Source organism: Chelon labrosus (genome assembly GCF_963514085.1).
Source record: "Chelon labrosus genome assembly, chromosome: 15".
Classification (NCBI taxonomy): Eukaryota; Metazoa; Chordata; class Actinopteri; order Mugiliformes; family Mugilidae; genus Chelon; species Chelon labrosus.
Genome location: NC_140348.1, coordinates 1,278,103 through 1,337,230, shown reverse-complemented (window position 1 = coordinate 1,337,230; position 59,128 = coordinate 1,278,103). Strand labels below are relative to the sequence as shown.

The 59,128-nt window shown below is 38.6% G+C and overlaps 2 protein-coding genes across 2 annotated transcripts; both read right to left on the bottom strand.

The window, feature by feature from the left end:
- Positions 1-3,018: 3,018 nt before the first annotated feature.
- On the bottom strand, positions 3,019-36,360 carry atp6v1ba (ATPase, H+ transporting, lysosomal, V1 subunit B, member a). The gene is made up of 14 exons (XM_084561678.1): positions 35,919-36,360; positions 20,249-20,304; positions 19,924-20,022; positions 18,988-19,081; positions 18,273-18,350; positions 16,191-16,330; positions 12,349-12,450; positions 11,120-11,217; positions 10,787-10,910; positions 8,070-8,220; positions 7,523-7,605; positions 7,234-7,338; positions 6,939-7,068; positions 3,019-4,218 (listed from the first exon to the last, which is right to left on the bottom strand). The coding sequence occupies exons 1-14, from the start codon at positions 36,022-36,024 to the stop codon at positions 4,076-4,078; spliced, it is 1,509 nt and encodes a 502-aa protein (XP_084417804.1). The 5' UTR covers positions 36,025-36,360; the 3' UTR covers positions 3,019-4,075.
- Positions 36,361-44,345: 7,985 nt separating this feature from the next.
- vax1 (ventral anterior homeobox 1) lies at positions 44,346-49,835 on the bottom strand (the record flags this gene model as incomplete). The annotated part of the gene is made up of 3 exons (XM_084561475.1): positions 44,346-44,888; positions 48,165-48,352; positions 49,622-49,835. 3 exons carry the CDS (start codon positions 49,833-49,835, stop codon positions 44,346-44,348), a joined length of 945 nt encoding a protein of 314 aa, XP_084417601.1.
- Positions 49,836-59,128: the final 9,293 nt, after the last annotated feature.

Here is a 59,128-nt window from a genome sequence, read left to right as displayed (position 1 = left end):
AGGTAAGGAAGGCCGCATGTAGGCCTCGATTTGTTTATTACGCGATTTGTTTGTTACGTGTTTTCGGCCCGCAGCAACGGGGCGAATCACGGTAGATTTGCTTGTTTGTTACGTGGTTCAGTCCGCATCAACGGGGCGAATCACGGTAGATTTGTTTGTTTGGCTCGTGGTTCAGTCCGCATCAACGGGGCGAATCACGGTAGATTTGTTTTTGTTACGTGTTTCAGTCCGCATTAACGGGGCGAATCACGGTAGATTTGTTTGTTTGTTACGTGGTTCAGTCCGCATCAACGGGGCGAATCATGGTAGATTTGTTTGTTTGGCTCGTGGTTCAGCCCGCATCAACGGGGCGAATCATGGTAGATTTGTTTTTGTTACGTGGTTATTAGTTACTATATTAGCTGTTGATAGACATCGAATGGTGAGGGAATCAGGGTTGTGCAGTGGCGGTGTGGAGGGGGGTGACTCCAGGACGCTGGAAATCACTGTTAAGCCTTCTCGAGGTGTCGTGGGCCTAACTTAACGAAACATCGGTGAAGGGAGGTGCCCACTTGAAAACCCCAATGACATGCTGCATACTGCTGTTGTCTTCTTGTTACGTGGTAGCTATGGTTAGCTGCTGAGCGGGCCATACAAGCCAGCAGCGTTTAGTTAATGTTTTACAATGTCTGAACTATGCTGCTCAATGGGCTTACAAGCCAGCAGCTTTTACTTAGTTTATGTAGATTATAGGTTAATTGTCATATTATATGACCATAGGTTAGGTAGGGTCTCTTAGCTGAACAGGGCCTCTAAATGTGTTTTGCCTGGGATTTTGGCACAAGGGATTATAACATCTTATCCTGTGTATTACTGAAAGCTTCTTCTGTAAACATTGAAAACATTTATATTATTGTTACACTGCATTATTCTGTATTCAGCACCACAACATTCTGTACTGACACGCCATCTCATTTGCTTTAAGATTGCTTTAAAATCTCTCTCCTAGCCGTGTTTCCAGATCAGAGGTCTAGAATCACCAAAGTAGACAGTTTCAGATGAGTTGGACTGAAGAATGAAGGAAAGAATTTGTGTCCAAATTTTGACTTGGTCTGATGAAAAATGCTATTGCTGCATCCCTAAACATTGCACTTGTCATAGAAGGAAAAGCAGCTGAGGTAAATTTGGTTCACGGTGGCTCAGCTTCATCACAAGTCCTAGTTAAGGATGACAGTGAGTCAGCATGCACAATACTAGGACCCAGGAGCAAGCTCACCTAAATGGAACAACATGCATTGCATAGCTGTTTCTCCTACTGTGAACAGACAAAATATCTGTTGTGAAAAATGTCCGTTATACACTACTAAAGCATCACATGAGGGGGCTATTTTATTACTGATTATTACAGTCTCTATCAAGTGTAATTTAAATCTCTACTTTTTATTTATCTGATTTCCACAATGCAAACCAAAGGCCACATAGAAATACAGCACAGGGAGGAACTGTATAAAGAGTGACTTGTTGCTGGGCCAACAAACAATTTAACCCAGCCCTGGGTGCAAGAATAAGTAAAAGCCAAGTCCTCATGCTGTAACTTTGGCCTTGGAAACAAAAATACACACTGAGTTTGTTAAAGAATAATTCAGCCGTGAAATAAAGATAATACAGTATATCCTCTAGACTAGGAGGAGTGAAAGTCCTTCCAGAAAATTAATTTAATGTAACCAGTGTGTTCCTTAAAGCAATTAGCAAAGTTACTCTTAGCAACAATGTTAACGCATTGCTAGCATAAAAACTGCTCGACTATAATTCAGTCATCTTATATTTTTAAAGTTATAGGTTTTTTTAAAAAACAAAAAAAACCCAAAAACTGTTTATTTGATACTAAACAAGGCCTTTAGTCTAAATGTATATGACGGCAGTTACTGAACGAGTTATTGTCGATACATAAGAGAGTTTTGTGAAATAATGATCCTGACCCATATCATAACACTCCAGGCTCCGCTAGCACAACCGAAACCCTGTGTCTATGACCGAGGAGCGAGCTTGTGTAAACAGAAATCCAATTTTACGCGAAAGGAAAGGCTGTCGGTTGGGGGAACTAGCAGCACAAACGCTGATAAAAGCAAAAAGAAACTCACCTTGGTTTGCCAGGTGTGTGATTAAATTTCTTTTTTCGTGCTCTTCTGCAGCCATAGCGAACAAACCTGGAGTCAAAGTTCAACAGGAAATGCTCCTGACACACCGTGACTGAGACAAACCTGCAGCAGGTAGAGAGAACACCCAGATACCTTATCCACTACTGATTAAACCAGGACCAGTAGACCATTTCTTTTTTTTTTTTTTTTTTAAATAGCGAATTGAAGGCAACTGTTGATAAAGTATATTTGAAGTAGAGAGAGACTTGTTTCTATTTTAGTTTTTCCATGTCAGTAAGGATAGGCTAAATGACCATAACCTAACCAAATCCAAAAGAAAAGCTTTTTAGCTTTTTTTTTTTTTTTTTGCATATAACACAACCTGAATAACTCTAGTGTTCAACTGCACCTCCATCTATAGCCTCCAACATTACCATACACACAATAAACCAGTATTAAACTGCTTTTGGCTGTGCATCTAAACAAAATACCATGAGTGTATGACCACAGGAAAGATGTGCCTTACACAGAATAGTACGACAGTCTCCTCCACTAACGCAATATGTTAGATTTTTTTTGACCTGCTTTGTTAACTTAATGTGATCCTGCAGAGTGCAGTTTTCACTGAAATGATCAACCTATCAGTGCAAGAAGGACTGCCATCAAAACAACCTTGACTTAAGAGTACCTTCAAAGATTTTTCCGGAGCTCATATTGAGGTTGTGGTCAACATTAGTGGATGGTCTTACCTGACTTGTCATTCTGTACTTGGGTCACCGAATGACAGCAGCTCCTTTCAACTGTGCAAGCTTTGTCAGCCATTGAAGAGAGTTGTTTTTTTTTTTTTTTTTTAAAACTCTGTTGAAACTCAACGTTAAGGTTAGCTACTCTTGAAGTAGGGTTAACCATAATATTTACAAGCAAATCATATCTATAACAAATGTAAGTAACAGAAACGCCATCTTTGACGTAGATCATGCCAGGAGCCTGACAAATCCCTCATGACGTTGTGATAAAGACCAGAACAGAGGAGTTTTCTCATATAATTTAATTTATTCATGGACACATAAACTCACAAAACCATTACAGTTTCACAACAGATAATTTGTTTCTGCAGATGGGAATGTTTAATATACTCTTATATACTTCGACTTTTTTGCAACACAAATCAAACAACAAAATACAAATAATGTTAACGCCCACTGTGCTTGGAGTAAGGAGATGAAGCAAGAGGACCCAAATGAAAGTAAAAAGAAAAGAAGTAAAATGAAACATACAGTAAACATCTGATCTGTGTTTACTGAGGAAAAGCACAGCAGTTGCCCCAGCTAGTATCATTATGGTGACATGTAGTTCTGTCCTAATTTAGAAAATGTCAATCAATTTGAATCAACATTTCTGACAAGCTCAAAAAAACCCAAACTCACCGAGCTTCACTTAACTGGTTGTGACTGAAGGGGTACTGTATTTGGAGCATTTCCTGTATGCGTATCTCTCTTCAGTGGGAAACCGGTTGTTTGAGGGGGGGTATTACATAACTTTTATTTGGGGAAAAAAGGAAGATCCAGCAGTAACACACCCAAATAAATAAGGACTGATCTAAAATTATAATGATATGTTCACATTTTGCAATCATATTACAACCACGGACACTTTCTATACACAATTTATGGACACTGATACCTACAGTACACCTACAGAAGGGGGAGATTATTGCCCTGTTCTCATTCAGGGTAGGGGAAAAGAGTGTTGGGATTGATTCATGGGAAGGAGATGAACTAGAATAAGAACAATGGAGGAAGAATGGGTGATGTTTGGGATTAATGAAGGTTTGAAAACATCGGTCTACAAGTCCTTGCAAGTGCAAGGCATGTAGAGTGAGGGAAGGAATAAAGATAAAGGAGGGAGGTGGGTAAACAGGCGAATTGGGCTAGAAACAGACCACCATCAATTGTGCCTCAGTGACGAGCTGCAGACTCCCTGGGGTAAAACTCGGCAAGGGTACTCTGAGGAATCCTCTTGAGCATCTCCTTGGGGAAGATTCGCAGCAGCTGCCAGCCGATATCCAGGGTTTCATATACTGTCCTGTTGTCGTACGGTCCTGAGGGGGACAGAACGGCCACAGAGGTGATGGTTACCATCCAAACATGACAATTGGTGCTCTCAGTTTGGAAACGATGTGGAAAAAATTGAAATGTAAACCACACCCATTGAAGTTGTGAAAGAAAACAGGCTGCAGTAAATGAGTCATCATCCACCAGATACATACGTTCAGCAAGGTCAACATCCACTTTCCTTTTAATCTGTTTTGATCTATATCAATGGAATACTGTCTGCCTTCAGGCAACAGCAATGAAAAAAAGAACAGACTGTGTCTAAATCATAAAAGAAACTCTTTGTAGTAATTCATGTTCCTTGCCATGGAACAGGAACGTAAGCAACAAGCATAGAAAGATACAATCATTTTGTTGAGTTTAAAAAAGAAACAAAAGGCTAAAAAATCTTCCGTATTCATTTGTCTAACCTTGGGAGGTCTGCTTTTATTAAAACCACAACCATTTTCTCCACTACAAATATTTTAAATTCAGTAGAGAAAGATTACGTTTTTTTTGTGTGTGTGCTGTATGGCTTTCCAGACATGTGAAATATGACTAATGGTTTATTAAACAAGCTTATTCCCTTTATTAAAAATATCAGTCGTGTCTGTGTGTCTAAACCTGGAGTCAGGACTGTTAGACCATGAGTTTTGTGCATATGAACATAATTTAATGATTCAATGTTTTGAAGTCTCAATTCTATTTTGTCAGATTTTCATTGTGTTTTCACTAGCATCACATTGCTTTGAAGCAGGAGGAATGCTGAGTCATGCATGGATCAATCACACTAATCCAACTAACTGGACTTTGGGGGTCAAACATGCTCAGTACATGTATGTATAGCCTAGTGTAAGTACACCCTTAAGTAATAAAGCCAGTACAAACTGAAAGTTTTAAAGCCACCTTCATTTCCAAATTCATTTTTAAGTTGCTGATTTGAGGTCTTGTTTGCCCCTGCTCTGGCCCCAATTTAGCTTATAATGGCTGTTATTGTACTGAAACCGTTGTTTGGCTACTGTTGTGAGCTGGAAGGAAAAAGGCTAAAAATATTTCTCTCTCCATTTCCAATCTTGTCTTACTGTGATGACTATTCTCCTGTGGAATCCATCAGCGTTGAAAAGAGGAAATCCACAACCATATGTACAGTATTTACCAAGATGAATAAATAGTCTCACCACTTTGTTTAGTCACTTTCAAGAAAAGAAGAACAGAAAAGAAGAACAGAAAAGAAAGAACCTTCATGGATCAATTTTTCCAGGGACAAATGTAAACTCAGGAATAAAACGTGAATGCCACTACCACCCATTTTTTCAAACCAGTATACTGTAATAGTATAGAGCTAAAATAAAAAAGTATGTGCCTAGCATGTCTTATTTGCCTTATTTCAAACAGCCACTTCACATGGACTTTGATCTAATTTCTGTGAGATAATTAAACAAGACATCTGTGGTCTCACGAAGCAGTAACCCATTATGTTGTATCTGCATTCAAAACACCTTACCCAGGCTGTTAATACCTTTTCAGCTTTCCTGACACCAAGGTCAGGTGGACTATGCAAGCACACAGAATCACACACAGGGTTTTCAAAGTCACTGAGTGTCACTGTTTGACACCATGGCGACAGTTTCATTGCTAGCTATGCGATAGCTCCCACACTGCCTAAATAGCACATCTTTTAATATTTCTTTATCTTCTGTCAAACAGTAATCATTTTATTTACCTAATATGTATGCAACATTAGCCACAGTATTACAATAACTCAACTTATTATTATCATTTGAATTTATTAAAATTGTCTTAAATTATTTTTACAGTAACTTAATATTTTATCTGACTAACAGACCAAATCATTAGTTTTATTTAGTATTACAACTCTGCCCCTACAAAGTCAGAGAGCAGTGACTACGCATACCTTAAATATATAAACTTTAAATAAAAACTTTATTCCCAAGCTTGGAAAATATTTCTGACTTTTTTTCCTGATTCGTCTACATAACCGCTGTGCTGCCTGCTCCATCTGGTCTGCCTGTGCACTGTCAGTGTTCTCAATTTTGCTTAACAGCAATAGATTTGTTTTTCCAGTTTGAAAAAAATAAAGGTACAATGTAAAAGTGTCTGAAAAGTGTCAGCGTGTGAGAGTTCTCAGCCCTCATTCTTTGTTTTAATCAAAAGAGTAAGATAGACCCTCAGTACCTACAAACAAGTCAGAGGCTGCAACTACCAGTACTGTTCTAAGCTAGGCTAGTTACTAGCTACTTTTAGCACCATAGTTTTACAAGTGATAAAAGTGAGTTTTACTTTTATTTCTGTATTACAGTTGATATAGCAGTTGTATTACCAAAAAAAAAAAAAATCATGAAAAGTACAAAAACATGAAAGTAATTTAGCAACCCGCTCTTGTCCACGAACCAGAGGGTTGGCGGTTCGATCACGGAGCACGCCACATGCTGAAGTGTCCTTGAGGAATGCTCTCAGTGCTTGGCACTGGTGTGTGAACGTGTGTGTCACTGTGACCGTAAAGACCGTAATGTGTACAAATATAAACATCTGCCATCATATTCTATGGTGTGGTTACATTTCGCAATCGTCAGTCCTGGCCCCAATCACAGTTGTCACAGTACAGAGTGGCCAACATATAGCCACCTAGCTGAATTTCAGTTATTTGTATTATAAACCTTTTCATAAATGGATCAAAAGAAAAACTGTACCATTGGCGTCCTCTTACCCTGAGCAATGAAGTTCTTCTCAAACTTCTGTAGAAACTCCAGGTAGAGCAGATCATCAGAGGTGAGGGCCTCTTCTCCCACCACAGCCTTCATGGCCTGGACATCCTTACCAATGGCGTAACAGGCATACTGCAGACAAGCAGATATTACATATTAAACATCAGTGTGAAAGAAAAATCGATATGAATGAAACATCAATGCTTTTTCCATATACCTTTGTTTATACATTGTGCAGAAGAAATGACTATGTCTCGGATAATAATTTCTGTTGGTGTAATAGGTAAGATTTATTACCAGCTGGTTGGATACGTCAGCATGGTCCTTCCTGGTCATCCCCTCACCAATGGCAGACTTCATCAGACGGGACAGCGAGGGCAACACATTGATGGGTGGGTAGATCTGAAAGCAAAATTTTACACTCTGTGATTCGAAGAATTATTAATAGAAAGAAGCCCTGTGCATGCAGTTGCCTATCATTTTCCATAAGTGTAGTAATCATTTTGTAATTTATTTATTTTTTGTAATAATAATAATAATAATAATAATAATACAAAAATGTCTTTAAATAAGGACAAATGAATACCTGTCTGTTGTGTAGCTGTCTGTCAACGTAGACTTGACCCTCTGTAATGTATCCAGTCAGATCAGGAATTGGATGGGTGATGTCTGGAAGACAGAAAAATGTGTTTACATGTATGTCAGATATCCACCCCAAGACCTTTACTCTAAGTCACTAAATCAAGAAGCGATGAGCCCTTGGGCACACCAGCAGTATTTAGTAAAAGCAGACACAATCACCTCCCCGTGATTTTGTAATGGGGGGATCCTGTTCAACTAGATAGGAGAGGGCTTTTCATACATGTTGCTATGGTAACTGCAGGCATCAAAAATGTCTCCTTATTCCCTTTAAGATACCTACTCCAGTATTTTTTAGACAAGGACTTGCAGAGACATCTAAGCCTTTTAGGAAAATAGAAAAAGTACAGTAAGCATAACCACACTGATATTCAACAAATACACAAAAAAACGCCCTATGCACAGTCATAATTCATGCATGTTCCCTACTAAATTGAAAGCTGTGAAGAAATCACTTTAGTCCAAGCTGTTGAGAGTTTTGCGGCTGCTCTCACCATCATTGGGCATGGTGAGAATGGGGATCTGGGTGATGGAGCCGTTTCTGCCCTCTACTCTTCCAGCACGTTCATAGATGGTGGCCAGGTCAGTGTACATGTAGCCAGGGAATCCTCGACGGCCAGGCACTTCCTCTCGGGCAGCAGACACCTAATGATAAAGAGAGTGGGGGTGCCGTGAGAGTGATTACAAGAACAAGGTGTAGGACGCAACACTGCGAACATATATTTGCATTTTATTTTTGTTAAATCAGAGGAAATGTAAAAAGCTGCATTATTATCTCTTACCACTTCCTGAGAAATTATATGGTTCCTTACTTACTACAGGGCAATACTTTGTACCCAATTCATGATACTCCTACCTCTTTGTAATCTTTGCCTACCAAGTTGAAGCTAAAATTCTGAAAATAATAAGAATATTTGTTTTATACTAGTCCCGACGTTACCACAGATGCTATACTGACTGGAGATCCTGTGCAGATGCAGCAACAGGTCTGCACTGACTTGTAAAGAGTTGTGCATGGGAGTGATCTGAGTTTGAGTCATATGATCAAGGACAACTTATAGACACTAAAAATGCATCAATGGTGGTCTGAATATAAGGAGGAAACATTTCAAGCTTATCTTATGAGAACAAAGACAGACATTCAAATGTATACATGTAATTCAAAGTGAAAGAATTTTAGCTCTTAACTTTATATCAACGACATGTGTCCAAACACTCATATCACAAAATTCTACTGTTTGCAAATATCATGAGGTATTAGCTAAGTGGGTTTGGTCTTAATCCGTGTTAAAGAAAGTCCCATTAATGTATCAATGTCTTGTTTAGGGATTTATGCACTTCATCAAACTCCAGCAGTCCTCATTAGCCAAGACAGAATCATGTCTAAAAAAAACTTTACTCTTGTAAGAGGAAAAGCATAGATTGAAATGGAACATAACTCCAACTACACAGCAAAACTAATGCTGCTCCTTTAGTTTACCATGGATCCATTGGTGGGGTTACTGATGGATCAGTCTCAGTTTTTAAGCAAGTTAAGTATGTTGGACCACGTAAATGTTTAAACCAAATAGCTGAAGACACAGTCATATCAGTTAATCAATTTATAAACGCCACTGTTTAAACATTTACAAAGAATTTCAAGCAACAAATATGATACTGTTGTAGAATACAAAATGTGGTATGCATAGCAACAAAAGGTGACATGTTTCACATTACGCCACGTCTTTTGTTTATAAAATCAAGACGAGTGCACCTTTATCATCTTGAATTCCTGACCTTTCCCAATAGATGGGTTTTAAAACAAAAAAGGAATTATACTAAGCCACAGAAATACATTTGTCTTAAGTAAGACTGTCTTTTTTTTTTTTCTATACACTTCCAAGTAAACAAAGAAAAATATATTCTACAAAACGCTTTACTTTTGAAAAGTCAAGTGATGCTAACTCCTTCATTATGTCCCAGAAGAGGCAAACAGCTGGTCGGAAATGTTCCCTTTCTGTTTCCTGACTCTCTGCAAAAATGACCAAAACCAAATCCTTGTTCCAAAAGTCAAGTGAATATAGAGCAATAGGGAAAAGAAATACATCCCATTCATCCTTGAATTCTAAGGTTGAAGGGCAGGCTACACACTTATGAACAGCAGATTCAATGCAAAACTGAACCTTCTCGTGTGAATAGGAACAGAAGTTAAATGTTAATGTCCTGGCTCTTTGTAAGTGCTGAATTACCCTTCAAGTTGCCCATCAGTCTTAGCTGACTATTGGTGCAGCCGTTCCTGTGTCAAGGCTGTAGACAGCAAATGCAAGGAGGGAAAACGCACATGCATGTGAACCATTTAAAAACCTGCTTTGTGCTGCCAACATATTGAGACAGCAAACTGTACAACATAAAAGGATTATTATAGAGACACAAAAGAGAGAGGAGACAGGGCCCAACTCCTCGCCACAAGGAGAAAGGAGGGCAGTTGGTGGGGGGAGGGGGGCCTTTCCTTTTTAAAGCCGAGCCGACAATAATTAAGTTAAGGTATTTCCTAGAAGAATGAAGGGCATATTATCCTCCCTTTCAGCAAGAAGCTCAAGACTTTAGAGAGTCTATCACCTTTGCGCTAATACTGAGGTGATTTTACATTGATGTGACATGTTGTCGGGCTGCAGCATGGTTTGGTGCTTATAGAGATACTTGAGCCTTCAGAGATTCAGCACGTACTAACATCTACTGAAAATATAGGGTATTACTGTATTACAACACTGACATTTGGACAGTGTGGACTACATAAAATAATGTCATGCAGGAAATGATTTAGGATTTAGAAAGATTTGAAGCATAGGAAGTATAAAACTAAGAAGAAATATTTCAAATTCAGATAGCGTATTAGTGGCACTGATCATGTTCACATTTCCTGAGTTGCATCCTTGAAAGCAGCGTTCAGATGATGACACTGGTGGATTTCACTCATCAGAAGCTTTTTCAAGTAAATCATCTTTTAGCAATTATTCACCCCAATAAATATGACCAAGCCTCAAGTTTCAAGAAAATCATTTCTGACAAAGAGAAAAAAAGGCAACTTTCTGACTGTCATCCCAAACAAAAACTGCACTGGATGTCTCTTTAGTGCTAAAAATTCTGCCTTTACCAGGCAAAAGAGAAGACAGACGCAAGATGGTGCATGGGAAAACAAACAAGTTTAAGATAGGTGAGCTGGTTGTCTTACCTCTCTCAGAGCCTCAGCGTAAGAGCTCATGTCAGTGAGGATGACCAGGACGTGCTTCTCACACTGGTAGGCCAGGTACTCTGCTGTAGTCAGCGCCAGCCGAGGGGTGATGATACGCTCGATACTAATTGGTCACAGAAAGAATAGTAACTTATTCCACTGGACACATAAAAAAAATCTGAATTCATCAAACCGCAAGTGCCCCCTGTATACTTGATCATCAGTCCTTTGGATCGAAGGTAAACATTTATCAGTAAACATAACAGCATCTATGTAGAACATAATTCAGAATCAATAACAAATCAAGCCTCGAAAAACTTGACAGATTCTTACGTGGGGTCATTGGCTAGGTTCAGGAAAAGGCAGACGTTGTCCATTGAGCCATTTTCCTCGAAGTCCGACTTGAAGAAGCGGGCAGTTTCCATGTTGACCTGAGACACAAACGATACAAGCTCTTCAACAGCCCTGACAAATTTTTGATTTAACCATGAGGTATTTTTACTATTCCGAAACATGACTTTTCTTTTACTGATGATTTAAAGAAAAAAAAGACATTGGCCGCGACAATTGCGATTAAATGTCCACTTATCACAAGAGAAAGAGAATCACCAGAGTGTGTGTTCTTCTCTTTCTCTGGGCATTTCGAGTAGCTCTAGTTTCCCAAAATGTATAATGCGTCTGTGTTACAGTAATACCATGATTAAATCTACGTGTCTGTTATATGTATTTGTTGTAGCATTCTTCAAACACAAGAGGATCATTTAGAGAACCATTTAATGTGGTTCACAGAGGGAGCGCTGTCACTCCTGAGAACTCAGAGCCGTCTTTTTCTCTCACAAGCTGCAACACTGATTTCCTAACTTTCTGAAGCCATTCATCATTCAAGGGGACGAAGAAGACGTTCACAATGGAGACTTGAAATGCAAGAAATGTGATATGCCGGTCATTTTATTTATTTTTTTTTTTTAAAATACACAGATTATTCACTGAATATTAAAATGTTTGCCAATTAATGAAACTCAATCAGTTGAAATAAAACAAGACCAGTAATTGACTACAAAGAGTGGTCATTTGATAGGAACTCTGCAGAGGTATACAAACTGGTTTACCATTCAACAGATGCATTGCTGTTGCTTTGTGTGCTATGACTTTAAAATAAATAAATAAATAAATGCATATCCAGTCGCTGACTAAATAAACAATTAGCCTGACTAACCACTGTGGGATAGTGTGTGCACTGATGGAGGTCAAGCCGTTACAATCGGTGGTATTACAGCACAAGGGAGGAGCAGCTGAGGAGCAGCGAATTTGATACCGCAAGGCTGACAGTGTTAAAGGGCCTGCTGAATTAGTAACCTGCCTACATGGCTGGGGGATATGCTCAGAGGTGCAGAAGTAACAAGAGGGAGTGAAAGGTTAAATCACCTGGTGAATAAAAGACAGAAGCAAGGCGGGAAAGAGAGGACAGCGTGTCAGGTCAGGGTTAAGAGGGGGATTAGAGCCACAGATGAGGTGGGTGTGGAAGGGTATAAGAAGCTGAATGATGAGGTTTTTCTGCTTACCCCCATGGCTGCAAAGACAATGGCAAAGTTCTCAGCGCTGTAGTCCATCACATCTTTAGACTTCTGCACCAAGCCGGCCTGGCGACAGATCTGTGCAGCAATCTGGAAGGAGGAAAGGTTGACAGTCAAGAGGCTTTCACACTGACACACCGCTTCAACAAATGTCTACAAGTGTAGTTGACAATCAGTGGTTACACCCTGAAAATTAGATTACAAAATATTTGAATGTAATCAATCATATCTAGCACGCTGTAATAAGAGGAGTAGGCATACTCCTTTAAGGAGTATTTGATGCACCTTATTTCCCATCATTCCAGACTTAGAATTATGTTCATATCAGAATATTAGGTTTGCAAAATATTACAGAAAACGCTGAGTAGCACTGGGATATTCTCCTGCAATTTGTGTTAGTCTTGCTGAATAATTAAAAGACGCCGTCGACTCATGTTTGTACATTGGAATTACAAAAAGAGCTTTAGATTATATCAACAGCAATGATAAGTCTTCTATGCCAATATTGTGGGGAATGATCAAATTTGAGCTACTGTACATTCGAAGAAATAACCTCAAACATAACAAGCATTCATCTATTCTTGGTAAATTGATCTCGATCTGATTTATAGGACAATTTCAACCAGTGCCGGTGATGTTAAGTGGAAAGGATGACATTTCCAGCATTTGTAAGCAAGTCTCATTAGAAGAAAAAAAAACAATAACGTGTTACGTATTAAACATTTTAACTTCTCTACTCTATCTGCGACTGATCTTCTGACTAAAGATGCGCATCTTTAAAAACTATTCAACAATACTTTTCCAGTTGATTTTGATCCTATCACCATATTGATTAAAATCCATTTCTTTAATGACATTATTCAGATAACTTCTCTAGTCTTCATTTAACCCAAAAACCAACAGTAGAATAAAGAAGCTGTATTCTAATTTGCAGAATGAAAGAATTTCACGCTCAACTACATAATGTTGTGGCTGGAGTGTTAATCCGGCCTGACCTCTCCATGCACCCTTAAACTAGGCACCTGGGCTATTGAGGAAACCGCCACATGGATGACCTTTGTCACATGTGCTTAATGGAACGCAGAGTCTGGTTTTTTACACCGTCCCAATGGCACGACAAACTAGTCATCATTAGACAGACAACACACACCATGTTTGTTTGGTTGGGTCTACACTAGGACTCTTTCCATCATACATTTTCAAACTCAGGATGGGACAGTGAATGACAGCTCCTTACGCTCATAGGACAGCAACTGATTGAAGAAAGTGATGCTATGTGAGATTTGCTCAAGAAGTTTTCAGTTACAGTCATATGTTAGCAGCATTATAGTTTGGTTACCACTCTTATAAATACAGATTACAACTTTTGGCCAATTGAAGACTGTGGGAATCATAACATACCATAACGTTATGATAGAAAGTTGTTGAACATGTTGGAAAAAAAAAAATCACTAAAAAGTAGCTGAAGCTGCTATATGCTAATAAGCATGTTCACTAGCAAGCACGGAACTGTGTGTCAGCTGGGGCTGAGCAGGTACTGTACAATCTGTTCAATGCAGAAAATAGCTGCATGCTACTCCTGAACATTAGTCAAGTTGTACATAAACTGAAAACACTGAGTTAAATCAGACCAAAATATTTGGTAGAGCTTATCTAACAACAGAATTTGTGACAATTATCCATGAGTTTGTCGAAAAAAGTGCCATTTTTATACGAGATCATTTTTACCTCCTTAGTTTCCCATTTTTTATCAGGAAAAAGTACAAACATAGTCTTGCTTGCTATGTGAAGGTATAATTTGGACTGTTATAACAGTTATAATGTTTCAGAAGCTATTAAAACATCTCCCAAAATACACAAAGAAATACATTGCCAGGACCTTCTGATAATGGTTTTTCATTGTATGACAGTAACAGCATTACATTCTGTCTGTGAGCACTGACATAGAAGGGACAGTAGGAGTGAAGAGAAGAATACAGGGGTCAACACTGGTTCTAAATCCTATTTTTTTATTTTTATTTTTTTCCCAAGCTGAAGAGCATCAGTAACAGCCAGCAGCCGCTTGTCACTTAAGAAACCTAAATTGTGCGAGAGTGCTGCAGTAGATAGAATCAATCAATATTGTTTTGCCAAATACAATGGAATGGTCTTTGTGGCCATGGGTAATTTTGTTCTATTTTTTTCCTCCTTGGGGTGATTTCCAAAGCTGTTCTACTTTGACCAGTGTACAATGTCAATAACCTCCTTCTGGCTGGAAATAACACATTACATTTCTTTAAGTATGGTCTAATCTTGTTTAATTTCCACTCAGTTTCAATAAAGTTGGGTTTGGTGCACAGCAGTGTAACAAAGTATTAAACAGACACTGGAGCAGGAACTGAAGCTTAATGGTATGTAAGTACACTGTAAAACATTAGGGTTCCATGAAGTTATGTGAACGTTTTTCCATCTCCAACTCCAAATAAACTTAAACTAATCAACTGTCTTGACTTTGTGTCAGTTTTGTGTGTATGGTCAATGTTCAGTTAACTCATGGCTTTAACAGTACTATTAGTACATTATAGTACATTACTATTAGTAATGGTGATACCCTTGAAACAAGGCTCTAAAGAATAGGATTAAACCACGGTATTACAATGTCAGCAAAAATACTGGCATCATAAGGAGTAATGGATGGTGGATGGAAATAATTTAAAAACAAGTCTCAAGTTAAAATAGCAACTAATATATCGTATAGTACAGCTGTTTAGTTGAAATAGTGAACAATTGTTAATTTGACAAAATAAAATTAGTTTACTAGGTTTCATGGATAATGTAACCTAATAAGTTGTTTTAACTCATAGTATCAAGTTGAAACAAGAAATGATCAGGAGTTAAAACTTTTTGAGTTTGGAGTTCAAACAAAGGTTTGAGTTAACTTGCATCTTTAAGGCAGCAGGTTGTACTCACTTGAAATGTTGTGAAATGTGTGCAGTGAGTTTGGGTGAACTGGAATTTTAATGTTTAGGTATCGAGAATATTTTATTATTTTCATTTAAATGTTGCTGTCATTTACACATGTGCAGGTTATTCAGTAATGTTAACTGTAACTTTTGTTAAATATCTGACTTGTATTGTTTAAATGCAAAAAAAAAGGACACTATGTACAAGAAATGAGTAATGAAATTTCACTGTGGGGCCCAAATATATCTGAAAAGGAAGTAAAATGGCCACCATGTGACACAGAGGAAAAACAGCTGACACTCATATGAGCGAGTTGACTCAGTGAAGTTGAACATTTCCATCATGAGACCACCACAGAACTAAAACCTAAATTATATTATCCAAAAGCTGTTAGGAATAAAAATGTATTGTAAATGGTGGATGGATGTTTATTTTTCAAACTTGATTTTCTATAATCCTAAGACAGTATAATGTTCAGAAAGATTTGGAAGATAACAGTCAATGTTTGAGTTTAAACATTTCCTGTGATTTAACAGTCTCCGTGCTATCATAATGTGATAGCACATATGCAACTTTGGCAACTTTTGTGGTGCCACTTTTTAGTTTGAGGGAAAAAAAAAAAAAAGAGTGGCAGCAAGACAAAGCATACAGGTCTACTCAATACTGGACTTGTATTACTACAGTGATATGGAAAGTTCTGTTCAGTTCTGCAACTGCCTTTCTTCAGTATTACTTGGTCACTGACAGCTGACCTGTCTCTGATCAGAAAAAGGCCACGCACCTCGAACAAAAGAGTGAAAGCTTGTGCTTTTGTTGTGACACCTGAGAACAATGTCTGACAAATCAGGGATTGTCTTTCAAGAAATAAGCTGATGTGATAGTCTCACCTCATTGTGGGGCAGCCCAGCAGCAGAAAAAATGGGGATCTTCTGGCCTCTGGCAATGCTATTCATGCCATCTATGGCTGAGATGCCAGTCTGGATCATTTCCTCGGGGTAGATACGGCACTGAGGATTAATGGGCTGACCTAGAAAACACAGGAACTGTTTCAGCTGGAGACTCTGAGAAAACACACTTGAGTCTTATACAGGAGGTAGTCAATAACATAAGAACCCTCATTGAACATAATGATAAAATGATGATTCAGTGCAGTAGCTGTTTATGTTTGTGGTTTGGTGCAAGGTTACCACAGTAAAATATATAAAATATAAAAAAATAGAACTAAACATGTTAAAACACATCTGAATAACATTAATATCAACAAGAACAATATATAAAGAGAAGGACTGTTATACCAAAAGGAAGTGAAACTGCTTGAATGGAAAATGGGATAATAAATTTGATCTGACGGATACGTATCATTTGTATCAAGCTAGCTTACAGTGAGCATCCATTTTCTTCAATAAAACCATTCCACTAGGAGCCACTATTCCACAGAATTGATGAAAAATATTTTCTTTAAACATGTTTTTTTCACGTTTCGCTCACCTGCAGTTTAATAGTGCAAGGACTACAGCTGTATTATGCACATGACTGTCAGGAATGTTGTCAGTTAGGTTCAATTATATATAACTGGTACTGCATACTATATCAACTTGTTCCTTGCTGTTTTAAAGACAAAATAAATAAACTATGCTACATCTGCCCAACGAAAACTGGATACTCTGGTTCCAAGAGGACGACACGTTTTCACTCATCGTTAGTACACACAGCCAACAAATGTCAACACGGATTCCACAAAGACCAGTTACTAAACCACCATCTCGTTTCACAATTTTACAGCCTGACATTATGCTCGTGTTAGCATGATTTTGTTAGGACCAGTGAGGTGTTGGTTTTGCACTAATCAGCCAGTAGAGAGGAACACAGGAGTTTTCTCTCATTTTTGCCTACACAAAGGATGCAGTAGTGATTATTAGGAATGGTTAATGATCATACTGCTGAAAGTGACCTGGAGCGTATACTGTTGCCCTAATATGTAGTCTGCAACAGTGTTTAAACACTGAAAACTGAAAATGTGAGCATTCTGTGTTTCATGTGGGGAATTTTTTTTTCCTCCCCATTTTCAATCTGTGGACCTGTATTGTTGATGCTCAATAAACATATTGAGAAAAAAAAAAAAAAAAAAAAATTTCTACATTTCTGCATAAAAATTACTCTAAGCCCAAGCGAGCAGTTCATGTGAGGAAACCCACCAACATCCCAGAACTGAAGAGGTTCTGTAGGAAAGGGCTAAAATCCCTCTAAGCTGCTGTAGACAACTGATCAGAAGTGATGGAGAAAGTTTAGTTGCTCTTATTGCTGTCATACCAGATACTGAAAACAAGGGTTCACTTACGTTTGCATGTGACGAATATGTACAAATGATTCATTTTCTTGAATAAATAATCACAGAAGCATAATATTTCTGTTTTATGTGTTTGACTGAGCTCTCTTTGTCTATTTTGAGGACTTCCACTGAAGTTGAGTAATTTTTATGCTGAAATGCAGAAAATTCTGAGTGGTGCAAATACTTTTAAACTGCACTGCAGATGGATCACAGGACAGAACACTGGCCAGAATATCTCTATCACTAGTAGATTTTCTGCTGAATCAGACCACCAGCCTTTTCTTCCTTCCCATGTCATCAATGAGCCTAGGGCACCCATGGTCCTGTTGTGAGCTCATTGGTCCACCTCCCATGGACTGCAACTACCACTGGGAACATCCCACCCCTGGGAAACCCAACAAGACCTGGAGACCCCATTCTGACAACTTTGATTTTTTCCAAATACAGCCCTCCCATTGGCAGTTGTTACTGCAACAAAATAATCCTAGAGGGGATAGATGTTATTTACTTCCCCTGCCAGTGATTTTAATGTCAGGGTATACCCAAATGTAAATAAGAAGCATTTTGGTAAAGAAAATTGATTTGGCTAGAAAATGAGTGTACAGAACAAGAAAAAGACAAGAGGTTACAAAGGTCATACCCATAATGTCCAAGTAGTCCTCAGCCAGAACACTGGGTCCACGGTCAATGGGTTTACCTGAGCCGTTGAACACACGCCCTGAAATAGGAAGATATTCTCCTTTTAGCCAGGCACAAATCAAGTATACTATTTTATAAGCAGCTGTTTGAATGCAACCTCCACACAAATCAATTTTAATTACTAAAAACCACAAACAAAATGAACTTCATTAGATGACACTTCCAAATACATCTGATCTTTTCTGTTTTCTCCCAGACTCTTAACAGATATAGTAAGAGCATTTTGATAGCTCTTGTCGAGTCTGGAAGTAACAAGTACAAGTAATTATAAATTCATGGACGTGATTAATGATACTTCAGAAACAAATGCAGGTTTACTTTATGCATCTATTCAAATGTATGTAACCTTGTGCTGTACTGAGATAATCACATTGATTGAGACATTCAAGAACAGTCAAATAAAAGCAATGATTCAGGGTTGTTTTGTTTTTACCAGTTACTGCGTAGACTGAAAACATCAGAAATATTTGCACAGGGGAGAAAAACCAGGAACACACTTGAACTCAACATGCTTTAAAATGTTCATCTTTGTGTTAAAAAGATGCAATGATGCTATGGAAACTGTCTAGCTGTAAAGAAAAACTGAACGGAGGACTTGTTTAGGAATTTTTTCTTTAAGGAATTCTTTAGAGTGCCAACGGTGACTTTGCTCTTACCCAGCATGTCCTCTGACACAGGGGTACGCAGGATATCACCAGTGAACTCACAGGCCGTCTTCTTGGCATCAATGCCTGATGTTCCCTCAAACACCTAAAAAGATTAAAAAAAATAAATTAAAAAAAAGCTGTTTTCCTAGCACACTTGGTTAAGCCTAATCTAAGCATCCTCTTAGCATAGTGTTACCATCGTCACCATGATGGTTAAAGTGATAGCATGGAATGTTGCTAGTTTTTGCATATACAGAATTTGTCATAAACCAATAATTCTGAATAGTAGGGTTAGGGTTAGGGTCAGCAAATACAGCATAGATAGTAATTGCATACACATGGCTTACCATAGATCTGCTCACTGTACATGTATTTATCTGGTGTGTTCATTATGTATTACTGTTGCGACTTGTCATAGTTATTGATAAGTGCTTTGGTCACGGCGCTTTGTTGATGAGTAAGTTATGTTATACACAAGACCGGTCTTGCATGTAAACTGACCTGTCCTTCTAACCAGGAACCATTGAAATCACAGATGGTTTTGATGGACATTAAAACACAGTCACACACATGCATGAGAAGTTTAAATTCCCCGCCCCACAAATTCATTTGTTTTGAAGTAATGTGTTCCTAGTGAACAAATGGAGACACAGAGGCAGAAGAAAAGCAATAAACATTCTCTTGGGTGTGCACCTGACACACAGGCACATGCACTCAAACCTACTCACACATTGTTCTTGAGCTAGATTAGATGTATGGATTGTAATTTCCTTTATTATTTCTTGAATAAATTATTTTAAATACATAAGTTGGTCTGTTTAATGCTGCAAACCTGTTATGTGAAGCAATTCAAAATCTTTTAACCTTTATCAACTATTAAGAGACGCTCAGTATATACATGTGAGTTAGGGTGCCGTTAGTCAGCTGTAATATTCTCTTTCTCACCTGGACAACTGCTTTGCTTCCAATCACCTCCAGGACTTGCCCACTCCTCTTGGTGCCATCCGGCAGGGTCAGGTGAACAATCTCAGCATATCTGGGAAACTAGTTCAAAGACATTAAACACTGTTAAATCAATGAAAGACAACTCCTGCAAACAGAGTGGTGATTTACACTGGTTTGCTGAGTGGCACCGTCTCTAATCCTGATCTCATCAATACATTCTAAATATTAAATTAGAATTCACACAATACATGAGCAGTAAAGTAATAGCCATTAGAGAATTCATTCATAGATATCCAGAATAATAAGGACATCTTAGCAGCCTCACCTTCACATTATCAAGGATCACCAGAGGTCCATTTACACCTGACACAGTCGAGTAGGCTGAAACAGAGGAGAGACACAGTTCATTCATTCATGCCCATTTCCTCAGCTGAAAGCCACCAATCAACATTGGAATAACTAGACTTCCCTACAACCACCACATTATAATCACAAGCTGACCTTTCACAGGGAGATTTAAACAGCTTTCATGCACTTCCAGGCCCAAATGTCAAAGGCAGGCAAATGTCAAGAAAAAAAATGCAGGAAATTCACTTGTGTTCAATTACACCGGGTTAGTTCTGAGCCTTGCAATAACAGAGCACTAAATAAAGGGTCATCATTGATGAAGGTTAGTGAGAATTGCCTGTGGCCTTCGCCAACATAAAACCATAACAACCTCACCAAAATGCACTGAAAGAATATACTAAAACTCAAGGAAAATGATTCAATTCAATTAAGTAATAACAAGTAATAAGTAATCACAAGGTACTTGCAGTATTGTCAAGGCCTTACAATATTAAAAAGTCAACAATGCCTCTTTAAGCAAGCACTTGGCGACAGTGGGGATAAAATGTTCCCTTCAACAAGAAGAATCGCGCACAGAACCAGACAAACGGTGGGCAGCTGTATGCCTTGACAAGATGGGGTGAGAGGAGAGCAGTTAGAGAAAAGATAATAACTGAGAAAGAACACAGAGTGTGTGTGAAAAAGCAGAGAATGGGGTAAAGAGTATACACAAAGGTAATGACATTAAATAATGCCAAAAAAGCATGAAGAGTTAAACAGAGGGTGGTGGAGGAGAGGAGCATGTTGAGCTTGAGCTCATCTTTGGTCAAAGATGGAAAGAATTTCCGCTTACACGTCCTCAAAAATGCCTGCTGATCTGCATGACATACAGGGATAACATTTCTGGTTAGGAAATGCGGAACCTTCTAATTTTGACAGTACTGAGCTGGTAAGAGAAGGCAGTCCATGAGACATTTTTTCTATTGTCTGAGCTGAAGGACATATCCAACTTCAGACATAACGAACAAACAAAAATACAATTTCATCCAAATTTAATGAAAAGTACCTCTACATTTGTAACTACGTTCCTCTTAAGGAATATGTTAAATGGAACTTCAAAATGTTTAAAAAGTAATACTATTACTTGTTACTACGTTGGAGCTCTTTTTCATATACTGACTCCAGCATATAAAAATATATATTGTTGTTTTTTTACTTATGAACAGACATGCAAGTCTATAAGTACCAAGAACACAGAATTAGCAAAGATAAGTTATAAACAGTGCCTACAAAGGAGCACTGACGCATTTATTTTTGTGTGATTATTTGCTCATCTTTTATTCAAATGAGGCAACACCTCAGCTGATTCTAGCAACATGGCTTTAACTTGGGAGCAAAATGCTAACAAAACCCATTAACCCATGGAATCACAAACAGAACATATATAAAAGAAGACGAGAGATGTTTCCAAAAGCACAAGGTCAAATACTATACAACCACATACTTTGCATAAGCAACATAGATATACAACAAGATTTTTCCACAACCTTTTACCCCGTTTTTACATTCAGTCATGTGCCTCCTTTGAGGACAAAGTATACCCTTTTTCCATTTCATACAAATTGACAAACAGCATGCATGGCATTGCAGTACATAACACCTTGCAAGGTTGTTAACCTTGCAGTAGCAGGCATTGAGTAGTAAACATGTAACAGTAACTCATAACACCTACAGCATGCATGCACACAGCACCCAACACCTTCCAGATTCAATACCAGCAGCAAAACAAAAGACAACTGCAGTGGATTCTTGGAGAAATAACTGGAAACCATCAGAAGTTGTTCGGTAGAGACCATCAGTGGAGGAGAGCGATCTCAACCTAATGTGTTCCCTTCTCTGAATGAACCAGAAATGTTTGCTGTGCAGACATGGAAGGGAATTTATGTTTGTGAGGACCACCCCGCCACAGCTGCCCCAGCACATCTGCAGACCTGGTGGGTAAAATGCAAAGACATGGAATTGAAAGTGGAGGGGGGTGGGGGACTGAAGGTGGCAGCATTGTTTCCAGTGGGTTTTCTATCATGGTCTGGTGTTCCTCTTTATGTGTGAACCGTCAATCTCGGGGGTGATATCAAAGGCGCAGGGAAATTAGAGCAGACTGGTACGAACATAAAGCACTAAAGCTTAGCGGGGTGCATCCACTATGCCACTAATTAGGCAGGGGCCAACAAAATAACCTGTCAATGTGCTACAATATTGCAGCCATTTCCCACACACACCTGCATTTCAAACTCTATTATCCAGACAGGGGGAGCGTGTGTACGTGTGTGCGTGCATGTGTGTGCGTGCGCGTGTGGGTGTTGAGGGTAAAATTGGAGGTGGTGGGAGGGTGCAGCAGAGACTGTGAAGAGAGCACGATAAAAGATGGCTCAAGTGTGATGATAAAAACCAAGGGCACCACGGATACAAAAAATACATTTTCCTCTCCAAAGTAAAATGAGTTTTACTCTAAACAGCCTTTATCTCAGTTGTGGCCTCAGGGCCTACATTTTGGTGAATGACTCAAGTTGTCACACACATTTTTCTGTTCTACAAAACCTTGTTTTGCAGCACAAGATGAGGATGACATGTAGTTCATGGATAACCTTTGTTTTCCTCATTTGCCAGTGAGACAAATAAAGCAAGTTCATGGTTTAGTTACCACATTGTAACTGCCAACTACTGAAATGATTCGTTTAAATATGTAAAAATCCAAATTTGCTTTTAAAATTGAATCAGCCTTTGCAGTTACTCTGCCTCCTGTAAAACCACAAGCAGTAATAGACCCTAGCAATATACTTCAGTGTATGTGTCAGCGTTAGGAATCAGCATGTGTGTTTTACTCAGACTGTATATAGATATGGGCAGTACGTCCCCACTTCCTTGCATTGGCCAAATTCACGCTAGTTTCCTGGGGATATGGGCAGCACTATCTTGCGAGTTTGCGGAGTACGATCCGAGACTGGAGCCACCTGGAGATGCGTTATCAGTGACCCGCCCACACTTCCGCCAGACTCACTCACATTTTCGTCTCTCTGCTCTACCTCCACCAGTTACAAAGAAATGTTGGATTACACACTGTACTTATTTATTTATTCGTTCCCACTGTCATGGTCCTACAGGACTCCTTCACAGAGTGGTTGGCATGGCAACTAGTAGCCATCATGATGTCACATCCTGTTTCTATAACGTTGAATAACTGAAACGAAACTAGCTTTTGGAGGTTTAGGTAGTTAATATATTTCTGACGTATACTCTTCGTCAACAACATATTAACTACCTAAAATGACAGGAACCACCCTTGGGAAATATTTGATATGTATTTTAGTGTTTTAGTTCGGCCCAAGTCCCACTGGCTAACATGGAGGAGGCTTCACTTTTGAGGAGCTGTTACATCGTCCTTCATACAGTCTATGATTTTACTAGTCCTGTTACAAAATATAATAAACATCTTTAGTAAGGGCTTAAATTAGAACTTGCTGTTCACATGTGATTCCTGAAATGACTTGCTAATGTCCATCATGCTAGTATACAGCATCATGGCTCTACTGAACATAGCAAGAGGTAATAAATCTAAGCATTCCAACTTTTCAATACAGCTTTAATTTTAACTCTTTAGAGCAGATGTATTTTTCTTGAACTGTAAATCTATATTTTATGGTTGGGTGCCAGATTTATCCAAAGTGTTTATATTGTGTTTAACTCACCCTCGCTGCTTATTCTCTGTTTATTGTACTCAAATATAATAGTAAGAGATTATTGTGCAGTGTCACAGACGCTGATCAAGCTTGCATATAGCCAGACAGCAAAAGTTAAAACACAGAAGTCAGTACAATAATGAGGATGTACATTTACTGATGTAATAAATTCATACATACATTCATACATACAAACCTAAAAGTGTCCATAATATACCTATCCCACACAAGCACAAAACATCAGTACAGCTCTCCCTCTGTTAGTCAGAAAATGCTTTCCAAACTACTCTGAAAACACAATGAAAGTGAATAAACATTTTCAAATAATTGGAATCTTTATACCCAAATCTTGTTCTATCACTATATATTTCTTTATAAAATGTAATTTTAAGAAAGAGCTTTGATAATTCACTGTGAACATCAAACTGTGTGACGATCACATCAACACAGAAATATATAGTGACAGAACAATTTTCCCTTAACCTGCCTCATTTACAGTTAGTATCAAAGCTGACCTTACTTGTAATAAAATATATCCTGTGGCTGTAACAGCCACAAAATGTGTATGGAACTCCTAGACATGTCCTGCAATATGTTGAACATTAGTGTAAAGTGGCAACTCCATGAAGTAGCACCTGAATATTACACCCATGTGTGGATGTAAAACGTTAACTCCAAAACCTGGAGTAGTGCTGTACAATCTGAAAAAAAGCATCACATTCATTCAATACCTACATTACAAGTGCTGTCTAAATTATGGGTGTAAGAAAAAATAAAAAGAACAAGCTTTCAAAGTCAAAAAACTAAAAAACACACACCAGCTGCTAATGGTACCCAAATGCTGCATACAGTCAACAATAAAATGACTCTTAAGTAAGCCTTTCGTTTTGTCAACACTGACGACAGCAAAATTTGGTTTGGAAAAAATGAATTGGAATAGCCACTGGACAAAGGCTCGGCATTTACATTCATTCAAGCTCCACAGGGATGCTGGTACGCTGTCAAACACAGTGATTCTGTTGATAGGAAGGCAGTTAAAATCAAAGTCAACTTGTTATGAATTAACGCATTGTACGCGTTTAATAAAATTAGCCTGATGTCAGCCTAGCTTTCAAGGACAACCCTGCTAGCATGGAATGATATTTAGACAGTATCAAACAATTAGCAGTCAAAATGTCTATGAATAATTAAAACTGTTATTCTGATTTGAAAACTATTACTACTATTGAGGGTTTCAGCATTCCAATTGAAGTGATGTAATTGGTGATGTAATGTGATGTAATTTCACTCTTGATACCTTCACTTTTGGTAAACAGAGATGGCAGGTATGAAACAGGCAACATTTAATTCTGTTACAATACTTATATTTTGCCAACTACCTGACGAAATGAGCAACAAAGTACATCGTCAATTTGTACTTCCTACAAGTTGAAGTGTTTCTAAAACTCATCCCTTAAAACAAATATATGGACAACTTGGTGGCACAAAGTCTGAAGTGTGTACAATCTTTGAGTGAGTGGGATTAAAGGCCCAACCCTGGCCGTATATAGTAGCCCATCTTTCTATGAAAGGAAAAGAAAGATAGGACAGTTCAAGGTACCCTCTTATGTATAACTATAACAATAAAAAAAGTGGTTTGCTCTCTCATTTCACAAGGTAACGACCGCTCAATGGGCTATACGTTCATGAGGTGTGAAGTAGCAACATTTCCCATTAGGTTTGGAAAACTTTCTCCACCCCTCTTTTGCTACTTCAGCTCAAGTGCAGTGGTCCCCTGGCTTGCATGCAACAGCAGTGTGGGTCACCCTGCTGCCTGTTCAGCTGCCAGAGCCCTTTGTGTACAAAGATGTTAATTGGTCCTAATCTGCCACTAGAAGCTGTTTTGGTAGCCTGACCTCGCACCCTGAAGGACACCTTGGTGTGAAATACTAAAGAGTCCATTCAAGTGCCACAGAAAAGAGGCACAGAGCATTCCAACACAATTCAATTTCCCAGCTGAAAGAGGGGGGAACTCAAGGGGAGGAAAAAGGGAGGAGGGAGTTGGAGCTGGGATGGCGATGGGGGCGCATCATCATTCTGACAATAAATGAGCGCCACAAAGCAGTGGCTGCTGTGATCTGCAGCCTCACATTCACGTCTTAGCCTCTACTTCAAGGGATTCCCACAGCCCCACTGGACATGGGAATGCTAATTGCCTAAAACCTACAACCAGCTCTCACCCCACCATCAAGCACTTGCACACATCTACACACATCTACACACACACAAGCCCGAAGTATGACAAACCAACATGAAAATATAACTCATAAACTTCAGACAGCCTTTGTTGCTGTCTAACTGCACTGCTAAAGTCTGATTCTTAGAGGGGCGGGATCAAAACAGTCCCTGCTCATTTCACTTTAACTGCCAACTATTTTGTTAAATGATTTCTCATGCTGCATTCCTTTTACTTATTTAAAAAAAAAAAAAAAAAAAATTTTTAAGCATTTTCATTTATTTTAATACATTTTTAAGGTCTGGATCGTTGCTTAAATGGAAAAAAAGCATTCTGATGGTGTGCTTTATGGACTGTAATGGTTCTGATTGTTTTCATCTTTAATTTCAACTAAATTTAAAGATGTCAGTGATGACTGTGGCGGTTTGTTTTTAGTATAAACACTACAAAAGCAATTTGTTTAAACAAATGTATTAAGAGAGTGTCAAAAGACTTATAGTGAAGAAAACCAATACTTTAAATTGGACAAAGCTGGGGCTGTCACTTTTGGGTAAAATTAATGTTGTGCAGATGTTAATAGTTCCCAAAATTAATTACATAAGTAATGTTACCGTTAAACTTATCACACAGTGCATTATCAAAATATTTGACACCCAGTTTTGAAGGCCTTAAGAGATGCTGGGAGAGGGATGTGTGATTATTATAAAATTATTAATAGGACTTATTGGACCCCATGCAAAGTGGCACGGTTGGGACTTATGTTTGAGATGTGATGCTTCGCGAGGCACTTTCTTACATATGTCGTATTCATTCCCCATGACAGACTTGCTATGGTCTAAGATTATCTCCTTTATTAATACTGTGATGTCCTCTGCACTGGTACGACAACCACTGCTTTGTCCATTGGGTGTGCTACTGAAGGGAAGTGGGCTAAATGTCCACCAGATCACATGGTGCAGAACAGCATTTATTACTGGATGCAGGATAATGTTGCGACATTGAAAAACGAAAGGAGATCTATCAGTGAAGGAGTGGTTTGACTCATTTCGTCAAACCACCATATGTAGTTATCTACATAATCTGAGCACAGTACAGTTGAATTTGTTTACAGCAAAATGGCTCCGATATGTTTGAAGACTTTCCAATGGCATGCGATTTTTTTCTGTATCGGTTCAAATACACCCAATAATGAAATCCAAATGGCATGTCACCAGACTCATATTCTGATAAAAATTCAGTGTAGCTATGCCAGGTTAGGAAACATCCTATCTTGGCAACATATTTGACATCAAGTCATAGCAGATGGATGGATATATGTCCAACCACTGCTCAACTAGGGTCAGAACCTTTGCTGAAACTCTCTGTACAAATATGCAATACCAAAACTGCCATATTTCTTCTCAATTAAAGGTTTATCTGTAAAAACACAAAACAAGGTACCCAAACATCTGGTCTGCTGTTATAGTCACAACTATTCTAGGTTAAACAATTTTGCCATAACCTCCAGAAGACAAAATTACACCAAGGTCTTAAAAAATGGGATTTGCTCAAAATGATAAAAAATAAATAAATAAATAAATAAGTGTTACAGTAATACCAATCATTATGTGTTCAATACTTTGTAACCAGACAATTTCTTCAAATGTTCTATGTATTATTTGTGGAATGACAAATAAATAAATAAATTCTATGTTTTTTGGATACAACTGCAAAAAATAAATAAATAAATAATAATAATAGTAATAAAAAAATAACATTTTTCTCGTTAACCGGCATACCTGTAACTAAAATGAACCGATGAAGGCCAAGTTGGATGTACTATTAACAAAGGGACAACTTTTTGAGTTAATACAAGCATTTTAAAATCATGAGTTGTCATAAATTGCAGGCAGCCTAGACATGTCTCTTTCCAACATATCACCGGCCAATCTGTGATTTGACATGTCGACCATTTTGCTCCAGTTTTTAAAAACGTACAAAATGAGACAGGCTTTTTAACCCTGCAGGTACACTGGTACTCCACATAAAGAGGACTCCCTACCTCACTGCATTGATTGGGAGGAAGTGTAATCAAACGTGGACCTGAAAGAAATTTGAGAACAGAGTGGGGGCCTCTTGTCTTTTTGCTAGTGGGTAGGTTTATTGAGAAAAAACAGTGTCTGCACAGTGAGGCGGTTGGTTAACACAACAGTTGCATTACGAATGTGGCAGAGTGTTTTGGTTGCAATAACTAGCAGCATTAGGTCTGACAGTTTACTGCTATTTGCTATGGCGGTTTTTGGCACGCAAGGCCATTTCACAAAGCTCTTTATTAGGTTTCCTCATTGTGTCCAGATACAAAACGATTGTCTTTATCGCAGTTTGACAGACTCTTGCAGATTCAAAGTGAAAATGAATGGTTTAAATTAACCTGATTCAAATTATATATATATATATATATATATATATATATATATATATATATATATATACACACACAACATGGAAGTACAGCATAAACCAAGACTGTCCCTTGAATCACAAAGAGGCCTTGAGCAGAAGTTGCAGTAGTTAGGTGTCCTCAGATGTTGTTGATTAGGTACTTCAGGGGGACAGACCAAATGCCCATAACTACAGTTATTTTGTATAATTGAGCAAGTGGCCTACAGTGCAGCCCTGACGTTCACACAACAATTTTTGTGTAGACACTGCGCTAGCATACTACTGTACATTCAATCATGTTTGACAGGCCTGAGTATATGAATTTCCAGCACCACAGTAATCCAGTCCAAACAGAACTATGCTTTCTGCAACTGTATTGCATTACAGGTGTTCTGGTGCCACTTTATTAAGTTAGTACAAAATACTGTACCACATAACGGACCCTTCCAATAGTGAGATCACTGCACAGATTTGATGTTATGGAATCAATATTGTTATGCAAATTTGTTTATAAAGGGACAACTACAGAGAAACACTGGCAAATGCAGAAGCAATGCCTGAGCTATTGTATGTATCCAAAGATAACACTAGTCCCTTGATGGGTGCCAGCAAACACTCATCAAAAGACATATTACCATTTATACTCAGTTCTGTGTGAAAGCAATGGCAGCAGCCGTTGCTGAAAAAACAAAACAAACAATATAAAATAAGTATGAATCATATTTAACATGTACTTATACATACGTAATAACTTGCTGATGTTATGATTGGCACTTTGGCCAGACATTAACCAGGATTTAGTTGTTGTGGAGAATATTTTACTATCTTCCATTTTAAACTGGCAGGTAGTGAATTCCAGAGTGTTCGGTCTTTAATTGAAAATGCAGTTTGTTCAAAGGAGGTCTTACAACGTCAAATTCCTTAAAAATGTTAAAAGGATGAAATGACTTGGCTAATCAAGAATGATGCCATTGTTAAGTCCCAAAGTCTGGAGGAAGTTGAGCAATGGAATGGGGAACTTCTTGCATTGTACAATACATGATTACTTCTCAAAAATGACTCTCCAATCCTTAAGATCAAGAATGTCAAGAACTGAATGATGTGTGGTCAGTGAAGCAGGGTACCGTTCACGTGGATTGGTTTCTGCTAATGCCACCGACAGAAATGGTGTCAAATCCTTAGCCTACATTTTAATGTTCTTTCATGAAAAGAATGGCAAACGCCCACAGAAGTCTTTTTATCTCTACTGACAAGCAAGCTGCTTAAGCCTAATTAGAATGTGGATTATAGAAGTGTTACAAAAATAACACGGATTTTATAGAAATTACTTTCATAGTGACAGATGAGACATTTGTTTATCGTGACTACATCATTACCAATAATTAAATCTTCACAAAGAAGTATAGTGCCTTGCTCCATGTCTTTTCATAGCACTAAATGACAGAATGCACCACTAAAACAAAGACAAGCCATTTCGTGGGCTAATAGCTTTTGTCGCATTTGACATGAGAGAGACAAAGGCCTCTTAAAAGAAAAGACTTGGTCTGATGAGAAATTTTATGTATTTGTTTATTTCCCTGTGCTGTCTCAGAGTGGCTTTTCAATAGCTGCTTCTCTTAGAGCTCTGTCAACTCAATGTGGTAGTGAAAAACCATCTCAACATTGTGATCTTATGGTGTGTTTCATGCATGGCGACAGGCCATACTAAACAAATTCACACACAAAGTGTGTGATTTCCTACACTGCACATTGATGGTACAGTTTGCTTTAACCTAAAGGGGACGTGGCTACTTCTGAGGACACCTGTCAACTGAAACTGTGGCATTTTATTCTGAGACAAACACAAAATAATTCAAACATTCTGTCTTTACTACCTAATTGAGGCTCACTACAAACCGCCCATGGCCCGAGAAATGCAAAGGAACAGATACATTTGTGAATATGTCCGGACAATGTCCACACAGGTGCTGGAAGAAGATCGACTGCTTGAGTATGCAAAAGATAATGGGCTGACAAGTATGTTTGACATAATATCTCACTGCCAGATTTCTGGATCAAAGCTGAAATTGAATATACTGAGGCACACACAAAAGCCCTGAAAAGGCTGCATCCATCTGCAACATTATATGTCTGCAAAGTTTGTGCAATGAACGAAAATGGAATCAAGACATAGAGTGGACATACAATTTTGGACGTGCAGTATCCGCTTGTTATTTATTTAGTTATTTTAGTTGTTTATCAAGTCATATTCAAGTTGAAGTTACATCAGGTTTTCGCATACAATGTTAAATTTAGAAATAATTTTGCACATCTCAAACAACATTGTGCTGGTGCTGTATTCTGCTTATTGCTCCAGAAATCATCTCTTCCCATTAGTTAGATCATTTAGATCATTTGTGCATAGAATGGCATGCGAGGTGGGTGGGATTGTGAAGATAGATGAAAAACCTGACAGTGACAGCTGACAGTGTGAAGTGACTGAGGTGATGACTGAGGCGATGTTTGGGTGCATGCTGAACATGGAACTTGGGAGCATCAGGCGAACCAAAATGGAGCAGCTGCTTCGTTGACTGCATTTTCTGTTGAAACAGCAAGAAGAGCCAGCTCCATCCATACTCCAGCAATATTTATATGTTCTGTTTTTTTTTCATGTTGTAACATTTGGGGTGGGAAAGATACAACAGGGTTACCTAGGCAACCAGAGCCTGGAAAGTCCACTAGTGATGCCCTTTAAAAGATGCCCTTCTTGGCATACAACCATTAATAGAAATTCTGAGAGTTGCAGAGGTGCAGTCAAACATAATATGAAACAGTGTGGAATAGAATATGGTATTATTTGCAATCCTGCTGGAGCACAGACTGATCTTCGCTTACCGGAAACAGAAAACTGCACCAACATTCAAAACTAATAAATTAAGTGATTAAATTCTAAAAAGAAGAGAAATGTTCAAAATCTGACAACCTTTTATAGATAACTCTCAAATGAAATGTTAATAACAACGTTAGCGTCCCTTTTGCTTTAAGAACATGAATTTATTGAGAAACTGAGTCTGAAGTCTCCATCCACCTACCGACAACAGTAAAGAACAGCAGTAAGATGAGTCATGTTTTAAGTACAAGACTTTGTGTCATTGTGTAGCTCTTCTTTGAAGCAGTCACAGATGAGAGAAAGAACTTTGCAGTTAAATCCATGTTCCCTGACTCAAGTTAAATTCCTCAAAATATCCTTGACATCTTGAAAAATTGAATAAAAGATCTAATTCCATCTGTAAAATAAAATGTTTCTTAAGTGTCTCTAAAATTTTCCAAAGGATGAAGCTTGACTGAAAAAGAGAAACTTTGAGTATGCTGCAAAAGAGGATCCATGAACTAAAAGAGGAACAAGGGCTTAACTTTGGTCTGAAAGCAGTTTTGCAATAAATAACCTTTGAGAAAGAAAGAGAGCTAACATATTCACTAGATGTGTACTTTTCGTTAGTGGTTGCCAGTCCATCTCAAAGGGTCAGTACAGTTCATTTGATATAATTAAGAGAATAAAATTCTCTAGCCACCAGACACATAGCATATTGAACGATCAGGCATAACATTATGACCACATTCCTAATATTATGTAGGTCTCCCTCCTCAGAGAATGGACATGGGCCTTCTGAGGGTGTACTGGTGTCTGGCAACAGAATGTTGTTAGTGGGGGTCTTTGAGTCCTATGGCGTGAGGTGTCGATCAGGCCAGGTCAACACCTTGTGCTGTTCTCCATGTTTTCTGAGTTGTTCCTAAACTGTTTTTGTGTGCGTGCCTGTGTCAAGGCTGAATTATGCTTCCGCGTAGTGATCACGCAATGGTCACGCAATGGCCACGCAGTTGCTTGGACGCAGTCGTGAGACCGTGATGGTTCTGCGTGGGGTTTACGTGTCGAAATGCATGCCACACCGGTAGAGGGCGCTATGGTTTTTTGTGACCGACCGACCGAGACTCTTGTGACGTATCTCGCCTCGTTATTTACCTTCCAGCTTTTGTCGTAGTCACAGTGTACGATGGACACCGAGACAGAGAGACTGGCGTTGGAGCTCCAAATTATTCAAGCAGAGGAAGAAATACTTCTATTGCAAATTAGGGCACGACAAAGGAGACAATGATGTTTATGAGTGGAAACCAGAAAAGCGGTCTCCAGCGGATGTAGTTAGCGGACCAATCACAGCCAATGCTGCTGCGCTGCTGCTGCGCTGCTGCTGCGTTGCTGCTGCGTTGCTGTTGCGTCGCCTCGACGCGCGTCGAGGATTTTTGGGAGGTGCACGTCTGGCCCTTGCGTAGGACGCACGGGGGTCCGCAAGGACGCAATAGGTCCGTAATAGGTCCGTACGCACGGACGCGCTGTGTCAGCGCGGAAGCATAATTTGGGCTTCAGGCTGCACCCTCCTGGGGATGGCTGCTGCCATCAAGGAGTGTCATTGCTATGGGGTGGGGGTACCTGGTCTGGTCTAAGTGGGTGCTACATGTCTAAGTAACATCCACATGAATGCCTGGTCCAAAAGCAGAACACTGACTTGTCACAAGATGGTCAATGTTATTCACTTCACCTGTTTATGATGTGGCTGATCGGTGTATAATGTAAATTTTAAATCTGAAATATGTGAGGAGCACATTAAAAGTTTCTTAACAGTCCTTAAACATACCATTTAGCTCAAATTTGCTGCCTTGTCATCAGAATGACTCTGTTTGGTAATGTGTTAGATAAGAGAAAAAAAAGAGCATGCTACTCTGCTGCCACAAAATTAGAGAATTTCAGAAGCATGATTGTTAGATGTTTTTAGGACAGGGGTTTTATCACATGTTGCATCCTCTCTGCTTTGCTCTCAGATGGCCCGAGATCCATTAAGTCATTTCCTTCCAGTTCGCTGAAAGGCTTTTAGTCCACGCTTGCCTCTTTGACACTTACACAAAGGAAAAACCATCACCTTGCTGACTTTGTAGCTCAGGCCTTCTTCAACTGCTTAAAAGACTCAGGCCTTCTTCAAAGTCATGGTAAAGGCTAAACTACAGCCTCATACAGAAAAGTATCAAACAACACCATCTCCCTGTGTTGATCCTAATAATTTAATCAGCAGAACTAACAAACAAACAATGAGGTGACCACACAAAACCAACTAATCACATTGGTTACAAATGAAGATTAGGATAGATAAATAAGCTCTGTTCCATTTGTGTAGGAAGACAATGGGACAACTAAATGTTTGAAATCACCAAACCCCATGTGATCCACTGAATTAATCAAGTATGAGGGTTTATCAAAGTCCAGTTCTGGTGCTCAAATTCACTGTTGAAACCCCACACATTCATTAAATAGTTTTATGGCTAGTTCATTGAGACAAATTAAGCAATTATAATATATATTATTATAATATTATAATATTATTTATAATAATTAAATTTTAAACTTATTTAGGTAAACTATTCAAAAAGAAAAAGAAAAATCATACACTATATATGATAAAGAAAATAGCACAGATTTTCAGCTTGCATATAAAGTCACAGCCTATTTTAGACTGCATTAAGACCAACAGTAACCATAAACAGTTCCTAAAACAAACCTAAGTTCCTGAGAAGTAAATTGTTCTTTAACTTAAAGCGTTGATGGGATGTTAATTAATCAGAAACAATTTGTCATTGGTAATCAATATACAGATGCACAGTATACAAAACTACACATTTCAGCTTCCAATGGACTAAATATCTTTTAGTTTTGGACTACTTGTCTGACAAAACAAGACATACGGGGCTTTGTGAATGTGTAATGGGCCCTTATGCTGTTTTGTTACATTTTATTAACTTTTACTTGAATAATTAGCAGCTGTGAATGTAACAAAACATTTAAATAAATAAATAAATAAATCATATGCGTCCCTTACTTAAATAAGTATATAGCTGAAAAATAACTGATCACAAATATTAACAGCTATTAAAATACTCAGGTTTAATTTGTAATAGTCCAGCACTTAACACTAAAGCACAACGACCAAACTACATTTATTTACTTATATGCAAGTAGTTCAAGCCACACTATGCCATGGCTTTTGTAATTCATGTTTCTATACAAAGACATTTAAAAAATTGTTCCAGTAAGTAGGTATGTAGTTACAGTCGTCATGAACACTTCATTATTGTTTCTAACAGACCAGTGGAAACTACAAGGCCTCTAGTCCAGACACCACTAAAAGATCCCACACTCATGTGATGCAGTCACATGACAGATCATCCATCTGTCGTCAGTCCTCTTCAACACGGCTAAACTCACAAGAATGCCGTTTAATACAGCACCACAGAGCATTTACGGCAAAACATACGCTCTAAATGGAAATGTTCCATAACAATTCAGAAGATTAAGAAACAAAACAAAAAAAAATACAAAAAAAACACGATACTTTCACGGTGCCTCATTCATTCGTGCGGTTTCCATCAGTCAGCTGACTGCAGTGCTAGCTACTGCACTGCTCCGGTATCATTTAGTTGTCAAATTGGAGTAACACTGAACTTAAACGCAACCAACACAACAGTACAAAGGATGCATTCGTCCCTACAAGACTGTAATAACTGTATACTGCGCACAACAAACACACTAAAAGCCACGTCTAGCTAAATCCAATAACAACCATTCTGCGACGGGGTAGCCACACTGTTAGCTACAACTGGCATGCTAGCTTAGCTGGTTTGCGGTTTGACACCAATGACATGGGTATTGTGGATTATGACAAATGCATCATGTAAAACAAGGGATCATTTTTGCTGTATGAGTAAGTGTTAAACTAATTCGCATTAATTATCAATGTAAAACGGCTTGTTTGTTTGTCGTGACCCCGATGTGTGGCTCCATAGCGTGTTAGCTTGCTAGTAAAACTGCCCCCGTACGCTGCGTCCCCTGTCCATGGGAACACAGAATCGTTTTTTTTCCACAGTAACTACACATATCGCTTGACTTGGGAAATACATTTGAAATGTCTGAAACTGAAAAAGAAAAATTGAATTTAGCAACCTGGCGAATTTAAATCCGTCCATCAGTTTCAATGTTCGTTGATCTAGGACCGGAATACTATGATATACGTATACCTTGAACAACTGTAATGGGTCAGAACTTGGGGTTTACAGACGGGGTTACACTCTGGTAATGTATTTTCTCAGAACTACAATAATCTGTGTCTTGTGAAAATACTGTCACATTTCCTACCGTATCAATGTTTTTGAATGCAACACAGCAACCTTGTTAGCCGCGAGCTAGCTACAGCTTGATAACGTTAGCAACATACTTAGCCTAGGTTGAGAGATGTAATTCCTGGTCACAGCTTGGGTGTGTGTCCTCGCTGCTGCCAAGCCGTTGACGTCCATCGCCCGGTTTGCCACTAGTGTTGCCATCGTCTGATCAAGTAAAGAAAACCTGAGAAAGCTAACGTTGGTCGGTATGCTTTGCTAAGTGCAGCTGAATAACATAAGTGACAGCAGAGCTCTGGTCATATGACACTGAGGAACCGGATGTTGGATCAAGAGAGGAATCCTGTGCGCATGAGCAAACTACTATTATGGTAAGGAGGGCTCCTGATACAACCTTAAGAATGAATTTGGCTAAAACGTGTTTAAGTTATATTTGTATACTAAATCCAAATCTAATATTGTGCTGCACTGAAAAGTACATGTTTGAGGTTTCAGAGAGGGGGGCTTTTGTGAAAATGTTTTTCTTTCTTAGTATTTTTTCTTAGACACACGTAGGAAAATGTACAGCTGTTTGTTGTCCATAACAACAGCTATAAAATGCCCAAAACCCAATGCTAAAACAGAAAGTAGATTCCACTACTGCTCTATGGCCATCTTCTTATATATCACAATGTCACAGAGTGACTAAATGTCCAATTGAATAGGCATTTATATACCCAGAGTTTCCAACACATAGAACAACACACAGTTTGGAAGCCACAAATCATGCTCTCAGTTGAATTGTCCAATATTGTCCATTGCCTACACCATGCACATGTGGTAGGTGAATACTCACAAGCCGGAATACTTCAAAATACTTCATAGTTTTGGGAGACATTTTGTTTGATAATTGACTGTGTTGCAAATGCATAGTGAGAAAGTGGAGTGAAGCAAAGATCTTTTGTGCATTCATTCTTGTGCAGTTCTGCACATGGAAACTCCTTGTCGTTGAAAGAGGTCAGTGGATAATAGCTGACTGGAGCTGACACTACTATCCTTTACAGTTGTGGTGAGCAGAACAGCAGCTCAGAATGTACAACACAACCCAAGCTTAACGTACTCAAATTGGTCTAGTTCTGTTCCTGTCAGCCTCAAGGACAAATCTGATGCTCCAGTGGACAGAACCGGTGAAATCTGTAAAAACCTAGCCTGGTCTGATGAATCTCCATTTCTGCTGAGGCTGCTGATGGTGTGCTGATGTCCACGGTTCAGGCAAGTGTTGCTGGTGTAATGGCGTGAAGGAATTTGTTCTTAGTAGATTTAGGGCCCCTTAATACCAAGCATTTGAATGCTGAGTGTCTGAGTGTCGTTGCTGACTATCTGCATCCCTTTATGGGCACAGTCGACTTGTCTAATGGCTACTGCCAGCAGGATAACAGACTTTGTCACAAAGAAAATGTCATCTCACATTTATTGGTACCATGAAGGAAGCTGGCAAATCAGCAGACGTTATGTAATGCAATTATGCTGACCATGGAACAGAATGATGTTGTCTATATAATATATTATATACATATTGTATATTAACATGTAAGAATAAGAATAAGAAAAACCTTTATTAGTCCCGGGGAATGGGGAAATTGCAGGATGCATGCAAATTGCATGTATTTATGGAGATATCCCTTACTGAAATTTGGCAACATGTATTAGGTGTACTCCAGAAAACATTTCAAAAGGCCTGATTTATTTAATTGTTCATTTATTTGTTTATATATTTCCTGCATTTGAGATGAGCAAAAGCCTCAACCACTATTTGAGAATTTACGGTAATGGTATCAGTATTGATATATCTGTTTGCTGGTTTTAAATACAAAGATCACAAATCACAGTAATTTTGTTTTCTTCAAACTGACTTTTCCATTATGCTGTTTGAACGTTTTGTTTTACATCTGTTCTGTTTTGATTCATTCCACTAGCTATACAGGCTAATTAAGTCTGATGTGTTTGCGTTTATAACATACAGTAATTTCTTAACAATTTGCATTTTAAAAACAGTACCTCTGTTGCTGACTATTCTGTTGATAATGCTGACTATGGTGTCTCTCAGAGGGCATTTTGCGATACAGATCCCTAGACTTCCTTCCATATTGTTATTTTGTTCTAATCACGTTTTTCCCATCACAGAGCTGTCCATCAGAGTATATACCTTACTTTTCTTACATGTCCAACCTGCATTGTTTGTATTAACCTTACATGTTCTCTCTTATTATGCATTACCGGATTTGCATATTTTCGAACATTTGAGCAAGGTAGTGTAAAACAAAATTCCCTAAAGTGTTCTACCTGTTAAGCCAGTAAATAGACATTTCCGTATTTTGATCCATTAACAGGATCTACATGGGGGAGTCAGCAGAAAGAAACCTGGTAGATGATCTCACTACGGAATTCTATGCCTGATGTCTGCAATACAGCATCTGGGTGAGCCAGGGTGGTTTTGGAAACTAGTATTGTGAACAGATGAAGTTCAAACTGAGGTCTTTGCCCACAATCCTCAAGAGTACGTTTGTTGAAAAAAGGAGTAGCGTTAGGGAAAAAGAACTATTTGCTTACTGTTAAACGTGGGTGGGGAAATATTCTCTGTTTATTGAATTTAAGAAGTTTAGAGATTAAAAAACACGGCTTATTATGATGTGACAGAAGCTAACTCTTATTTTTATTTTTTTTATCTTGCAGCCCACATTATATTTTAAGTTTGGGAACAAGAGCCTCTGTCATGCCATCATCTCCCTTCAGAATTTCCTTCTAGTAATGATATTGTTCATAACACATTTAAATCATTTAAATTCTTAGGTATTTGAAGCTCAAAGAACAGTTCTATCTAATGTAAATTCTCTCTCTCTCTCTCTCTCTCTCTCTCTCTCTCTCTCTCTCTCTCTCTCTCTCTCTCTCTCTCTCTCTCTCTCTCTCAGTCACTCACACATATACACACACATTCAACAACACAATGTCCTGCTGAGTGTATTGTTGAGTGACAGGTAAAATGACATGATTGCACACATTTTCCCCTTAAAAACTCTTGCTTTGCTGTTTTCTCGTTTTTGAAGCTCTGATCCATTCTCATTTGACGCTGCATGTCCTGCACAATGGCTTGTAAGCGACTGTTTGAAGATGATTTTGAACTATGCCCCCTGCACTACCAACACACTGGCAGTTGCACATCACATGCAGACACACACAGCTCTCTGACAGTAGAAAAGCACTACAGATTAAAGTGGTAAGCACTGCCATGGTGAGGCTGACGACAGACCCTAGAGAGCTCATCCAAACGTTTCAGGCCGCATGAAAAAAATAGCAAATTAATGCAACTGAAGGGCTTCTGCCCACAGGAGCAGTGCCCTCATTTTAGAAATACCAGTTTTCCCTCTGAGTCTATTATAAAGAGTTCAGGGGTTATGATTTCCCTCAAACTCCTCAGATCTACCCATCTAGACAAATAGGTGTCATAATATTCATGCATTCATTTGCCATTTCTGTTCCTGCTGTTGTTAAAGTGCTCACAGCTTCCAGATATGAAAACATATCAGGAAGCTGAACATCTGTGAAGATGCTCAGTCATGGTGGTCATGGTAAACTCAGCTAAGACCAGTTACCTTTTTTTTAAGCTCTGTTTTGGAAATACAGGTGAAACAGTATCTCTGAAATGATTATAAGTGAAATAATTATTAATAACACCCAGCTCTGCAGAGCTTCTTGCTCTGCTGAAATTATAGCAGAGAGCTCAGGGCCAGTTGGCGTCACCTGCCCATATTTCAGATATGTGTACACTCAAAGTCTCAAGCATTGAGCATAAATGTTGACAGGTTAGCTTACTGTGAGTTATAGTGTATAACCAAATGTTAATGGTGCTATTGTTAGTTGCCTACTTGACTATATTTAGAATATATAGTTCTAGTTCACTGTAAAAAAAAAAAAAAGGTCTTAAATTGGCTTTTAGATATATAATCTCAAAGGGTTTGTCAGAAGTCTGTGACTGTGATTGAAAGTAGTTGGTGTTAGCTGAAAACATAATACACTTAAATACTAGTGCAACAGATGTAGAATGCATAATTCTTTAGCTGCTAAAAGGAATTTGACTGAAAGCTAAAACTGCCTTTCTAACTGTTTCCCTTAAAAGATAAAAGTTAAGGAAGAGTCTCTCCAAAGGACTGTTCTAGGAAGCAGTAACAACAGGTGAGTGACATGTAATGAGGCATGGTGTAAAAGTACATGGTGACAGCCATTCAGACTGTGAGCTGGCAGGTTAGCTGACAGAATCCAGTTGCTTCTCTGAGTAACTGTCCATTCTCTTGAAGGAGGAGATCTCATCACATTAGAAGAATGTCCTCTTGGGTTTAAGGAAAATCTGATTTGAATTTGGCAGTCAAAGGTCAACATTGCCGCTCAGATGCATTGAAACACATTTTTAGTCAGAACTGAAGAGTTCGCATACTAATTATCACAAATTATGTCATGAACAGGGGGCCTCCTGTTCAAAAGCTTACAAGCTTGGCTGATGTTGAGTTTTTGGTGACTGTCTTTCCGGCATGTTCCTTGCAAATGAACTCACGCATACGGGCTTAGTTGTCTGAATTCTCATGGCAATTTATAGAATTGATGCCTTTAGTTCTTTTAACTATGGTGTCTGGTATCCACATTATCTTAGGACTGCAACTGCCGGCAAGGATAATGCAGTTACAATGAAACATTGTATTTAAACACATTTAAGCACAGAATACCCAAGTGGAACCCTTGCTTTCTAGGGCTTTTTGGTCCCCTCACTCCTTTGATTACTTAATGGGATTAATTATTCTGTGAGGAAAGCTGTGACTAAAAGTGACTAAGCTGTACAGCTTTTCCACAGGCCCGGGATGCCTAGAGGGGAATTCTGTAGATTTGTTGCACTGCAGAGCTTAAAGTTGCTGGATCAGTGTGCTAGGAGAGGGTCATTTCTTTAGGAAGACTTGTAAGCATGTTAATCCCCAGACACACTGTATGGCACAGAAAGGACAAGGCCAAAAAAACAGATACCAAATACAAGACAGGATGTGCCCTTTCGTTCATCTTCTAAGACATGAGCTTAGAGACGGGACCATGTGATGAGGGAGAATGTGTTGGTGGTCTGCAGCTATGACAACCCTGCGCGTGCATACGCATATATGCCCCTCCCTGCACACATACACACACAAAAAACACTTACAAAAACCTCCCTGACCTTCTTCTAATTGGACTTAGGGTGAAGAGAGAGAATAGGCGGGGGGGACTGTGAGGGGTGGAGATGGGGTAAATGTGACCTTTTTTTTTTCTTCCGGGGAGATTCCCAAGACACAGTGGGGAGGATTGGTTTCTTTGGCTGTGCTCACAAAAGAGCCTCAGTTTTCTGTGACTAAACAGCCCATGCATTTCTACTGTGACTCTGCCAGAACGAGCAGCTAAACCCGGGACAGAGAATTGCAAACAGGCTAAGACTTGAGGCATCTTTGTAAATCACTGTGCCCATTATATTACTTTTAATTTTTGAATTGAGACTATTTTCAATACTGTATGGGAGTGTGTATAGCTATTACATACAAGTAATAATAAGCTCAATATTTGCCTGATTATGTCCTTCGCATTGAAGTGTTAAATAATTTCAATTGGAAATACTCAATACTTGAAAAATGCATGGAAGTACTGCCCACCATAATGCTAGTTTCCGTTGACATACAAATAAACAGTTGCTTTTGGATCCTAAAATTAGTTTAGTTTCCCAGCATTTTTTCAGAGACTGCGTCTACCGAGAACGAAGGGTTCAGATCTTCTTTTTTTTCCAGGTCTTGGAGAAGTGCTGTTGCTCCGTGCTGGCACCAGGAAAATTGTCCTGCTGTACAACTCGCCACCAGCACTCTGGACACACCCTGCACCAGTACCAATCCTGACTCTACAGTGGGAATAGTCCTCAGTTCAGTTCCAGTAAGTGTGTCTTAAGGGGCTGGGATTTGATTTCAAAAGTGTGAGGCACAATGAAGTTAAAGAGTTTGAAAAAAAACTTGACGCCGCTTACTAACTTTCACCCACTTCTCAATCTTCATTAGCAGATGGACTGCGACTAATGATTAAAACAGTGAGATGCTGCTGCTCTGGAAAATCCAGTGAGTTAAAATGAAAATATTTTTTTCTCAACTTTTGTTTTGTTTTTTTATATATACATTTAAATAAATTAGGTGCATTAATTAAATAACAAAGACATTTTTTTTTTTTTGTAGTTTGACATATTACATTACACACAATTTTTGATGAGTTTAATTCTAGTGTATGTTTAGGACAATATTAATACTTTAAAAAGAGAAAATATGTAACAGCGAGGCATTTTTCATCCATGATTGGTGTCTGTTGGTCCCCCAAACACTCTGGGGAAAAAAGGGGAGGGGGGGCAAACCAGATAAGCAAATAAACATTTTGGTCAGTTCCTCTGTTTTGCTATTAATAGCTGGGCAGAGATATTTTAGTGAAGAAATGAAAAACGGACACGGAAATAAAATATTTTAAATAAATTCTCTATTTTTTGATAATCAGTTATTATTGTTACTATCCAAAATGCCATTCACTCCCCAACTTCTCCAAAGTAAGGATGTGGGGATTTTGTCAGGTTTTAGATCTTTTAGACTACTGATTAAAAAACTAAAAACTAAAAAGAAACGTTTTCAAATATTTCATAAGCCAAATTTTTGAAAATACTTAATAAAAGTAATTACTTGCAGTTCTGGTAAAATCTACTTTAATAGTCCACCGATCATATCCAATTTCTTGTATGCTGGTACTTCAGTAATTGCTTATTGATATTTTTACTCCAATTTGTAATTCTGCTATTTTGACAAACTTTTAAGCACACAATTCTACCTATTATACCACTCCAGACAAAGGATGAGTGTAAATGACATCAGAAAGTCACATTAAGAGCATACTCATCAGGCTGGTGTATAAGAGGTATAACAGTCATGAAATTTATCATACCTTGATTCATAGCAACATGTATGAAAGAAAAATGAAAAACACACATGTCTTTGTCTGTAGCCATATACATAATATATATGCACATTTGTACCACATGTTTCACAAATTTCAAGATATTTCACAACAACAGCACCAAAGAGCTTTTGATTGATTCCTCAACCCCGCTAATACATTCATTCATTCTTTTCCAAATATACTAATTATCTATTAATTACAGAAGTTAATAATTTACAATAAAATAACAATTTTAAGGTACATTTCTCATTTCCAGTTCTTTTATACTACAATAATTCCATTCAGCCTCCACATGCAGCAGTCTGCCTAAATTTTACATGAAGGCTGTAGATTTGGAAACTTTTGCAGAGGCAAGGTTATTATATTTTCTTAATTATTACTTGAAAACTTGTCACCTTGTAGTATTCAAAAAGCAAGCAGCTTCCTGATGCTGAAAAGTCTTTCTCCTGCTTAGCAACTCATTTATGCGCTTATCATAGCAGAATACAAACTGTACACAAAAACTCAGAGAACTCACAGTGATCGTAAAATCACAAACAAGTAAATAAAAACGTCAGGTACGTCCTGGAGACAAAAATGCAAGATTACAACAAGTGAAGACTTGTCGCAAAATATCAAACTCTTCACCAAACCATATAGAAAACAACACTGAACAATTCAACTATCATACTGTATGACAACGTCTTCTCCGGGATATGTTTTGGTTTGGTCTAAACAGATATACAAAAGAATTTTGTAACTGAGTTTTTGTGAGGCATCTGCATCAGCAAATTCAATGCACATGTCAGATGGATCGGGTTTCACACTAACAACGGCCTTGCAGTGACCTTCAAACAGAGGCACTTTTTTCCTCCGTCTCAATTTATATATAAAAAAATCGGCCTTTAAAATTTTAAACACAGTGATTTGCTGATTAGATTTCCCAAACTGCTGCTCAGGTGAATGCCTTCTCCCTTTCTTTCTCTACATCTACTCACTGCAATGACATGCACCTACCCCACAATACACAATCAAATAATAAAACATAGTTTAGCAAGGTACCATCACTTTACAATCCCTGTCACCATTCCTAGACTTCCTGCTATGCACTATGTACCACTCCCTTTGTAATGCTACAGCTTTTCTGCTATGTAGCAGCTGTGTTCTCTGGGTGCTTGTGTTTATTGTTATTTTAAATTAATAAAAAGGACTAAATAGTCCTAAACCGTTTAAAGCAAAGCCTGTGCTCTTCCCATCAGCATGTGTTTTTCTAGTTTTCTATTTTAAAATCCTGTATGATCACTTTGTGCAAAATCTTTCCAATGCCCCACTGTGTTTGTTATATGAGCTTGTGCAGGTCTGTGTTTTCGTCCTTGTACAAGGCGTCAGATGTGCAACTGTCTACAAAACATGACACAGACATATGAAAGAGACTGAGCAAAACCAAACAAAGACAGTAACAGCCAAGAAAACAACCAAAACATGTCCAGAGGACATGAATCCAACTATGTAAAAGCAAAGTATCATTCCAGAATTTTCTTGTCCATGGATTCTTTGCCATTGGTCCGCGAGTAAGGCTCAAAGGCAGAGGAGCTCAGGTAGCGTGCGGAAAGTTCCTGCAGGTTGCCAGCCAGCGAGCCTGCCATGGAAAGGGGATTGGAGGGAATGCGGGTGGTGACGCCGCTGAGTAAGGAGGGCATTGGGAAGCTGAAGAGGCTGTGAGCCCCTGTTGAACTCTGCAAGCCTGCCACTGTCCCTGAGCTGGTAACGGTGGGTAGTGGAGGGCTGCCGCCCGCTGTTCCAGTGCTGCCGCTGCTGCTGTTGCTGCTACTGCTACCATTGCTGGCCATGGCCATGGAGGGAGGGCGCAGGGCAGTGCCCAGAGTGCTGCTGCCACAGTGGGGTAGGAGGCCCGGCAAGCCTGGAGGCGTCAGCAGACGCCCCTGCTCCAGCAGTCTGAGGACACTGCAGGTTGCCGCAGTTTCTGAAACCACAGAGCGCAGCTCTGAGTCCTTCCCCTGGTCCTTCTTCTGCTTAGTGCGCCGGTTCTGAAACCAGACCTTCACCTGAAAAAGAACACCAGATGAGAGAACATTTGTAAAAATGTAAATGTAAAGTAAAATAATGTTTTAGTTTATATTTCCATTTTGGAGTCCATTTTGGAGTGACAGATATTATGTTCAGAACAGAAATCTGCTCTACAATGTTTCACATTCACTGATATTTGCTGTAAAATGGCCTGTGATCAGGAACAATAGTGTAACAATAATCTGATAATATCAGTACACGGAACTAATTGCGCCATACAACCGGGTGTCTTCACAGATTAGGATGATTGGTTTTACCCACCCAGTTGTGACATGCACCTTCAGCTACTCACTAATGCTTAGTAGCTATATATGCAGGGGTGCTTGCACAAACAGACACACACCAGATAATGACTGCAGACTGTGAATGATCAAAAGATGCAGTGATTTCATTCAGTCATGGAAGACAGGGCACACTGTGATAACAGGCAGGAAGTTAATTCAATCAAAACTTGCTCAAATATAGCCTTCACATGTGAACCACTTCTGAGCAAGAACTTAGATTTGAATTGTCTGTCGGCTCCCAAATATAAAAACAGCTTGATTCATAGCTCTGTCAATAAAAAAAAATAGGTACAGTATATTTTATTGTTTCTAGTTTTTTTTGCTTGTTGATTGTAATGACTATGTTTCATAGTTACTAACCGTGATAGTGTTGCCGTTATTGCAATCACTTTTTAGAATGTGTGTGTGTGTGTGTGTGTGTGTGTGGTTCTGTAAATACCTACTCTAGCAAGACTGCCACTAAGGCCGTTTTGAGTGCTTTGGCAGTTGTTTATCTGTAGATTTTATCGACATAACAGCTGTGCATCTACAAAGTTTCAATATCACAATTTTACAGGTATGCAGCGGAGATGAAAATAAAGCCCAACTTTTAAGATGGCCATGGTTCAAGTACATATTTAGTTGTCATGAATTACACACCAACATGCTGACAGTCATTGCGTATGGTGTGATTGTGTCGGTTGTGGAATAATATTTATTTAAAGCTGTAATTATTAGTTGAGATTTGCAGCTTGTATGTGAATGCACTTAAATAGTTGACTGTATAAATATATAAATGTGTAAATACTGTCTATATCACCTTAGTATGTCAGAAGTTTCAATATTTTGTCTTTTTCACTATTTTCTGACACTATGTTGAACACTTTTCAAACACGGGAAAAAACCCTTTTATGAAGTTTGGTCCTCTGCAATTGTTCTCTTTTCCTGTCACTCCAATTACCCTTCACTTCATTGAATTCTTTCTATTAATTTGTACCTTCGGATTCCCACACACTAAAAACGTAGATCTTACCTACAGAAATCCTAAATCTAGAAAAATAAAATGTAAAAAATAAAAAACATACGAACATACCTATGTCTCAAAGTCCAGAGGTTTTGTGGGTGTGGGTGGTTTATATCCACAGGAATTTTGATTAAATTATAGCATAAACACCAACTTTGTTCTTTCAAGACATTCACCAGGCTGGTCATATTCATTTGGGCATATCCGTAGCTCAGTTTCATATTGTTTCAAGTTTTATATTGCCAAAATTGAAACAAATACAGGCACTTCTGTGAATTGTTGCCATGAGTCTCCTGTGAACACACCTGTGTGTTTTCATATGAAACAAAAAACGCTTGTACCAATCAGTAGCAAGCCTTCAGCTCAGGCCTGCTGCTAGTCCAATCACATTTGAATATCTTTTCCCCTTCAGTTCCGACAGCGGCTTAACTCTTCACAGGCTTTTCATGTCAGAGAATAAGCCCAACCACACCGTCCAATATTTTCTGTTTGCGACATAAAGACTCCTCAGAAGGAACATATTGTTCATTTTAGAGGTGACATTCTCCGTTCAAAGTATGCATCAAGGTGAAGCTGGTAGCTCAAACAAGGATGATTAGTGTACACACGGTAAATGGCTGTCATTTCTTTTTGTACCAACCTCTAAGTGCCAGGGAACAAAATGTTAATTTCACTGCGTTGTCATTAAAAAGCATTTCATCAGAAGGAGAAGCCGACAGTGGAAGAAAATCTTGGCTTTGTCCTGCCTAAATAGGGAGTAAATGTTGTTTTCTATATTACCTTTATGTGAGCAAAATTACATCCTCAGACTTCTTATTTCTTTAGAATTCATGTGAAAAGAGCAGCAGTTGTCCTTCTCATAAAATCGAGACTTTTAAAACATTTAAAATGCTTAAAATCAATAGTTAGGTTTACATTTGCATAGATGCTAGTAAAAGGAACCGTGAGTTTGTCGTCAGCTCTGGTGTCATTTTGTGAGAAACTGTTGACCTCTCACAGACCTGCTCTCAAGGTCAACCACCTACATCAGCGGTACTAAAAGCCACAACACATTAACACGTAAGTCCAAGCTGGTGGCGCTGTTAACCGCTGCACAGTTTGAAACAAATAAATGACAAATGAAACAATAGCTGAAAATGCACGGAAGCTTGGTAGCCAGATGGGCTAGTCTGAAGTCCAAGTCACACTTGGCTTGCTGTGGAATCTGCTGTCAAGTGCAAACGCTTCTCACAGACCGCAAACACCGCATGACCCATTGCTGACCCCAGATGTTTGACATAAAGAGGACGCTGCGTTTTTTTTGTTTGTTTGTTTGTTTGTTTGTTTCAACTTTCACAGCTTTCACATTATCCAGTAACATCAAACACAAAGCATATAACCAATATCAGCAATACATTCAGTTTACTAAGAGCCCCAAGCGATTACATTTACCTTTTTGGGATATACTTAAAACACTGAATTATACCCTACAAGCTTGAATTTTTAAATTAAAGTCTTCTATTTTATATTTGTGTTATATAATTTGTTATTGTTGTTTACAGTAAATCTAAATTTCCATCTTTGATTTAAACAGTAGTTATATATGTTAGCATATTTTATCACTTTATTTGAAGTCATTGTACCTTTAAAATATACAGCTGTTTTGTTCTGAATGAGACCCATTTTTATATGTTCCAGAAATTAAATAGATGAATTAATTAATTAGATTATGTAGGTGACAAAGCCACTGGTTCTATTAGACTGTAACATGATTATCTGAGGTCTAAATATATGGTGGTACTTAGTGTAAAACTAAACACAAAAGTAATGATTTTAAATGTATGCTGCACATTATTCCTAATTCAGCTAAAAACAAAATGATCCATCACATTTTCTGAGAAAGAAAATTTCCCAATAGACAGCAGATGAATTCATTTCATTGTATCAACATGTTAAATCTGGAAGGTACAAGAAGGACACATGCATACCTGTGTTTCAGACAGATTAAGCTGACGGGCCAGTTCTGTCCGTTCTCTCCCAACCACGTACTGGCACCTCTGAAACTCCATTTCTAACCGATAGAGCTGCTCTGCAGTGAAGGAGGTACGGGTTCGCTTGGGTCGATCCAAATCCAAACCCTTGGGTAGAATGATCTCTCGAATGGAGCCTTTAGCATCTGCAACAAGAAGCACTTCAAATTTACAACACTGAGACTAAGTATACTGAAAGACATAATGTAACGCAATGTATTCCTGGAAAGATTATTATTATTATTATTATTATTAGTAGTAGTAGTATTAGTATTAGTATTGTTACATACAATACATTAATGAGCTTGCAGCACACTGAGTTATAAATTCCTAAAAGGGAAAAAGTATTTTCTGATTAAATACCTTAAACAGAAATCACTGGGGTGGTGTTATTTGATATAAATTTAAATAAGATGTACTAATGTGTATTCCTGAATGTGTGCAACATCTGAAGTAAAAAATGAATGAACTATATTGTGGCCCCCTTTCCATTCATTCTTGTTATCTAGACAAAGACAAATTATTATGTTTGTATTATTATTATTGTTAACAATGTGTGCTGTCATTAAAATTGTATCACCATCTTCAGAGATTATATGAGATATATATATATATAGATGTGCTGTCTAAAACAAAAGTGGTTGCAGCACTGCAAGAAAATATATGTATTTATTATTAACAAAAGGTAATCACAAATATTAAATGACAAATGTCTAACTAATATTTCAAGGGAACACTCTGACTGTTTTGTGAAATTATATTTATAGTCTGTTTTCACACATTCTCAATTACTCTTAATTGACTCATACACACAATTTATGGGATTAAATATAAATAGAACTCTGTGTAATCTCCTTATTTATTTATTTTGCTTAAATATTAGTAATTTTAATATTTATCACCATGGAAATGTTATGCAGTATAAAGCCTCTACATATGTACTTGCACACATTTAAATGTACTTATGGCAATGTAAGTGAATTGTTCACTGCAACAGCAAACATTACAATTATTTGAATAATTTATTATCAAGTATGAAATAATATTCTGTTTGCAAAATAATTTCTGTAATAACAATTAGCACCTCATTCATGGTAGATCATTTAGTTCTCTTGAATGTTTATGATTCTGCAATTGTAAAAGTGAAGCTAAAGAAAGAGCTAAGAAGGACATTTTGTACTTAGTTAAGTAAAATCCTCCTAATAAAATAAGACACAATTTGTAAACGTTATGTATGTATAAACACAGGCAGAATTTTACAACATTGTTTTTGAATATATTCTCTCAATGGCAAGATTCTAAAAGGCATGTGCCTCTAGCTGACTGTGTTTCCTCAGATTGATCTGCACGGGCTCTGAAGTACAACTACAAGTCTTCAACAAAAAACAAATTAACTGAAAAAGCACAAGCTTTACCTCGAACTAGTATTCTCCGGCAGTAGTCTGGGTCCCCCGCACTCCCTCTGTTTTTCTCGCAGTTGTCCACAGTTCCAGAGGGAGAAAAGGAGTCCTGCTGCTCCTTAAGGAAGCTTTTGGACAAGCTGCCCTGGGAGTCCTTGCCATCCTTTCCCTCCTTTAGTCCATTCTTCAGCACCATTCCTTCTGTTTCTTGGTTGTACCTGACCTCCATGCTCAGTTTATTCTGTTAGACCTGTGGCTCGTCCGCCTCTTTTTTCCTTTGTTGGTGAAAAAAAAAGGGATTATGGAGAATGCGGCACACTGGATTGTCTGGACAGTGTGGGTTTTAGTTTCAAAACAGCACCTTTCAGCACTGCAGAGTCAGCTATCTAATGTTTGGTGAAATATTTCCGTCCCCCGACCAAGAAGCCCTATTATCACTGACCAAACTCCCTTGCCCAATGATCATGGACTTCTCAGTGAAACTCAACAGTAATTCAGTGCCCCCCTTTCCTTGTTACATCGACATCAGGCTGATAGATGATCTCCAAATAATCAGAGCCATGGACGCGCACTCGCTGTCTCAATTGATTACGGTAATTTTGCTGCCTCCACATTTGCGTAACCTCATGAATACACTAAATTGTTTGGGGAAATAGATCAGGTTTTGATAGAGGGGTTTGCTCGTCCCGTCCCCCTCAGTTTGCCTGCTCCCAGCCCAGGGAATCAAGACAAATGATTGGTCTTGTCTTGCAACCAAGCCTCCCTGAACACACACAATCACAGAGGTACCACTCTTCCAGAGCCGAAAAAAGTTCCTGGGTGCTTCATTCTTCCATCTGCACAACACAGCCAGACCTCACCCCCTCCGACTTTTCACAGTGCACCTGATTGTCGCAGCAAGTCAGCGAACTTTGATCCCGTTTTTTCCTTTGGCTTTCTCGCCAATCAACGGAATTCTGCAATGTGCAGATCTCGCCGCTACGCTATTGTAGGCAAGAGACACTCGGAGAGAGCCGAGAGGAAGAGAGAGAGAGACGGGTGAAAAGGACAATGAACAAATCCACGGCGAGCAAAATCTTTAAAGGCAATGCCGACCCAGTCAGTTTGAGCACTTCAACGCTTCTTTAACAGGAATTGTGTGAAAGTTTCTTGCTTCGTCCGGTGTTCAATCACGGCACTATGCAGAGCAGCCCAGCGGAGTCCTGGCCGCTAATGCCACATCCTTAAGTAGTCAAATGGATGCACCCCAGAAGCCATCTTCAGCTCTCATAATCTTAACCTGCGTGTTTGAAAAAGACAAATAAGGGGAACAAAACTTGTCATTAGTACTTAAGCTGCCTACACTCTCTCTCACACACGCATACCACTGGAATGGCCCCTACCTCTTTCCACCACTCGCCTTCCAGCCCACTACCCACCCACCCAACCACCAACTCTTAGCTATTTTCATTGTCAGTGCAACAATATCTCTGAACACAGCAGAGGCCAGTAATCCAATAAGACCATTGATTAGGCCACAATGATTCAATTCAAACCAGTGGCCTAGTACAGGGAACATTCTCTGGCCCTTCTTGTCACCTTAGCTGGCCAGAAGCCCTCTTAAAGCTGCCCCCCTCCCTGAGTGCCATTCATGCCTTTATGGGAAACAGAGAGGAAAAGGAGTGAAAGATGGCAATTATCTAATTGGACTATTAACAAACAATTCTGCGAGTGTGGCTGCCTGGCAGCAGTCTCGGGGTGGGTTTAAGGGCCGCATGTTGGACTAACTTTATTCATTCAGTGTTTGGGAGGCTACAGCTTGGAGTGGGGCAGGATCCATTGTTTGAGGAAGGTAAAAAGGAGGCTAAAAAGGGAGCGACTAAAGGGGACCTGGGCTTTGCAAGCTGTCATGCAGAGCTCCAGCCTGGGAAATAGATGAGGACACAGCGTCTTGGCCTTTGAGCTACGTACAATGATTACGGAGGAGAAAAGACTAATGTGTTCACTTTTTACATACCCCAAAATATCACACACCCATTGAACAAAAAACACTGCATGAGTGCTGTAAATAAGCAGCTAATGTATTTCACAACTCACACATTTTCTAATGGTAAATTACAAACACTGTTTTCAAGCAATTTAAAAGTTTTTCATTTGGTGGATCAGAAAAATCCCTTGTTATATTAGCCTTGTAAATTATGCACACACCACATTGCAATAACCTACAAACGTCTGGTTCAAGCTTCATTCTAATGTAATACTGAGTTAGATTGTCATTTTTCAATAATGGTTGCATTGGTTAGGAATTTGGGATGATGCAAAATCTAGACAATAATAACACTATATCAAACCAGACAATTATCCATTAGACTCACATTACAGCTGAAACCTTTATGGGGCTGTGACAACCACCTTCCAATTTTAACACTGCTTCGAATGATCAGCGTAAAAAGAGAAAAGCACTGTATTTATGGGCAGAATGAGCTGTTGTTTTGTTGAACTGACTTGAGGGAGGACTGCTGTTAAGTGTTTGCCTGTGATGTCATTAGACGGGCTGAATATGAAAGCCTCATGGTGTCAAGCTGCTACGCTTGGTTTGCATGACCTTGTCCGTTGTGTTTACTTAAAATAGATGTATTTGGAGAAACTGTCGAGACATTGATTTCAGGAAATAAAAACCTGGTTGATGTAATGGATTTATAATACGTTGAGTTTAATTTCATTCGGATGTAGGCAGTTAGATAACACAGAAAGAGAAACTGTGGAAGTACAGGGAGCTGGGCGTGTGCACAGCTTTGCAGTAAGGAAGCTACTCTTTGTATGGAGGATGTAAACTCTAATTTGTGTAAAAAACACTCAAGCTGATGGTACCAAAGTACTATGCAAAGGTTTAGCATGTTTACTATCCATTTTATATTTGAAAAAGAAGGCTTTAGCGTGTTCAAGAACAAATGTTACAACTGTGATGCCTTGATGTCCCGTGATGATTTTACGCTCCATTAAGAAAGGCAAGTCTCATGATGTGAGAGAATAATGATGTTGTAACACAGTGATGCCAATAATTATTTCTGAGTCAATGATTGGCTTAGATGACACTGAGAGAGGACACATTGTCATTTAATAAGACCTTTATGAATGTTTAAAATCTTATATTCGGATAGTCTGACTTGAGAATGAGAATAAATGGTTTTGACATATTCTTTATTTACTCTTGTACTACCACAAGACGCATTATTTTTTAAGACTTCATGAGTCATTTTTTGCAGGGGCTCATGTGTATGGGCTTTGATTCAGTGGAAAATTAAAGGAAAATTAAGAATTGCTGATTTGCATCCAGCTGTAAATAGGGTTACAAAGTAGTCTCAAAGAGTATATAAAGAAATGACCTTCATACTGAAGTATGAAAACTGAACCCGAAATGTTTATCAGCACACAACCTGATCTTTACCATAAAGCACCGTAACACTCCTCAACACTACTGGGAAAATGCTATGGACTGACAAAACTCAGGTGAACTGTAGCAAAGCATATTGCATTAAAAGGACACTGCATACCATTCCAAGGAGGTCACATTTGTCTTTAAATTGTTTTAAAGACTGCACATTGCCACATGCAAGATGTTTACTCGGGGTGCTTTCTATTTGCTGTGTATGCATTTTCTCCATACTTCTACACAGTAAGGAAGAGCAGTTATTGCTTGAAAACGGATTTGTCAATTCCAGTCTGAGAGTGTTTACACTAGCCTTGACACAGGTAGATAATTACTTGTGATTCACTGCCAAATTATGTTTTTGTCCTGTTCAGGATAAAGACAGAGGGCCCTGACACAAATTCCATGACCACAAGTTACATTTTACATGAACTTTTTTAAAGATTATACTGAGAGTTACTTACCGCAAGGTTAAGTAATTCAAATGCAATACAGTCTAACTTTAGCTTGCACTAGCCATTGCACTTGTGGGCTACAGAGTTTAAATGTCACAATGTCTGAGTGTTCAAAGTTTCTTAAAAAAGCCTAATAATTGCGATGAAGTTGATAAATAAGGTGAAGAAAAAGGAATTGATGTAGCAGAGTATGAAGAACAAGAGAGTAATGAAATAACATTCATCTGCTAGGTGCAGCTAATGTTGTCAGGCAAGCAAGTGGCAGCAAAAAGAGGGGATAGAGGATCGAGTGGGAGCCGTAAGAAAGATGGCAAAATGCTCTGCAATATTTGCATAAAATGTGACACGAGTAATGAGTTTGTCTGAGGGTGCAGCAATTGCAGTGAGTGTGTTTGTACCGCATGTTAAGTAAAGCAGTTTTTGAGTCATTTTGAGAATTAAAATTTTATTAAATATATACTATATCTCAGTGTCATTACTAAATGAAAACCGACAGATAATGATACACTCAAGTATTATTCTCAAGATAGTTAAATGTCAGCTATCTAAGTCTCCATCTGCACTCCACAGCACTGTCTGACTAGCCTTGGTAGATGTGGGATAGAGCCTCGTCTTTTCTTTGGCCCAATTTAATTCAAGTTTGACTACAATTGGCCATCTTCCTAAATCACATCACAAGGTCTGTCATAAACAAGAGATGAATCCACAGGATTTGAATATTTATTCCTTTGAGTGCATTTGTATACTGTGTATACTAATGTATACTATCCAACTCTGAAGGCGAGTACCCACACACGCAACTCCCAAATCACTGCACTGCAGACAATACTGGACAATGTGTTGTTGTGGTGTAATGCACCCCCCCGCCCCCCCTTATTTTAACCGGAAATTTGAGGTGCTCTCTGAATGTATTTAATGTCTGGGAAAGTAAATATATTCCAGGACATCAAATCAAACCCTAAACTGCTCGAGCTGGCAAGACAGAAAGGGAGGGGGTTTCAAGTTATTTCTAAGAAGGAAATGGTTGCTTTTGTTATGCGACCTACTAAGATGCCACCATGTTTGTAATGCCTCCTCTTCTACTGACAGTACACAGTCAGTTAACATAGTAGAGCAAATTGGAGAAATAGCCCTCTGCCTATCGCTCTATTAACGCTGACATGTAATTGCTGTAAGTTGGCTTTTAGTGGTCCCGTTATTAGGACCCAGGACTACTTTGGCACTTTGTGGCAAAGCCTTTTAGGTTCTCTAATACAAGTTAGGTAGCTATGGAGGGTACAGGCCTTGAAGAGCCTTGATGTCTGAACGACAGCACGGTAACGCAAGATGAATGGTTACATTCAAAGCTCTGCTTTAAGTTTACAAATGTGGTGATTATGTTCTACAGTAAGAGAGCAAGCTGTTCTTGAACCCTCTGAATAAAGAGCTTGTTTCCATCTATACACTGGCAGCTGAGCTCAAAAAACTGTTGGGCGCTGTTTTCAATTTTTATTCTGCTTTTTCCATTTTTGGTTCAAAATCCTTGGTGTCTTGTAAATACTGAGTGCTTGCCATTGATGGTGTTGTGAAAACAAACTTTGCCACCAATTAGGCCTAATCTGACCTGTTGAAGTTTACACATTAGGTTTCATCTCTCAGCAGTTTTGACAACCAAGCTAATAATTGGTTGTAATTGTTGTGTGTGTTGGTTTGTGGTGTTGGAACTCTATGCTCTCTGACCAGTGACAACGCTATTGTTAATGAGCACTGAGTTGCTTCCAGATAATCTTCTCAGCTAATGTGCAACAAACGAGGCACAGCTCGGTTTTCAGTGTTGTAAAAACTGGAGGCTGCATTTTGCAATTACATGAATATGTCTATGTTCAAAAGAAGATCTGGTAAAGGTAAAAGCCAGTGTTTTTCATAAAATACTATTTTGTCCACAAATCCCACAAAACACCAAGGTCAACACCTAACCCAAATACAGCTGAAAAATTCACAACAAATGCACTGACAAATAATGTAATGGATGGTGAAATAAACAGAAATAAAGTAAAAATAAGACATGTAGGTCCTAATTTTGAGAAACACTATTAAAGAAGTGGTGAACTGGTTAGGACTGGACAAGATAATGATAGTGGCCTCTGATGCAGCCAATTAAATAGTTTTCACTAAGTCACTGTCAACCAGCTGAGTGGCTAGTACTCTGTTTCACTGGAGGTGGGGTGGAGGGGAGATAATAAATAAGTGAATCATTGAAAAAAAATCTACCTAAATGGCCTCAACGGAAACTGTTCAACTCTGCTTAAATTTGCAGGTGTGTATGGATTTTCTGGTGGAAAGCGGTCCTCCTCTGATATTTGGACAACAGCTAAGTTAGCTGGCTAATTTATTCAGCATTTAGCTGGCTGCCTGCCTGCCTTCACAGCTAGTGGGATAAGAGGTTGCACAGCCAGATGAGTTGCAATTGCATTAAGCGTGTGGATTGCGGTAGATAGATGATTTGGAAAATTGAGTAACATCAAACAAAAATACAAAACTTATGGGTCGGTGTATATGATGATTATTGTTAAAAAGGTTTAAGGGCCATGCAAATTATGGCAGTTTCCCATGAGAAGCAACAAAACGGGAGGGCGCCAGAGATGGCCTTGAAATACTGGAGAAACCCGGGAAAAATGGGAGTGCTGGCAGGTATTCTAAAACCTGCAACAAAGCCTTAGCTGTAATTGATTTTTCTGTACATTCTCTGTGAGTAGTTTTAGATAACACTCTTTTGTCCCACAGACAGCGGGCCTTGTTGTAGTAATTGTCACAGGTGTAATTTGAGCAGTTCCTTTGTATCTCTGCAACAGTTTCGTGCCCATTGGCAGTCATAGTGCATAGAGACTAAAGCATAAGGGGAACAATAGAAAGCATCATGAAAGCTTTGAAAATAAATCAGGTTTTTTTGTATCTTCCCTTCTTTCACCACTCAGCCCACAATTTGTCAGAACACAGAAATCTTTTGGGAGTGTTTGGAAACACGGCAGGCTCGACTGAAGCTGTGCTGCTTTCTGTTTAACCTCTTCTTAACTGTACTGGGTCATGCAGCAGATTATTCCTGCTGGGAGCTGTAGTGACACAGTAGCACACACTGGCATCCGCTCACTCTCCATCTAAAACCGCCATGAACGTAGTATTAATTATAAGAGGATATGTGTTTTTGTTGTTGTTGTTGTTGGGCTTTAATTGTCAACATCTCAATGAAAAGGTCAAATCCAACATGCTTTCTAACATGGATGGATCATAAATACATTTAGTTTTATTTCTTGGACTCAGCTAAGAGCTGATCACTGTAGTTTTTACCAAACAGCAAGCCCAAGAGCAGGGGACCAACTATTTCATGATTCAAAGTTTATTTGCCAAGTGGAGTTTCATTACACACACATTTTACTGAAATCTGCATTCAGCACAACAGACTTTTGAATTTCAATGAAAAAAAAGTGACAAAAGGAAGAAACTTGAGACTGAGAGGGACACGAGACACAAAGTCTTTATTTACATTTATTTAAAATCAGATTTAACTGGTGCTTTCATTCCCTAAAGCTAAGGACGGGTGCCTGGATATGAATTCCAGTCTCTGGTGAGACATGTATGTGCTTTGTAGTCATACCATCCAACTCTGGTACTATTCATAAATGTGGTGCTTCATTCATCCAGGAGAAAAAAAAGAAAAAAAAGTTGTGACTACATTGCAAATAAATGAGCGTGAGCGTAAACTATAACTCTAAATTGTATAGGAACATCTTTTATAGGAAACAGGGTTAACAACATGCACAAAAGAAGCCAAGCTCCAAGGGTGCCATTCACGTAGAGGGAGAAGAATGAATAGGTGTTGAAAGAGGAGGAAGCAGTTAAGTGCAGATAACACATAATGTGTGAGAACGGTTACAGGCAAAGGCAGGGCAAAGACTGAGGCTTCTGGGGGATGAAGACCAAGATCAGGGACGTATGGATGAAGTTAACATGTTTGTTGTTTAGAACCCTGTGCTATTCCATAAAAAAATGTGTCCATCTGCATAGGTTGGAGGCCCATAGTAAGCTTTCAGAACATCTACTGCACACTCCCAGTCAGTAAATGAGGAGGTGCCGTATGACTTAAGCAAACACAGCTGCATGCACAGCAAATCTAAAAGAGAGGATGGGGCACACACAATGAATGACAGAAACAAAGTGATCATGTGACCTAAACAAAGCCACAGGCAAACAAATCAAAAGCCCACTGTGACTCGCCTGTGACTGGAAGACCACGTTTACAAGTGTGGAAATGTGTGAGCAAGATCACGAGATTCAGGCATCCTTCATACAGTGATGCTGCCGTGTCTCCCCCTCAGATGAAAGGCTGCACATCAATTAAAGGAGCAGAAGAGATGCCTGGGCGCTTAAAAACATGATTATATTTTCACCATCATACTATTACGGTCAATTATTGCATACATTCACCAACCGAGTAGAATAATCAATAACAGTGTACAGGAACGTGCTGTTACTGAACAAAATAACAGAGCAATCACATACAAGCAATAATGAATACCAAGATGAATAAATGAGGAATGAGAAGAATTTCACTCTTTATCTCTTCTGGTTTTGTCTTTCTCTATTGCAGCAACTTCTTCGATAAGTGTTTTTCAGGATGGCTTTTATCAATCAGCAGGATTTTAACAACTATCTTTATGTCAGGTTGCTTGCGTCAAAGAGAAATAACAGTCTCACAAAAAGATGAAAAGGAATCATACTCGAAGAAAGGGTGGGGGCAGTCAGTGGTTGTAAATGACCAGTGTGGCTCTACAACATATATCCCGTTTATTTTCCTTTACACGGGCGCATCATTTATCTAAAAGCAAAAGTGTTCACCACGTTCTCATGTGATCGAAACAAAAGAAAATGAATCAGTCTGGTAATGTCTCATCTAATCAAAACATCCTTTTCATTTCACTTCCACCTCATAAAACATGTCCTTGGAGCTTCATTAACTTTCAGTACTTTTTTAAGAAATCGGTTTTGCAGATGTGATAAACTATTGTGTGTATAACGATTAAGTGTCTCTTGACTCATATTTCTCATTAAGACTATGCACTTAGGCATGATCCCAAAAGTTTAGACAGTAGCGCATGTTCTTTCTCTTCGTGAAGGTGGTCGTTCTTATGATCTAAATAACTACCTCATAATCAAAAAGCTACTCTGCTTAATAACTATTTTAGAATCCCTAATTAACGGTCTGAGGTGTGCACGAATCCTAAATGAATGCCATTTTGCCTCAGAGTTATGCTGTCAACGATGAAGGTTTAGCATAACGTTATTGCTCTTGAAATTTAGAAAATAAATTCTGAAGTTGGTTGATTCAGTGAGGGTTGTTTCTGGGTTTTAATAAGTTTAACTAATCAAATAAGAAAGAAGACCAAACTAAAAAATGATTATTTAAAAAACTTTGCTACTTTGTCATCAAGCATACATTCTGTGTCTTTGTAGTGGTACAACACAACATGTCCACTGTGGAGCGAGCCAAATAAAGAGACAAAACAAAACAATTCACAACACTTAAATTGTATTTCCATATGACTCTTAATTTGCACTCCTTACACAATTACAGTGTGAGAATATACTTAATTTAGACTTGTTAATATTAAGAATATGCACAGT

Coding starts and splice junctions, on each gene's coding strand:
- atp6v1ba (XM_084561678.1), bottom strand. CDS start 36,024: ATGGCAACACTAGTGGCAAACCGGGCGATGGACGTCAACGGCTTGGCA. Junction 18,351..18,987: donor TGTGTCAGAGGACATGCTGG/GTAAGAGCAAAG, acceptor TTCCTATTTCAG/GGCGTGTGTTCAACGGCTCA. Junction 8,221..10,786: donor ACGCTGAGGCTCTGAGAGAG/GTAAGACAACCA, acceptor CTTTATCATTAG/GTGTCTGCTGCCCGAGAGGA.